At 42.5% G+C, this 62,633-nt stretch overlaps 1 protein-coding gene across 3 annotated transcripts; it reads right to left on the reverse strand.

The window, feature by feature from the left end:
* Positions 1-19,786: 19,786 nt before the first annotated feature.
* Positions 19,787-49,252, reverse strand: PANK1 (pantothenate kinase 1). 3 transcript variants are annotated; one of them, XM_084289859.1, is made up of 7 exons: positions 48,946-49,252; positions 40,780-41,132; positions 31,274-31,527; positions 26,843-27,019; positions 26,332-26,455; positions 21,893-22,018; positions 19,787-21,266 (listed from the first exon to the last, which is right to left on the reverse strand). In XM_084289859.1, exons 1-7 carry the CDS (start codon positions 49,178-49,180, stop codon positions 21,207-21,209), a joined length of 1,329 nt encoding a protein of 442 aa, XP_084145985.1. In that variant the 5' UTR covers positions 49,181-49,252; the 3' UTR covers positions 19,787-21,206. The 3 variants fall into 3 exon arrangements, with proteins under 3 accessions (XP_084145985.1, XP_084145986.1, XP_084145987.1); XM_084289860.1 differs by lacking the exon at positions 48,946-49,252 and adding an exon at positions 48,644-48,776; XM_084289861.1 differs by lacking the exon at positions 48,946-49,252 and adding an exon at positions 42,706-42,836.
* Positions 49,253-62,633: the final 13,381 nt, after the last annotated feature.

Genomic DNA, 62,633 nt, shown 5'->3' on the forward strand with positions numbered 1-62,633 from the left:
GACAGCAATGATAAAAGAGCCCATAAATGGCAAAGCTTTAAAGGACTTGAAAAGGGAAAATAGAAAGACTGATGCTATCTAACAAACCAAACTAGAAATATATCTAAGAACCAGTCACAAAAGAACTGATAAAAAAAAAAGCTCCATCTCTTCTTCCTGTTAAACCCAGTCCTCCCAGTCAGAGCAGAGCTGCAGAGCATTTACAACCACAGCTCAGCGTGCCAGAGATCCCGTAAAACACCCAATCGCTCCTATCAGCGACTCGCAAATGGAAACATTTCAGAAGGGAACTATGCAGGCGCTGCTGCTTAACGTGGCCCCATACACCAACTGCAGGCCATATATCACAGCACCCTGAACTGCTACTCAAAAACCACTGCAATAGAAAGTTTACGAAACCAAGCATCTGGTTAAAAAAAAAATAATCAAGAAAAGATTGTAAATATAAGTACGGGCTTCCAAGCTAGTACTGTTCTCCTACAAGAGTCAGGAGAAATATAATTACAATAATCCTGGATCCTCTCCCATCTTCTGATATTGCTGGTCAAGGAGCCGTGATGAAGACGTGCATTTACTACTTGTTCAGATGGGACAGTCACAAGTGTACTGTTTGGTCAAAGTCTCACCACATGTGACAACTCAGGAGCCAAAAGGCAAGAGATGTAAAAGAAGGACCCAACAGATATCCTCTTATCCTTTTATTCCAGCCAACTTTCTAATTGTTCCTTAAGTAGATCCCATTATCAATAATCCTTTCAGTAGGATCAGTTTCACTTTAAAAAGCTTATTATACGGGATGACATAAACAAAAATAGCTCAATTTTTATTGTCTGAGCATTCTTTTGTCCAAAAAAAAGTGTTTTATCTTGATACACAGAGAATGATATTAAAATCTTTAAAAGCTTAAAATCTATTCCAGGTGAAATGAAAAGTGATTTTTTTTTTTTTTTTCCAAGAACTTCTATTTATAATGGAAATTTACCCTAAAGGAATAAACTACTAGAGAGAAATAAATTATTAAAATTCTATCTTCTGAGTTACCTGAAAGAGCAACCTGGGGTATCTCAAAGAACAGTTGTTACAGGTAACTCTTGGTTGACAGCACAATTATGAAAGGAAAACCTTGAGCTCACATCAAAAATGGGAAACAAACATTAAAGGAAAAGTCAATTAATATCTTAGCTCAGTTGAGACAAGTTTTCTTTTCCAGTTAGGCAACACCTGTACATGGAAATACATTGCTAGCATCTTCTGCCTATGAACCTACTTTCTGAGCAAAGCTCTTTTCAGCTTGCATGCTCCACATCCTGCACTATTGGATCATTTTTCCTCTTGTACATGCATTTCAATTAGGTTGTATTAGATAAACTTGAAATGACTATAAATTTCCAAATTCACCTAAAGAAAACAACTAACTTTTTTTTTTTTTAATCAGTCCTCAAGTGCCACCTGATTTCAGTTTCCTCCTTTGCAAGCACCCTAAAGCACTCAACTTGTTTTTACACGTTTTTCTGACTGTCACCACCTGCACATCCTCTTTATTTCATTTTTCCCCCACCCAGTTTTTAGTTAGCGCCTCAGTATAATCTCCATAGTCCTTTACTGTCAGGAGGCATTTGTACATTGACAACTTCATTTACTTGTTACATTCTTTAGGAACAATAAAAATTAACATCACCTATCTTTCAAGGAGTTTTGCAAATGAGTAGCTCCAGGTACAACCTTTACACAAGTGTTTCCCAAAATTTACTTCCTCATCTAGCTACAGAACAGCCAAGTTGTCCAATAAGTCCTCTGCAGTTATGCCTGAGATACCCATGCAAGAGCTCTTATGTGAAAGATTTCATTATTCCACCTTTTCTGGCAAAAAAAAAAAGCAGAGTTTGGAAACTCTGACATGCCATTTTAATATTGGCCTTGCGTGGGCAGTTTTTATGTAGTGCGCACCACAAGCAACAGGCTTCATTATATCGTATGGGTTTCAGCTCCCAGAAGATTAATCTCAGCTCCATTAACTTCATTAAGAATAAACTAGCTGTGTGGGATACTTCTGTTTATTCTCTTCAACTTGCTACTCCATCAGGCTAAATGAAATTGACATCGATAGAATTAACCACAAACAAGAAAAAGGCAAAACACTGGCTTCATGACTAGTAGAGCACAGTGGATCATGTATGGGAGGATTTACAGCACATCCTCAATTAGAGGTTCTCTCTTGCATTGCCTTGCAGTGCTGTTCCACACACTCTTCATGCAGGTGCCCAAGCAAAGAGAAATGGTAGCTGTTCAACACTTGGGCCCCGTTCTGTGCAGCATCAAAGTAAAGAATGGGGCACAGCAATACAGTGCTTGCTTCTTGGCTGGGCTGCACACAGATGTCCCTGCTGCAAAAGCTTGCTGCTCTGCTGATTTACGTGGTAGCTATGTATCAATCTGCAAACATGAAAACCAAGCTTACCAAAACAATTGTTCTCCAATTACATCCCATTTTTACTGTTGAGATTTTTACATATTTAGGGTGGAAGCCAGGCCCTTTCAGCACGTAACGACACAAATTGCGTATTTCTGCAGTGAGCTCCAGGGCCCTTTGTGATGGCACATTCAGCATATTCTTCATCCAGTGCCAATTTCTCTGCTATGATCACATTCTATTGCATGGCAGCAGCATTTCCGAAATACTTCGTATTTAATGTGACCTAAATATCAGATGCACAGAGAAACAACCTGAATTGTTTTAGATGAGGAAACAAAATACTAATTCTGTATTCAACAATGAAAACTGCTTTTATACAAAAAGCCCTAGATGTTACTGGAACACAGCACCGATACGTCTCAAGGAGAGAAATTACCTGGTCACGGTGTTCTCAGTCCCTTCACAAGGGAAAGTGCTGCTGGTTTCAGCAGGCTAACCCAGCTCAGCTGATTTCCATGCTGATATTCTGTCTGCCCACAGGAACACTTTTTCCAGTCTCTTCCAAAAAACAGATGGACTTTTGGTCATCAGATTTGCTACTTCTGACACCATACTATAGCTGAGCCAAGGAGCATTCAGACTTATTAAAAAAAGGCTATTTCAGAACTTTAGTAAAGAGGGAAAAAGGGGATCAGCAGACATGGGATACTTCGTAAAGAAATTTCCCAAATGCCTATTGCCTTCATCCAGAAAAAGCATTGTTGGTTTGGTTTGTTAGATTAAGCAGATCAGATAGGGCAACTTCAAAGTCTTGGATATTTATTGAACACTGACATTGAGCCACACCTGCAGAGACAAGGCTGAGCGTGATGTCCCTAGCCCAGCAAATTTCAGCCTAAACCACTGAGGCTGGCTGCAGCATTTTAGGCTGAATATGGGAGCCTCCAAAGAAGAAGAACAAACACAAAGATGTCACTATTCCATGTAACAAGGTACCCTGGAGAAAGCCTATGAGTAATGCCCAGGATTTCATGCGGGATCAAATAGCCCATAGCAGTATCATCAAACTGGGACAGAACTGAGAGGAGCTGGGGTAGGGACCACAGACAAACAGTGTACAGCCCTGTCCCACCAGCTTCTGAACTGTGTACTAACCAGCAGGTTACCTGAACAAGTTCCTAACACCCCTCTGTCAAGGAAAATTGATGTCAGCCATGAATACTTGAGGATTTAAGCCCCAAAATTGACATGAGCAGGAGGTCTTTGCCTACATCAACATACTACATTAAGAAGTTTTGCATGGTCTTCAAGAATCTCTCAAAGCCAAACAAGTTTAAGATGTGAGTACAATGAACGCTCTAAGACAAGACTCACTGAATACCATAACAGCACCCAAAAATGCAGGAGGGACATATTATTTAGGAAACTCAACAGCATCACAGACTTCAAGAAACCCCCAGAGAGGCAAGAGAAAGATCCCACTTCCCTCATTTGCATTTCACATCTGGGAAATTTGAGTCATCACATCCACATTGGTATAAATCCAGAAACTGCAGGAAGGAAGGAAGGAAGCTTTGAACTGGGGGGAGGGAGAATGAAAGAGAGGGGACTGTTTCCATTCTGAACAAAGAGAGAGCAAAGTCAGCACTGTCCTGCTGAGGACTGTGGATGAGGACTTACATTCCCAACTCCAAAACTACTTTCAGGTCCGATGCAGAGGAGAGGATGCAAGAGTTAGGTAGTTAGCTGAAACATTTTCTCCATTTTTGTACCCCAAACTTGCCCCAAGGATTCTATGAACAGGTGAGAAACAACTTTAATTTTTGAAAGGCAATATTTTCTTCTTCTGTTTGTCTTCCATCTGGAACTTTGCTTCCAACTTTTTAATCAAGAATTGAAATTTCTTTTACTGTACTTCCACCTGCATTCTTATCTAAAGCTCAAAGTAAATTCAAACACATATACTGCTAATCCAGAAGTGGAGTATAAATGGTGTGTGCATGCAACCCCCCCAAGGACACTACCAAACAGACAGCTAAGGAAACCCAGAAGCTTGGTCATGTCTCTTGGCAAGCTGTGGACATCGTTTTGATGGTATCACTAAGCGTCAAGACCAAGAGAGAGACTTCTTCTGTGCTCTTGAAAAGCACAGGCCAGCTCGCCTCTAACAGAAGGATAATGTACAATCCCCAGTCCCTCCCAGAGCGCGCAAACAACTCTGCAAATGGGATGGGGCTTTGAGCAGCCTGGTCTAGTGGAAAACATCCCTGCCCACAGGCAGGGGGGTTGGAACTAGCTGAGCCTTAAGGTCCCTTCCAATACAAACTGTTCTGCGACTGGGAAGGGAAGGGTGTCAAATTAGTTTTCCATAGATAACCAGTGAGCTAAGACAACAATAATGTACATTATAATTACGTATCCACATCTGGCTAAGGGCTGCAACATTACCATTATTTCTGGATACTGTTGTGATGATCTTCTGGCAGCAACTAATATACTTACCATTCAGAAAGCACTCAAGGGTAATATTCCACAGAACCCTAATAGACTCTTGTGATAACCACAATGGTTAATGAAAATCAATGTTTAATAGGTAAAAGCCTTTTCTAGGAGTACAATTTAACTCAGATGCATTGTTTTTACATTAATTGTAGCTCAATTCACTTAGGTGGACTTACCCAACTTACACTTTGCACCATCTTGCAAATCCATTTCCTGGTGCATACGAATGTGGAGACACATCCAAAACATACACCAGGCATAAAATACACATGTAGCAATGGTCTCTTTTACATCCGTTCACACTTGTTATTTACATCACACCCTGAAACAACATTCATACCAAAGCCAATAAAATTATCTTACAATAAAACCATCAGAAGAAGAGAGAAAGGGTCCAATAATCCCTTCATAAAATGCAGTAACTGACTAAAAGCAAACGCTAAAGACATTTACTGCTTTCTTGGTTCATTGCCCCATCAAATGAAACAAGCAGAAACTAATAAATATGACATACAAAACAAACAGCAGCAGGAAAGTGATGCTTCATTTGTTAGAAATGCCAAGGAAAGGAAGTAAGCACATGCTGCTTTGTGGGTAGCCGACAACTCTCCAACGCTGAACCACAGCTGAGAAGCAACTTTTCAATGGCTTTTGTATTGTATGCAAAGTAAGTGATTAAATTTACTAATGAAGAGTAAACTCATCCCAGCTCACTAACAAAATACATTATCTTGTTCCCCTGAGGCAGAGCGACAATCCTCAGCTGTCACAGACTCGGGAAGAAGGCTGCCACGAATTGCTGGCTCATCTTACTACCGAGTGTTATTTTGCTGCCAAAGTAATGATCTACTGCTTCTGGGGCCAGCACAGCTTTAAATTCAGCAGGGATGAAGCAGGGATCTTGTCTTTATGGGGAAAGGAAAGATGCTGCATGTGCCACCAGGCTGTTTCTGGGTTCTGCAGGATCCTGATCAGTGCTGCCACAGTACCTGTGATAGTGCCAGATGGGCATCATCTAAAACAGCCAGGCAAAGAGCACCAATCCTCCCTCCAGGGCTGAAAATAATGCTTCTTCCAAAAGCAGGGGGGATGAGGAACCTTAGCTCCAGCAGATTTCTACTCAGTAAACAGCCCCTGAAAAACATCTGACTCCCGGGTGAGCTGAATGAGACCCCATACAAGAAAACATAGCTGCCATTTCATGAGCTGCCCACATTTGTGCCTGCTTCCCTGATGCACGAACTGCACGAGCCTGTTGCATTCAGCAGGAAATAGCTGATGTCCCTGCTTACACTGACCTGTGCATACAGTAAGACAGGAAGAACAGAGAGAATTTCACCCTGCAAACCCATTTCTGTCTGAAGCAATGCACGTGCTGCAGGATTGCAAGGCACACAACAAAGCAGGGCTAACTGCAAGCACCCAGCCCACAGAGACCCTCACCACAGCGAAGGCTGTGCACAGGCTGCAGAACTGCATTCAAAATCCAGCTAGAGCCCTGTCTTGCTAGAAAGATAAATACAGAAGATCATAACTTACCCTGCATGCAGTTACATCCAGTACCCTACGAGCTTAAGAGAGACAAGGAGACAATCCATGTGGGCATCTTCATCCAGAGCAGCTCGACTGCTCTGTGGTCCCACTGGCACCAGCTCTACCACCTACTACAGCAGAACAGGTGCAGACAGCTTCCAGAGAAGAAAGCAAAGCTGCCTCCACAGTCCAATAAGCTCAACAGCAAATGTCTTCAGCTTCAGTGAAGAAAAATTGAGTGATTAGCCTGGATGTCTTGGGCTTTGGTTTTAAAGGATTATACCTTTCCAAATTCCTCCCTATCACAGGCTGGGAGCCTACTGCATGCAGAAAGGCTGTAGCTTGCAATTTTACTGCTCACAGACACATCAATATCTGTCAATTAATACAGGCAATAATATAGCACATGAAAGATTTGTTTGTCTCTCCTATGGCTGCCGGCAAGAAACTCCTTTCCTTTTAGAAAGAGCAGATAAAATTAACATATTTTCAATCTATGTTTTTAAGTCTACCTTTTTTTTTTTTTTTTTTTAAACATATCTACATAAGACTATAAGATAACAATCCAAATTGCAATTGCAGGATAAACAGTAAAGATAACATTTTTCTTAACTCACGCAATGTTTTAGGTTTGAAGAAAAAAAAAAAAACACAACTGTTTTCTCTGTTGAAGATCGCAATAACAAGTAATCACTCCAAGTTCCACGAACATAAAGTGTACCATCATTCTCCAAATGCACACATGCTACACAGAAGAAGCTGATGTGCTCTGAGTGCTTTCTTAGTGGCTGCAATCGGATCATGACAGTTAAACGAGGTGTATAACTAAGAGTGGGAACAAGTCCCAAAACTACTTGCAAAAGCAGCAATGCTTTTCAGATTGAAATAAATTACAGCATATTATAGTAAGCTTATGCTCTACTGACTGTTCAGTCTCACCATACCAGTTAAAACAGTGCTGCTTGCATAATCACATCTGCCATTCACAATTTAACAGTGGGTCTACCCTACATTCAAAAGTATATTTAAAATTACACACATATGTAAGAAGAGAATAAATTGCATGCAGGTGACAGTTGTACTCTGTGATTACAGGCACCCTCTCAGCAGTGGCTTAATCTTCCCTTTCAGAATTTTAGGCATCTGTCTATCCAGCAGAAAATACAGCGATTCATAAAACCCTTATGATGCCTAGGTCTATGTGCCAGGAAAAAATGGCTTCTGAAACCCTCATACTTCACAAGAGAATAGTATAGGAAACATATTCTGAATTTATGCAAAGACACAGCTCTACAACACTAAAGTAAATACCTTTAGGTGAAGACTCAGCATTGCATCAGAAGTACAGGATCTGTCCTTTGTGCATACAGCTAGTTGCACATGCAGGCAACCGCATTAAGGTATCTGAGCGTTCGGCTACATTTGTCATGCTCCTGCCAGAAGCATGTCGTCCACTACCAGCCACAACTTGATAAGACAATCTTGCAGCAGCAACAGCACAGCCCTTACCTCCTGCCCCCGGCCCCAACGCAGCAGCCGTCTGCAGGGCCACGCCGCCAGCCAGGTCGGGGCTACAAGTCACCAACCAGCACAGAGCAGGGGCCCTCCTGAACCTGCAGCAGCTCCTCAAAGAGGTTCTCCACCAGTCCCACAAAGGGCTGTACTAGTACGGCTCCGAGGGTGGCAGGGGGCTGCTTACGCAAGCACGGTTGTCTACAGAAACGCAGGCCAAATTTCTCCCTGAGAAAGCAATTGTGTTTGCATCAAAACATCTCAAAAATCTTCCCCCCTGCCCGTGCCCAAGCTGTGGGATGCTGGCACAGGAATACAGATCTGGGATGGATCCCCGGGGTCTCCTCGTCCTGCTCCACACCGCCACAGGAGGGAACGGACTGAGGACACCCAGGCAGGGACCCGCAGCAGCCGGTCACTCCTCGGGCAGCAGGACGCATAGTGCAGGACAAGCTGGGGAAAGGGAGGCTTCTGAAGGCCCCCCCCCATCAGTTCTGGTGAAGCTGTGTAAGATGAAGTTACACGCTGCGCTGGTTCTCCTGTCGTCATCACTTTGCAAGCGGAGTGTAAGGCAGAAGTTAATGATTGAATTTTCAAATCATTAACATGGAAGCCCTGAAGGGAAGCCCTGAGAAACCCGCGATTAAAATGCAGCTGCCACTACATGGTTGCAAAAGATGGGAAAGTAAACTAAAGTACGATGCAAGTGAAAAATAAAAGCATGAGAGAATAAGCAATATATAACCACACGGACTCTGCATGAAGAGACCATAACGGCCGAGGATTTGAGGTGAGCAGTAAGAAAGCCGTAACGAGGCGCAGTACAAAACGCCAAGCAAAATGCCATCCTGCCCCACTTCGTTAAGTTCTGTGCTACCCCTGAATTTCCCAGCACTAACGGAAACGTTTCCTCATCGCCGCCGCGGGAGTAGGCTTACAACAACAACCAGCCCAGCCGGGCTGCTAACTTCATGAAATCAGCTCGCTCCAAAGGCTGCTGGCAAACCCCAGCCCGCCCCAGACACCCCACTCACAGCGCCCGTTTGGCGACAGCGAGCCCACAGCCGAGTGGCACAGCAGCGGAGCGCAGCTCGCCGTGGGGATAGCGCCTCCGGGGCGTTATTTCCCCGCAGAGCCAGGTGCCGATGCAGGCACGCACCTGAGCCCCGACATGACCCGGGGCGGTCCCATAGAGGGCTCGGGGACCCCCCAGCACCCCACAGCTACCCCCTAGGACCTGGTGAGCGGTGCAGGACCACCTCAGCGGGCACCCTTGGGCTGTTCCGTTCCCTCTCCGGCGCGACTCCTCCCGCCCCCCCGCACTCCAGGCTTGTATTTCAGCCTTTCGCACCTCGCCGGCTGCCCGCCCGCCCCGCGCCCCCCGCCCTACCTGCGGCCCTTGCAGCCCCGCCGAGCCCGGCGCAGGACGCGGCGGGGCGGAGCGGGGCCGCCGCGGACCCGGGGCGGAGCGGACAGCCCCGGTTCCGTCCCGGCTGCACGGAGGAACCGGGACACCCCCTCCCGGAGCCCCCCGGGGCCCCCCGAGGCAGCAAGCAGCTCCCTGCTCGCCCCGCCACCTGCCCCCGATGCGCGGCTCCCCGTGCCCCGGGCACCCACCTCTTATTTCCACCCCCTCCTTTCTTTTCTTTCTTCCCCACGGAGGCGAAGCTCGCACCGGGGTTTGTGGTTCAGCGCTCCCCGGCCACTTGAGGAGGTATTTTTAAACCAGGCAACACTCAGACTGGACTTAGCACCACGACTTGTGCACACAGGTGGCCTCCAGTCCCGCACACCCCGTTAGGAGCCGTGCTGCCGCTGCTCTGTGAAATGCTTAAAGCCAAGTCAAAGCCCCAGGCCAGGGGCAGGACTCACACGGATTTCAGCAGGCTTTGGACCCTAGACTCTTGGAACGAGTTTCAAATTCCAGCAGCTTTTTTTGTTTATCCAAGGGAGATAAACTAAGTGGCCTGCCGAATACCCCGTGGGCTTTCAGACGTGATCTGGGAAACAACAGGTCTTTGCTCAGAAGGGACGTGAAACGTCCAGTGACACTTTCCATGAGAACTAAGATAAAAGAGGACCTTTTCCTTCCCTCCCAAACACTGCTGCCTGACAAGGACTGCCTGGTTCCTGCCTTTCAGCACTGCCAGGAAGAGCAAGCGCAGAGCACCCAGAAGTGAACCAGGGATGGAGCACAGGGGGCTGGGAGCCATTTGCTATGCTGCTCTTCCAGGGAAAGCTCAAAATCCTTCAACAAAAGGAAGTACACACAATCTGGGTAAGCATGGCAGCTTTGGGATGGGTTATTAGCTAGCAGAGGCTCCTTTTCCAAGGTGACAGGGCTATTCTGGAGAATACAGAGGCAGGAAGGGTCCAGCAGAGGCTGGTCTGAAAGTGCCTCCCCCTCTGGCATGCTGCAGGATGTAGCAGGGTGCTGGGCAACCTGCAACACCTGTGCACACCTTCCCTAGGATCCTGGTGCATGGTAGCTCACAGCAGCCACAGAGAGGAGGGTTAGGTTTTTCACAACCAACTGTATGGGTAATGAAAACTTGTTCTTGAATGAGAACAAATGTAGATCTTGCTTCCTTGGTGAGGTTTGGGTTTTTATTTTTACAGTTCCATAATATTTTGGCAAAAAAAAAAAGAGTTAATATTAGTTAAATGCTTCAATGTGCTTCATATCCAAAGATTTTCCTTGCCAAAACATACTCTCATGTAATTGCAAGTGGCTTTATTTGTGCTGCATAACACTGCAAGATAACAGAGAGCTCCAAACAAGACAGCCTGGGCATTAAGCTACCATGCAAGATACTGGGGATCTCAGCATTGGAGCAAAACTCCTCAGAGAACATCTCATTGGAAGCATCTCTATGACAACTCCCCATCAGCGATGAGAACAGCAATGGTCATTTATGTTGTCTGCTAATATTTTGATGCTAGGTCAGCAACAAGTAACACTCCTTCTCTGCAGTGTGGGAAGGATATGGTCAGAGCACCAAAGAAGCACACACACCATGTGTTGCGCATCCCAGGAACACACAGAGGCTGTAACACCACTCACAGTCTGCTTAACTGGCCATTAGGACTACTGCCACTGTGAAAAGCTTTTGTGTTAATTTTTATACAAATTCATTTTCAGCACTGAAGCATCACAAGCTATGTATCACCAAAACAACACACAACTTCATTTGGCTCTCAGAACAACACTACCAGTGATAGAAATACAAGGTTTTGCTTTATACTTGCTTTACACATTCATGACAAGCTTCTTCTCGTCACCACCAGGACATTTTTCTCATGCAAGTTTCAACTGCTGACACCAGAAAAATGATCCATCCCACTGTCTGATAAGCAACAATATAACTCACTTGGAAAGACTGTAATCACTTCAGGGTGGCAGGACTACATACATCACTCCTCCAGGACAGCTGTCATCAAGGCATCAAAGGAGTACATTCCCTCACCTGGACTGCCTGGCCAGGTAAGGACACCATATCTGGGAAAGGGATTGTTTTGGTCCCTATGCAAACAAGAATACCACCTTTACGCATTCTCCCACTTTCCAAAGGAGGAAAAAAAATAAACTGCAACACTAGAACTTAACGGGTGAGATAAATGCTTTTACAGTTTGGAAGACAGTTATGTGCCATGGTACACTTGAGTGGTCTTCCTATGCCAGTATGCCCTTTTAGTACATTAGCCTTTGTATGCAATTAGTTGCATTAAATTAATGACAATAGGGTATGCACTGTAAGTGACACCAACCTCCTTCTTCTGCCCTCTGCTTCCACCTCCCTGACAGTCAGCCAGTTGTACAGAGTCACTTTTTCTAATCTGTTCACTCACACTTGGACCTACCACCTTTGGCACCCTATAGTCAAAGGGACACAGCTTCCTTGACATCTCCAAAAATGAAGCAAAAGACAGCACAGGCTGGACAAACTGTAGTCCCTATAGTTCACTCAGTTCCCCCTCTGCAATTACAGTCCAAATCTTTAATTAGACATTGGAACTTTTCACAGCATAGGAATGACCAATTTCAATTAGTTGTACTTGGAAGCAAGCCTTTGCACAGCCACTCGTCTCTCTTCCACGTCCACTCTACTGCAGACCAGAGGCTCAGGCTGTCTCAATCCATGTAGGAACGTGACACCAAATACAGCCTGTAGGTTGCTCCCGTTTGAGGACAGCTAACCATTTCTACGGCCGTACAAATTTTCATGGCATTATGTTTCTCTTCTCCCTGCTGGATGACAAGTTTGGCTTGCTGTGTTCTGCAGAAAAGGTGTCAGCAACTCACCCTGATCACCCACCACCTCACCCCCACCGACTTCTGGGGAAAAGCACAAAGAACTCTGCCCCTATGAAAAACTTGCATAAAGTTGAGCTGGGCTTCAAAGCCTGAAGACAGCGCAAGTTTTGTCTTATTCCCCAAACTGGTACACAATGCCAAGTAAGAGGAGATGGTGAGCCACCTCCGATTCTCCACAGCTCTGCAAAGCAGAGAATGGTTACCTGCCAAGCCCAGGCTGTACCTCGGACACCACTCCTGCTGAGGCTTTCAGGCATTGCACCTCATCCTCCCTGGGGTATACTGTGGCTCTGGGCATTTTTTGCTCCAGTTCACCTGTAAAACACACAACTTAATAGACTTAATAGCTATCACTAATTTCAATATATTTTTTACGACTTAATTTCTTTTTGTTGTTGTGTTTACAGGCCAGGGAAGAATTTCTTTGTTTTAAACATTATTATACTTCTTTACATAAAACATGGCCATTGATAATATCTACAGCAAATATTTACAGAGCTAACAAACTCCGGATAATATTGTCATTCTACCCAGAAAGTTGCAAGCATCAAAGTGCTGTTTTACTTGGAGATGTACCAGATGAGTTCCAGGGGCACTTATGCAACACAAAACCTTCCTGCTGATTTTTTCTTTTTTAAATTCTGTTCATGTGCAAGTGGGTTGTTCCCTACACCACCCCTGTTTTTTTCTCTTTGACTTGGGCATGTGCAGACAGATACCTAAACCACCGCCAGCTAAATGTACATCGAAAACCTGCTCCGTGTAGCAAGACGTTTTGGTAAACATTATGACACTGATGCTCCATGGCCTTGCACCTTAGCACCGGCCATGTGGCTGCAAAGCTAGAGGTTGCCACCATCTAACGCAGCAGCTGCATGGGCACCACCAGCCACAGAGCAGCAGCTGGGCAAGCTGTCTCGGGGATCTCAGCTGTGTCTTATCGTGGAGACTGAGCAGCCACTTGAAACGTGTGTGAATTATGTGACTGCCCCAGGCAGACCCCGCCGGGAGCAGACCCCACCAAGAACAGCCCCTACCGCAGCCCTGCTGTACTCCCAGCCGCCGACAGGAGCTGGAGTCCGGGCTGGCGATGCCATCTAGTGGGAAAAACTGCTCAAAGGCCTGGCTCTTCGTGACAGTGGTGTCGTTTGGGAGGAAAAAGTTTGATGCTACAAGGCCAAGAGCTCCAGGTCAGCACAAACCAGCCTTTTCACCAGGTTTTCCTGCTGTAGGAGTACACAGATGTTGGGCATCTTGCACAACTACACGGATATTACACAAGGCTGGGGGACACTGCTGTGGGCCTGAAAAAACATCTGTGAACAACTGAAGTCCCATGTGTGCACACTAGAGTGCTCTCCAGTGGGCCAGAGTAAACGCAGCCTCTGCTCTTTTGGGTCTGCAAACTACCTGGAAGCCTCAACTCAGCTGCTCACATATTTTTTAAAATATTACAGAGACAGGGAGCAGTAGTAACTACATCATTTAACTGCCGTAAAGCTAATGCTGCTAAGTTTACAACTGGTAACTGATGCTTTGGCATTTCTTTTCATGAGTAAGTGAATTCGTTTTCAGGCATTAGTGCCTCTTCAGATTAATTCTTCTTAGATGCAACATCTAGTGTGATGAGAGCAAAGGATGTGAAAGAAAAACATTACAAAGGATTATTTCCTGAATATTTTCTGTCTTACCTATAAAAGAGAAAGAGCAGCTGCAGCATGAGATGGGTTTGGGTCAGCTTGCAGCCTTCAGCAGAACACAGCATTGATTTCCCTTGCACTGCTCTTTCTTCTTCAAAAAGACAAGCCAGGTATGTGCAGGGAGTTGCCACACTGCCCAGGTGAATCTGCTGCAGAGACTTCAAGCCTCCTATATTTGGAAAGAAGGAGAGAGAGAAAGCTTACTTTCTAAGCTAAAAAGAAAAGACAAACATTGGGAAATGTAGGAAACTGTTTTTGGCTCGTCTCAAATACTTCTGGATTATTTTGTGCATGGCCTTTTGTAGCCAAGTGCAATACACTGAATGCTAGCTGGGTAACAGCATGCTTCATGCTATGTCTTAAGAACAGCACGTATTTATTTACTTAGTCAAATAACACCAGGGGTGAAGTTGCTCAAAAAAAAAAAAAAAATAAAAAATAAAACACACAAATCCACACAACAATTCTGCTAAAAGGAACCAAAATCTTAAATACATTCAGCATTTTGAGTTTCATTTAGCCAGCTACCTTCAAAAATGGAAAATTAATTTGCTCATTTAGTTCTTTGAATTGTGGATTTTATTTTTAAAAAGTACACAATTTTCAGATACAAAAGAGCATTCTCAGTGTTCTCAATTACAGTTTTTTTTTGTTGTTTGTTTGTTTTTTGTTTTTGTATTATTTCAGTCTCCAGGTGAAGCCCAAGCTACATTCTCCAAGGGTTCTTTCATAGCTTTGGTTGCCATGCCCCCAATTTTACTGCTATGTTTCATAAAAGAGTTATTCAGACTTTTTACGGCTCTCACACCCCAGACTAAGGGTACACTGTCAATCATCACACAGATGAGTAATGCCACTGGGAAGAGAGAGGGGACAGGTTCAGCAGAACAGATTAAATATTAGTTTTGCCAGTTGGTAATGATTTAGCAATTTATACAAGATACTTAGATTGCAATCTCCCAGCTGATACAAGTGTTACAGAAGCTTGTAGGAAAGAACATTGATCAGCACATTTTTCCTACTGGCTCAAGGTATTCCTCGTCTTTACACACACATCCCTAGCATTTGTCTTGTGAGCACCTGCAAGCTGAGACCAGCTATTTTATTTTGGGAGCAATTAACTAGCAGATATGAATACAAAAATGGCAAGTCTTGACATACCACCAGCCACACCACCTTGTTGCTTGAAGCACCGATGTCTCTGTTGCAATCACCAAAGCAGCAATCACTCCTGATGAAGCGCTGTCTAAGCATTGTTCCTTGATGCTTTCAATGCAGCAGAGGCTACGTATTCCCTCACCCGGCAAAGTTCCTCTCACAAAAGAGTAAGGGAAAAATAGGTGCTACTTGGGGGAAAAAAACAGTTTAACATGAGAAAGCGTTAATACAGAGGAGAGGTCACATCCTGCATCTGCAGGAATGGAGACTCAGTACTGGGGCTGAACTTAACTCATGATGCACACACATTTGTTAGAGAGTAACATCTGGGTTGTGTCAGACCTGATCACGCTTGGAAGTTTGCAGAGGGATGGATGAGTCAGAAGAGCTGAACAACTGTGAGCTGACCAACTTGAAGAGAGAAAGCACACTGATCCCTCACAGCAAAGTAAACAAAGTAAAGGAAGCCACTTGAGAACAGGGGGTGACATGCTGCTGTTTTCAGCATGACACTGCCATTTCAGGCTGTCACCCTCCTTTACAACCTTAAACCATCCCTTTAACGTGGTGCTCCAAAGCTATGTTCATGTGTTTAGAAATAAAACAGGCAGGCATGGAGCTGCCCTGGCATGGCTGTGGCTGCACTGACATGTCCCAGGGCTCGGGCAGCCCCAGGACCGCTCGCAGCAGCCAGCTGTGGTGCATATCTGCACACACCACAGCACAGCCCCACGCTCCGGGCCAGCAGAAGAGAGGTGCTTCTGCCAATACTATGTAACTGGTTTTGATGTAAAAACCATTCTGAGGCCAGCACACCCTCTACTGTGTCTCTCACGTACTTGATGAGCCATGTTCGAGACCAGGCGATTGCCTGCTCTGGAGAGCACATCTGCACCTAGATGAAGACATAATTCTGCAGCAGAGATCACTGGGTACTTTACTCAGAGGTGCTCAAGCCAAGTACTACTCAGTAAGTGCTTTATTTAGCTCACAGCAACCCAGCCACTCCTGCCCTCACCCCCAGATCAGGAGGCCAGGCCCACGCTCCCTGCCCTTCTGCCACACCATCGACAGCACCCTTCCCACCTTATCCTTGCCATCCCCCACTGTAAACTCCTGAATACCACTGCCATGCCCCTTTCCCAGGCTCACTAGCTTCCCCTTTCGTGAACCCCAGCTTTTCTTTGCTCCTTTCTTTTCCACCTTTTCAGGTGCCATCCCTCTTCTTGCTTCAAAGGAGGAAGATATCAAATCCCAAGGTAGTCAACAGGTTCTCCAAGCTCCTACAATTTAGGATAAATTTCTATTATGCTTCTTTTTGTTGGGATTTTTTGGTGGGATGTAGTATGGGAGACTTGAAGAATACTTAACTGCAGACAGGGTCACAGTCCCTACATCTCTTCCTCCGAACATGCTAACACTCGCGCTACAATTGAGTTCCAATCAGTACTAGTAATACTTAGAGAATTGAAAACTGGATTCATTTTTTTAGGTTTGAACAAGCACTCACTGTCCAGGACATTTTTGAAGTTCAGATGTTCTCTACCTCCCAGGTGCCCAGAGGTAGAAATACACAAGAGACTGTGGTCTTTGAATCTGGGATAAAACAAAATACAGGCTATGAAAAAGACACCTTGTACTCTGAAAACAAATCCCAGTAGAAGAACTGGATTGTTTCTGACTGGAAACAATCATGTATGTTTATTTTGTCACCAGTTCAACCCCATATGGTTTTCCCACCTCTAGAATTCTGCTGTGTTCTGCCAAAAATCACTTGCGAGTATCTTGTGACAGTCTAACAGGAACATAAGTGCTGATACCACTGAAACACCAGGACAGTTTTGCTGAGGTTGGAATGCACCACAAGACACACCGCTTGTCTTGGAAGTCAGATTCCTGCACTGTCCCCAGGCATCCCGTACTTGTCTTCTCTGTCGTGTCTGATCAGTTAAGTGCTATATCTTAGTCACCTGTCACTCTTCAGCCACTAAATTCAGCCCCAAATTACAACTTTTACCCAATAATTAGACCAAGAACTCCACTTTAAAGCACAGATCCCTCTTCCTATGGGACATAATTTGACTTTCCATCAAAACTGTTAAAAATCAGGGTGTGGGAAAGAACAATGGGAGCAGCATGCATTTCAACAAGTGTTCGCAACCAGAAGTGCTGGAAATTGGCAGAAGCCATCACAAGAGAATACAAGGAATCCTGTTCACTCTACTCCAACTCACATTAACACTTAACCTTAGCATGATTCAGAAACAAGCTAGATTAACACAGCCTGGTTTGTTAAGAGACCTCATCAATTTATACTGAAACAAGCATTTTGAATATGTACTAAACCTGCAGACTCACTGATCTTCCCCAGAAAAGTCTGCTCCTTCACCCTCACCCTTCTCAAAACACAAAGATTCAAGGACCTGCTATTTCAAAGTTCTTTAGACAGACCTTCCACAGTGGTGCGACAGAGCTTTGCTTGCTCAAAATGCCAGTTTGTGTCACTTATTGGAAAAGCACAAAGTTCTTTTGTTCACAACATCATCAAGTAAGACTCTATTCAGACCCTTTTCAATGTGTTTTATACTTCAGAGCATTTTTTCCCCCAGTCTCTCTGCTGTGGCACCTGGCATATTAAGTACCTTAAATCTCAGTTCAACATTTTGAAGTTAGTTTCATTCCATGATCTGCTTAAAACTGCTGTGATTAACTTACCTGACTGACAGTCCTTGGAAACTTACAGCTAATGTTAAGAATTGTGCTTTCCTTCTTCAACCACAAAGCCTGCATTTGTTCATATTGCAGTCTATGAATGTATTTTCCTGAATGACTTGCTAAGGTTGTGGGTTCCCCCCCCCCCCCCCCCCCAGAGTTTTTCATCTTTTTGTTGAAGATTTGCATTTAAAAGCACCGATACTTCCTATTTGTTTACTTAACCTTACATTCTTTCATCACATAACTATAAATGCTAATAGAGGAATATCAGAGACAAACATGCCCAAATCAGATCTCCTAAAAAGACTTTGGAGGGAAAGATCAAATCTTTTCTGGAGGAAGAGGGAGGGAAACAAACAAAGAAAATACCCTTCCCGCCCCCCTCCCCAAGTTGCCCTGTGCTCTCCCTTCAGCAAAGCACATTTATATTGCTGATGTAATGCTTCCCTCTACTGTTTGTCCTACGAAGCGCAGGCAACTCTTAACACTGAAGTCTGGTTAGAGAGCCATGAAAAGATAGTTGGCAAAAATTCTGCTCGTTCATTTACTCCTTTGTGTATAAAACGCAAACTGAACTAAAAAGCTATAAAGTTATACATGTGTTTTATAAATACCGATTAAAGAGAAATAGTAGTTTTGATAAAATGTAAACTACCCATAAAAAAAAATCTTTAGAGCTCTTTTCTACATGTAACCTACATGATTTTTGTTACTGAATGTAATAACAATGATGTTCATCTGATTTCTGCTAGGCAAGACCAGGCACACTGACACAATCCAGATTAAATAAGTGGGTGGAAGAAAGGGAGTTGGTTAAGCAGTCCCAACAGCAGCCTGATATTTCGGAGTTATTGCAACTGTTACAGAAAGACAATCCTTCTTTTCTTCAGGGGAATATTCCTTCCCACAGACTTCCAGAAGCAAGCATCAGATTGAAAAAACAAGTGAAGACAGCATTAGCAGTATGTAGGCACATGAACAACATTCACATCTTATCCACCCACACATCTTTTCTGCTCTGCTGCCTGGACCTTCTCCCCTCACTAGGGGCAGGTGACAACTGTGTAAGAGCAGCCACTAGCAAATCTGCTTGTCTTACACTTCCTGACAGCAACACTCAAGGGAAAGGAGAGAGCAATAGCAAGCAGTTCATCATATTTTGAACTAAAACACTAACTGTTGTTCAAACAGCTTTACAGTTCTCAAATTGTCTCGCTAGGAGATTGTCAATAATACTTGACATTGTAACTTCACACAGGAATGAAGAACTGCATACCAAATGAACTTGAAGGTCTACAACACTAGTCTGGTAAATAAAAACAAGAAAAAAAAAAAAAAGAGAACCAAAATGTGGTGTTGCTTTTTTCCCCCCTCTGAAGGAAAAGGCTTACAAACATTTATCACCACCTGGTAGAAGTCCAGAATTATCTTGTCCTGGATCAACACCAGTGGAAGATTCTATGACCAAAGATCACACTTCAAAAATCTAATTTCTAAACAATTTCCAGTATTTCTAGAAACTGAAATAGCTCTACATATGACATTGTATGTACAGTTTTGTATCCTCTGAATATTCCTTTGAGGGAAAAAAAAAAAGAATTCTTAAGTTGCAGGTAAAATTTAACAAATAAACTAGTAAGTTTCATTTCGTTCAAGAAAAATGAGAGGCACTGAGCAGAACTAACCCCACTTATCTCCCATCAAGTGTTACATGAAGGATCAACTACAACATGCTAACATTCTCATGTAGTTATTTACAAACTATGAAAAAACAGCTTTAAACAGCTACAGCTTCAAAGACCAAAGGAATGTAACAGAAGATTTTAAAAAAAAAAAAAAGTACCAAAGAGTTATCATGAAAGTAACTTGCCATGAAACAGTTATGCATTTCGTATAACCAATTTCAAGAAATGAATTCCACAGATGCATTAAAACAGTCAAAACAGTGGTGGTCTTTATTTCCAGACAAGGTAACACTTCAACTAATATGAATTCATTTCACCATTTGTGAGATATGGAAATTAATGACTTAAAAAAGTGAGTTAACCCCCTTCCAAAAATATATTGGATAATATGTAAGTCTGAATTTTACACTGTCCCTCCGATGAGCCCTTTACATTATGTGACATCACATACAGTTTTACAAGACAAAATAATTTATGGACTGGTTTTCAGCCTCTGATTTATGAGCCTTCAAAGTGTTTAGGAAAAGCTAGTTCATACATGCCATGCGGAATCAAGTACACAGATTTCAAAGTGGTCTCAATTCAACTGAAAAAAATTAGAGAGAGGTCCACCAATGAAACCAATGTAGAAAATACTGCACTGGAATAAACACTCAAACCTTAGTGTTTGAGAGGGAAAGTTGGCATTAGCTTAAAAACTGAAAAAACATTAGTGAGTGATTTTCTAGTTTTAGAAACTGGGCTTTGAATAATGCAGTTATCAGTTGTTTTCAATTATGATCAACTTAGAAACCACAGAAAAGTCTTCAAATAAATTGAAACAATCTCCTCCCTTTGTCATCTAACATCAAGTATGTACGATACATAAACAACATCTGTACTATGGAACTTTCCATATAGATCAGAGTTTTTTCAAAAGAAACAATTTCATTTCAGTGTCAAGCCAATAATTAAAATTCTCCTTTGCATTGTTTACAATTTCCAATAAAAAGGACAGTACTGCAAAACCAGTTACCAGTCTGTTCCTGATCTTTAAAGTCAGGAGCACTGAAAATTTAGTGTTTAAACACACACACGCCCCCCAGGTTTTCTTGCAGTCTTGCCAAGCAGCTCATTTATTTATTTATTTTCGGCAGGGTGAGGGAAAGCTGTTAAATAAAAGTGTGTCTCATCTAATGAGGAAAGGAAAGGCAACAAATCAATGACTAGTTTTCACAGTAAAATGCATCAGCTTTGTAGTTTCATTTGAAACCAAGAACAAATCATGAAACGTCATGAAAATAAGATAAAAATCTCCTAGAGTGATTACTAAATGAAGTTAAAATTACCGCACTAATCAGTAAACCCCAGAAGAAAAGCAGATGCCTAGTATCACAGGTCCTACATTGAACAGTATCCACTTCTTAAAATAATTCCATAAAATCTGTATGTTTGGCCACGTTGCACATTTTTCCCCTAAAAAATACAGTGTACAGAAAAAAAAATCTCAGTATTCCCCGTATGAATTTTGAAGTTAAGCTCAAAACCCAGAAGTTAGAGATCAGCTAAAAGGATTTTAAATTATTTACAAATCCAGCAGGTAGAACTATCATAATGGCTTCATTTCCATCCTTGTAGTGGCTTCCGCTCTTATCCAGCAGCATCTGCAGTAAAAATCTCTTCAGACAGCTTCATCACTGATCATCTGTCATTTTAAGCAATTCTAGAAGAGCCCCAACAGCTCCAAAATAACCCTTCAAACAAGCAAAAACAAAACAAAAGGCAATCAAATTCCAAAATAAGACAGAAGCATGATCATGCAAAGCTTTCAGTTTTAGTAAGACAATTAAGAGACCTTTCTTACAAGATCAGCCCCACTGTGCCAAGCATTTGCTCTATCTGAATTATGATTTAATACAATATTGTTTAGGTCCAGCAGAGCATTCTATTGTGAGAAATCTTACACAGTTCTCTAAAACTGTTGAAAAACAACAGAACCACTACAGTGATGCTGTGCTGAGGCAGTGCAGTTTCCATTCTGAACATAGCCATCCGACAGTCCCCTCAGAACCACTTGCTGAAATTCATTCTAGTTGAGGCTCATATATAATGCCACACAGAACACAGTTGTTAGTAGGGTCAAGAAGCATGTGTGATGTTTAGCAATAAACACCACAAGATTAGTGGTAAAGCCATGGAGCTAATGAGGGATATTTTCAAAAGAACTCATAATTAAATGGTATTTATACAGAACTTAGTTTTTGCTTTCACTTCAAAGCAATACCATTGAGTTTCTCCCTTTTAACTTCATCAAAAACGTAAGGAACCACAAGAATTTTTCCCTTACAAATAGAAGAAATTTCAACACTTATTTCCTTACCTCATGTTCCAAAAACAGAGCTTTCAGCTGTCCCTTGGACCAATAATCCATAGCATATGCTAGCACCTTCATAGAAATCATATTAATTCTGAGAAAGTTTCCAACAAACACCACCTTGTCAATGTTCTGTAAAATTGAAAAGCAGACCAGCAAAAATTACATTCAGCCGTGTTATTTGTCCCACTCAACATATACTTCTGTCTCCACTATAAAATTATACGGGTATTTTGGGTTACATTTAAATTCTCCAGACCAAAAAGCCCCCAAATAGTTTTAGTCACTGACCACTAAGTAGATGTGTTGCAATAAAATAAGTTGTTGTTTTTTTTTGTTCTAGAGAGAGGCTGGTACCACAGATGGTGAATGCATGTTTAAAAGCCCACGACCTTCCCAGCAAACAGGATTCATTGTTTGTATATGACGTAGATGCACTGGAGAATACAAGTGGAGAACCTCTGAAAGGTATCTGACGAGAATTACCTTAGAGAGTAGATGAATCATCTTTCAGTACCTATTATCTCAACTGTGGTTCTGTTTTCAAAAAGCAAGTGAACCATAGCCAACACGACACTTCATGCGTATCGCACTCCTTCGTTTCAGAGCTCACTTGCACTCAGCATTTATAAAGAAGCTTAGGTTTTCCAGACAACCAGTGCCACACTGTCAGTGCAAAAGCCATACCACATCCTTACTTGTGTACACACCAGGGCTGATTACCAACAGCTCTGGTACTTAATGCCGGTAATTATTTTACTGGACCCTGTTGCACCAGTTATGCACAAAAACGTCTGTATGTGCATTCTGAGCTGGCATGCTGCACATGATGCTCACCATACACTAGAACTGCTGTAGAAGATTTGGTAGGAGACCAAATCCTAGAGACATAAGCTCTTCAAGGAGTCTTGAGGGAACGTTAGAACACATCCTCACAACCCTCTAGTGAAAATTAACAGCAAATACCTGCTGAGACCAGCATTACCAAGCACTGAGTAGGCCTGGCACTCTGTTCTGCAGCAGTTATTTCCCTACAAACAGCAGGTTTGTAGTGTCCAGTACTGTGTGTGTGACACACCACACACAACACTTTCACCTGAAGGCTCAGTACCGGACAGTGCTGGTATCCAGATGCAGTAAGGCATTTATTCAGTCTCCAGTGACTTAAGAGTTTCATTTCTGATCATCCGTCTCAAATCAAACACAGCAACACACAAACTTTAATTAAATAATTCAGGATTGTAGTCATCTATCCACTTAGATTCTGCAGACACATCAGCATGCATTCAATACGCTTTCCTAGTAAATTATATCGCTGAAAATAAGAGCTCTTAAGTTTCAGAAGGCTGCTATTAAACATGGCCAAGGGGACTCTGCATCCTCTGACAAAGCAGTTCTAGCTCTGGAATCATCTCTAACAGAGGAGGGATAAACATGTAACTAATTATTTTCCTGTAAGTCAGTACCATAAAATTGATTAGAACCCTACATTTGAACTTCATTCCCCAAATTTCATTTTCCTGAACATAAACATGAAGCTACTCATATCTTAAATTCAAGCAAGCAATACTTAACATTGACTGTAAAAATTACTAAAACATTAAATCCAAAAATAGTAGTCATATCTACTAGAATAGCAGTGTCTGTCAGCACACAAGTTTTCTATCAACTGTTTTCCAACATTCCTTTGCTTGTCAAGGTTAAAAATTGTTAGTTTCCCAGATTTTGGAATTGAACAGAAAACAGCTTTAGCATTTCTCAGGGCTTTGAAAATGAAGGCATGCTATTTCATCTCTTAAGAGAGTCTTGCCTATTAACCCAGAATTGTTAACAGATGAAATATTCAAAGCTGAAAGACAGAGCCCTTAAACCGATGAGGGTTGGTGATGAAATTCTTGCTTAAGCTAACCAAATTACAACATCATGGAAAAGACATACACTCTTCCATCCTGGGGCTTTGCTAAATTGTTCAGCTACCCTGCAGTAGAAAATTAATACTATGCCTTTAAACATAGCATATACACATTTGCCAATTCAATTGAACAGTGGAATCTATACCAATGCAACACAGAAACAACTTGCACATACTTTTGCAAGAAGGCTTGTTCAGATGCAGCTTACATGTTCTGCTAGTATGGAAAGTATAAATGAAGGAGATTGGTTTCCTTTATGTAGTTCTGTTGTGCCTACAACAGACTGTTTTAAATGATGTGTAGCCAAATGGTTCCAGACTCTGGAATTTTTTTACCCTACTGCCAACTTTGTGCAAGCAAACTTTGCTTTGAAGTTTTGCAGAACGAATATTTCATTTATTCCCCAGCCTCATTTTTTCTGCACATATGCAAGTCATTTTCAAACCAATATTAAAGCTGCAATTGCAAAAAAAAGAACAACAAAAAAAAACTCACGCTTCAGGGCATAAATTGATTTTGTCAAAGTGAGCTTTACCATAACCCTAAATCTAATGCATACATTCCACAAAATAACGTATCAAATTCAACTCGTTTTTAAGCATAGAGCTCTCACTCAGACATTTCATTCACCAGCCTTGTTGGAAGATACAGCTGTAACTCACAATGACAATTTATGTGTCTGGAGTATTTAACAGAATAGTAGCTTGCTCCGAAGAGAGTAGTAATGCTATCTGGATTGTAGCTGACTTGCAGTGATACCATGTTTGAATGTTTTTTATTTTATTTATTTATTTATTTATTTTTTACTAACATAAAGCTACTAAATAAAGTTCTTCTCTAAAACCACGGAATAATTTGTTTCTCAAATGTTGGAGAAATTCTGCTTTGACGTTGTCTGGGACGTGAAGAATACTTCACACATCAAGCCACATTACTCCATAAAATTCTGTGGATCATGTCCAGTTTAAATAAGCCCATCCGCGACAAAAAAAAGTTAACAACTTTTCCACAATGACTCAGAAGCATTAGTTGCATTAGTAGCCTATTTCCTCCTCTGAATGCATCTCATGTGGTTCCCTGCTGCAACTCTCCATGCTTTGATAGCCCTGTACAATGCTGCTTGAACTCCATGCCACAAGGCAACACTGTAAAGAAGCTGAAAGCAAAGAGAACACCGAAAGAGAATCATCATGACTGAGAAAGTCAAATTGCCAAAAAAAGGTATACAGTCACTTTTCACAGTAAAAGGATGTTATCTGTAGCATTTGATAGGAGCATAGACAGAGACTTGTGCCGTTCAAAATATTTCAGAAGTGCTCTAGAAAGGGATATTAGCAACAAACATAACTTGACATACAAAGTTACTTGGGAGAATCAAATAAAAAATGAACAGCATAGCAATGCTGAAGAGACTTAATGACTGAGCCATAACATAGCAGATGAAACTGAAATTTAAAAAGTGAAAAGACATGGAAGGGGGAAAGAATTTAGTATTTAGACACAAGAATAGGCTCTGTATCAGCCACCACCACTCAAGAAAGACTGAAGAGACTGTAGATGGTTTCTCAGAGGTAGGAGCTCACGCTCACAAAAATCAGGTGTTAAAAACTGTTAGTAAAGGAACTGACTGCAAGATTTATCAGTATGCAATCACAATTCCATTGTCCAACCACTTTCCACATACTCCATAAAGACCTATCATTTCATCTAAAAATTAGAACCATTAATATTAAAGAGGTAAAATGAAACACTGGAAAAGAGTAACTGTCTCTCGCATAGAGGAGAGATTAAGCATTAGGAAGTTTTGTCTTAAAAAAAAAAATCAAGAGGGAGATATGACAAAGGCTTATAAAAAACTACTGGTGATTAGTTGTCTGCTATTTCTCATAAAGTAAAAAAATAAGTTGCACACAAAGTCATACGGTGGCAGTTTAGGGGGTTTCTTTGGTGTTTTGTTTGACTTAAAAAAAAAAAAAAAAGCAACTTTTATTCTAACCAGAGAATGTTGCAGAGCTAAAATTATTAATGTACCCCCCAAAATTTTAGATAAATTCACAGAGATTAGACAAAAGCAGTCAGTTACCAAGTAATACTAAGGTATGCAACTTGCAGCTCACAAAAAATCCCTACTTCATTTTGTTTTGTTTAAAAATAAAGTGTCACAATATATCATCTGTTAATAACAAAGAAGTAGCTAAGAGTATTAAATTGGATTAAAGGCACTGATATCTATTGAGTACAGTTCAAGAACAATTGTACTGCTCTACGCATCAATCATTCAAGGAGAGCTTTACAGTTAACTTTTCTCCCCTCTTCCCTACTTTCAAAGCTCAAAGTATCTTACTCTTTGCACCACAGCATACATGACAAATCACAAGAATTAAGACAGCATTTAAGACACAGCATTAAATACACGCATATTTACCAAGCAATTACATACCTACTATACCAGCAATTTACATTTTTGTGTTCTGATAATCTTAGTAAGCTCTTTTTAAAGGGCTTAAGCTTATAGTTAATATATTGTCTTACCTCATTCAGTGCACACATGCGAGCAATAGAACCTATGTTGTTGGTGATGGTAACCAAAGTAGCTCTGGCCAAGTCCTCTTTACTGATGGAATCCCTCTTTTCTTTACTCATCATATGGCCAAAGCTGTGTGAGGAAAATCATTCCTTTTAATGAGGCATTTAAGAGTGTTGAAAGCCCTTAGAAAGGTATTAAATTAAATAATTAGTTTTGTTCAGATTTAACATCCATCAGCTTTAGACATAATGCAATACGTGAGAAGTGATCACATTGGAAAGACAAAGCAATGAGCAAAGATACTTTTAAAATAATTTAATGGAAGCAAGCTAGCTAAAGCATTGCTTATACCTGCTTAGAAAAAACACACAGTAAGAAGTAGGTGAGAGATCTAAGTGCAAAGCACATGATCCATTCAGAGTGACAGTCCCACATGGACACAGCACATCATTACGCACGCAGTTCAGCATGCACACCAAGTTTCCCAGAACTCCTTAGAAACAGCCCAAAGCATACCTTGAGGCTACAGCAGACCCTTGAAGGCCAAACCGCTCGTAGTCTCCTCCGTAAATATCTTTCACCAGTTTATCCACATTGGTGCTGTCTCCTTTTGCGGCCATTTCTAGTGCTTCTTCGAAGGTCTCACAGCCAGTCAGCAAGCAGCAGAGGCCCAGGAAGGTTCCTCCTCCGAGACTAGAAAAGCACACTGCCTTCAGAACAGCAGCTGGGACCAGCTTTTACCACAGATCTTCAGACTCCTGTTTTCAAAGTGCTCTGCACAGCTACCAACTCTAATTTTGCAACTCCTCTTGGAGAAGTGAGGAAAGATACCCCCCAGGCTGAGTTCCTGTTTAATACACCTGCATGGTTTTCAACTCAACTACTTGTCAGTTCTTTATATTTGAACAGGAAAAAAATCATGCTAAAGAAAGTGTTAGCTGAGAACATGGCCCAATCCAACTCTGCGGATGCCAGTTTGCTATTGGTAGCGCTCAACCAAGTTTCTTTTGGGGTAAGAAAACAGGCAGCCTGCCAAATCACTAGAGTCAGCAATAAAAGAATAAATGGCAATCAACACAAAGTATCTATGCAGGGGCAAGCAGCTAAGATGTATCTTGTCCCCCAAGGCAATGGCAGGAAATAGTCCGGTTGGTTCCTGTTCAAAGCAAGGCTGGCAGCACCCCTCCATGCCTGTCTCAGCCCTCCATAGATCTCTGAGCAAGGAACAGTCACTCTTCTTGACAACTTTGCACATATTTACTCAGTATCCAACTATGTGTAACGAGTTACTAATGCATTCATTAGAATTCTGTTAAGACTGCAGAGTCCAAAGTAGACATGAACTTCAACTTACTAACCTCTACATCCTTCCTTAACTTCCTTGAAGATTAAGAAAGAGTAACTTATTTGCACAGATTGCAGTCACACTGATTGGAGCCACAGTAAACAAGACCAATGAGATGCTGCATTTGCACTTCACAGAAAACAGAATCACAGAATCACAGAATCACAGAATTTCTAGGTTGGAAGAGACCTCAAGGTCATCGAGTCCAACCTCCAACCTAACGCTAACAGCCCTCCACTAAACCATATCCCTAAGCTCTACATCTAAACGTCTTTTGAAGACTTCCAGGGATGGTGACTCCACCACTTCCCTGGGCAGCCTGTTCCAGTGCCTCACAACCCTTTCAGTGAAGAAATTCTTCCTAACATCTAACCTAAAACTCCCCTGGCTCAACTTAAGCCCATTCCCCCTCGTCCTGTCACCAGGCACGTGGGAGAACAGGCCAACCCCCACCTCGCTACAGCCTCCCTTGAGGTACCTATAGAGAGCGATAAGGTCACCCCTGAGCCTCCTCTTCTCCAGGCTGAACAAGCCCAGCTCCCTCAGCCGCTCCTCGTAGGACTTGTTCTCCAGGCCCCTCACCAGCTTCGTTGCCCTTCTCTGGACCCGCTCAAGCACCTCGATGTCCTTCTTGTAGCGAGGGGCCCAAAACTGAACACAGTACTCGAGGTGCGGCCTCACCAGAGCTGAGTACAGGGGGACGATCACCTCCCTAGCCCTGCTGGTCACACTGTTCCTGATACAAGCCAGGATGCCGTTGGCCTTCTTGGCCACCTGAGCACACTGCTAGCTCATATTCAGCTGACTATCCACCATCACTCCCAGGTCCTTCTCTGCCTGGCAGCTCTCCAACCATTCCTCTCCCAGTCTGTAGCTCTGCTTGGGGTTATTGCGCCCCAGGTGCAGGACCCAGCACTTGGCTTTGTTGAACTTCATGCAGTTGACCTCAGCCCATCGGTGCAGCCTATCCAGATCCTCCTGCAGAGCTTTCCTACCCTCGAGCAGATCGACACACGCACCTAACTTGGTGTCATCTGCGAACTTACTGAGGGTGCACTCAATGCCCTCGTCCAGATCATCAATGAAGATATTAAAGAGGACCGGCCCCAGCACCGAGCCCTGGGGGACGCCACTAGTGACTGGCCTCCAACTGGACTTGGCTCCATTCACCACGACTCTTTGGGCCCGGCTATCCAGCCAGTTTCTAACCCAGCGAAGCGTGCGCCAGTCCAAGCCAAGAGCAGCCAGTTTCTTGAGGAGAATGCTGTGGGAGACGGTGTCAAAAGCCTTGCTGAAGTCAAGGTAGACCACATCCACAGCCTTTCCCTCATCTACCCAGCGCGTCACTCTGTCATAGAAGGAGATCAGGTTCGTCAGGCATGACCTGCCTTTCATAAAGCCATGCTGACTGGGCCTGATCGCCTGCTTCCCCTGCAAGTGCTGCATGATGACTCTCAGGAGGATCTGCTCCATGAGCTTTCCTGGCACTGAGGTCAAACTGACAGGCCTGTAGTTTCCCGGGTCTGCCCTCCGGCCCTTCTTGTAGATGGGCGTCACGTTTGCTAGCCGCCAGTCGATTGGAACCTCCCCTGATAGCCAGGACTGTTGATAAATGATGGAAAGTGGCTTGGCCAGCTCCTCTGCCAGTTCCCTCAGTACCCTTGGGTGGATCCCATCCGGCCCCATCGACTTGTGCACATCTAAGTGCCGTAGCAGGTCACCAACCAGTTCTTCATGGATAATGAGGGCCACATCCTGCTCCCCATCGCCTTCCACCAGCTCAGGGTACTGAGTATCCAGAGAACATCCGGTATTGCCGCTAAAGACTGAGGCAAAGAAGGCATTGAGCACCTCCGCCTTTTCCTCATCTCTTGTAACTAAGTTTCCCCCCGCATCCAGTAAAGGATGGAGATTCTCCTTAGTCCTCCTTTTTGTGTTGATGTATTTATAGAAACGTTTTTTGTTATCTTTAACGGCAGTAGCCAGATTGAGCTCCAGATGAGCTTTGGCCTTCCTAATTTTGTCCCTGCACAGCCTCGCTACTTCTTTAAAGTCCTCCTTAGTGACTGCAGGTTAGACAAGAACACTGCTTAGGCAGTGGTGTTCAATTATTAGGGAAGTTTTTCAGAAAACATCTAGTAGTGCTGTAATATATTTAATATCTGAACAGCAGGAAGCTCTGCACAGCAGCCATGAGACAATATTGATTTCATCATTGCTAACAAGTCAACAACCCGCTGCAGTCATGTTTTTCCCTTTGTAACGTAAATGCTCAGAAGTAGATCTACAGATATTGAAAGGGCTGTGATTGAACAAAACACACTGGAATAGCAAGAACACCAAAGCCTCCCCTAAAATCAACTTTGTTCATTTGTACTGTATACAGAAAAATGGCTCATGTCTACAATTATGATATTAAGATATACTTCAGATAATGGAAAACAGACATGCAGTCATCTAGAGGGTGTATGAAAAACTTCATTAAGTTTTTTTTTTTTCCATTAAGTACCATGCACTGAAGAACAGAATGCAGCTTTGGAACAGACCATAGCAAATCCAAAGAGTTTCTCTGGTTGTTGCTTTGGACGTGGACTTGGGGGTGGGGAGGAATGGGTGTATATACACATATATACACACACACACTTTTGTTTTTAAGGTCACAAGATTACTAATATGAAATATATCAATTTAGCTTGTATGTATGACTGAAGAGTGCATAGATACGTATGTATCTTCAATACTACCTGGAAGCTTCAATACTACCTGGAAGCATGCCCATCTGGACTAAAGTAGCTCCCTACAAGTAAATACTTTCTGTGGCCACATCACAGTTTATAATGAGTAAACTTCAGCACGCCTCAGGCTGCTGTGGCCTTAACAGCAAGATTTTGCATCCACAACACTGAACTCCAAAGCTCTTAAACAGAGCAGTCACATTTAAAGTTTTTTTCCCCTTTTACTGAACAGAGGCCCAAGTCCATTTCAACTCAGCTGTACCTAGAAATTGCTTCAGAGAACACTAACTGACACAGGCAGAAATCATGCTGAGAATCAAGTAAGAATACAAACAAATTCTAGTCTTTACATGCTGCCATTTGTTGATTTACCAGCACAGTCCAAAGACTACTGCAGTCAGTAAGGAAACAAGACATCTAATAAGACTCCCCTGCCAAAATCCAGCGGTAACAGGTAATACCATAAAGTTTTCCTGTATCCTGGATACACATCCTAATTATTAAGCAAGACATTTTTGTTTGGCCCAAATGTTTTTACTTTACTGCTCTGGCTATTCTAGTGGATCAAAGCATAGGGAAGAGAACATCTATTTATTGGAACAGGTCTATTTTGATAACTCACAGCAAGAGATCAGAAGTAGGTGAGAACACCAAAGAGAGACTAAAGCAGCTCTGAAACTGAATGAACAAATGATTTCACTGACCTACACCCTCCTCTGAAGAAATCCTGGGATATTTCCAGCCTTGCTACTAGCAAGTTTTTTTTTTTTTTTTAATAAATGGGAAGATGAGAATAATTTGAAGCTGGACACTGTCTGCTTTTATCTGTTCAAATATTAAGAACAAAATAGAGAGAATTAAATTTACCTGGATCCTGTGACTCTCTTATAGTTGTCCTTTGAATATACAGCTAGGATGCTGACCCCTGAGCCTATGTTAACCAGCAGCATAGGATATGGATTATCAAGGCAGTAAGGTTTTTTCTGGCATTGTTCAGGATTTGTAGGATTTTCAAAATAATAGCACTCTGGTTGACCATTGAAACCAACAGAATCAACATAAAGCAGGCCCTGGATCAAACAGTCCAATTCATCCAGCTTGTGCAGTTGTAGATCAGCAATCTGGAATAGAACAAGAAATTAATAAATATTTCTTAGTATAGTACAACACTGAGAAGGACAAAAGATGCTGCTGAAGCACTTTCATCAATTTAACAGTAATGTATTGTGCTCTTCAAACAGTACAAAGATCTGTCCAAGCATGAGGTCCAAAATACAAGGAGTTAGCTTTCTGCCTGGCAACGGGTACCTCCCAAAACAAGGTTTTAGGCAGCACTGTCCTTCAGTTCGTTTGCTTTTCACAGATAACCCATGCTCTGCAAGCAGTCCAGGAAAAATTTTCCTCCCCAACAACAGTCTGCAGCAACCAATTTTTCCCCTCATTCCCACCCCATGAGGACTGTGATCTGCAGCTTTGGGACAGTATCTGTCATATGTAGGCAAAGCAGCATTCATCAGGATGCACAGTGCTTTAACTCATCATCCATCTACATCTCCCAGACATTTAATGAAATATTTGGCAGCAGTAAGGTCAAGAAACTGCATTTAAAGTACAAGATAACTGAAGCTTTGCAAAGTGCACATTTGTATGTCAATACCCATTAAGAATGCAGTGGATTATACTTAGACTTTCTTTTTTTTTTTTTTTCCAAGTGCATTTCTCCAGTAATGAGAATTGCTTCTTTAAATTACAATGAGTATTTTAAAATGCCTCATGAAAAAAAATACAGCATTCCCAGTGTTTGATGAAAAACTATCCAAAAAAAAAAAATATATCCTCAGGCCCATGCCCCCATAATAATAATTGTAAAAAAAAAAAAAACTGTAGCAAAAGGCAGAAAAACAAGTGTAAGAGCTTAAAAAGCATATTCTTTTGGATCTTACAGGTCACCCATTACTGTGATGAGCAGACATCTACTTATCATAGCACTATGTTTACTAGAGTTAGAAATCCCACTCCTTTCTAGGAAACAGGATAGTGATAATCTGTAGAAAATCTGCTCTCCAAATGACATTGAAATTAAACGCGTAAGGGAGAAGGAGGGAGAAAATACAGAAAAGTCTCACATGCAAATCCTGCGGCCACTTGCATCCTCACACCAGCACAGTAGGGCTTATCTACTCCACTTCTACCAGAAAAAGCAGCAGGGTATTAAGAACAAATGGGAGCTATTCAGCTCAGAGCAGGTTCTCAAATATTTGCATATTGCAGGATGTTTTTATAACAGCTAATAGATAAGATTCAAAGGGCTACCTACCTCCTATTTTTAATTTTGGAAGATATATTCAGCCACTACAAAGAGAAGCTATTTCTGTGGAACAGGCACAGCCAATAGGTTACATTCTTCTGAGCTATTTAAATCTCTCCCCTTAAGTTTTCTCTGCTCTTACATTGCTCTAACTAGCCTGAACCGAAAGCTGCCCTACTGTTTGGATCTGTCCTAGCTTTATGCTTGCTAGTTCTCAAATCCTGCAACTATAGAAAAATATTTCTACACAAGACAAAACCAAGCGAACTCAAAGACCTCAGTATAAATACAGTTATTCATAGGACAACAGACACAGGTGGGGATTACTTATTTTTCTTTCAGCATTTCCTCCTGCAATTTTACAATCCCTTCATATGCTTCCCTTGGTTACCACATGGCTATACAAGTTACAACAAAAAAATATGCATTATAAGTCTTGAACCATCTGCCCAGCAAATAAAAGAAGCAAGCACAAACTGGGGAGAAAATTAAAGAAGCATCACAAAAAAATCTTAAGTCTGTCTTTCCAAATATCTTGGATTTCAGCTATTTCTAGGTATTAGACTGAGAGAAACATCTCCAAGAGACATACAGTGCAATGGATTACAATGGATTACCAGCAAACAACTCATGCACTCTTTCTTGCAATGTTGTATGGAGTTCACTGAGGCATTAATAGTTAGAGGATTTATTTGTTCCATTACAACTAGTAAGTGTTGCACTAGCTTGTCAAAATAGGCGATTGTATACCAGCCATATTTCTCTAGGTAAAGTAGTCTGGAGTCTCATAGTCCTGATTTTACTGTACGAACTAGACGCAGCATGACAAGACATGATCCAACAGCTGTATCATACACAAACATGCTATGAAACAGAAGCCTGCAACACAAAGAAGAGTCATTAGTAGATGTATTGCCCTTACTGTCAAAATCTCTGGTCATCCTGTAGGCCAAATAACCAGCCACAAGCTGCTTTTGTCTCACCAGCATTACACTTCAATAAATACATAATCTCAAGTACTTGCAAAACACGAGCAATACAAATCTAAGGGTAAAAACACTTCTGTCATTAGTGCAGAACGACAAAGTGCTCTTTTCTACCAGCTCTCCAGCCAGCCCAGCACTTTTATAAGGACAGAACAAAAGCAAGTAATCGGAGGCTTCTTTCAGGCACTGAGCACAGAAGTCTTATTAGGTCCAACCATCCACATATAAAAGCCACATTAAGATTTACTCTTTTTTTTTTTTTTTTATGGTTCTGTGCTACATTTAACAGCTAATATACTGCAAGCAGGAAAGACTTATACTACTTTCTTTCATGTATGATATTCACAGCAGACTGAAAAACTATTTTCCTGAACTGTTACAGCAGTCTGTTTCTCATTTTTGGAAGGACTGGCATCAGTATTCCACACAGCCTGCCTGCATTGAGCAACCTGCAAGCTCTTCACCCTCAGTCTCAAGAGGCTTCGGGCAGCCCAGCAAGCTATTTTTTTTTTTCCCCTAAGCACAAATTAGGACACAGTTGCAAGAAATACTGTAACCCAGCCTCACACAAGAAGCCAGGATGGGCCTGGGCCACAAACCCTTCACAGTCCCTTTCACTGTATATAAAACTCTATTCATTCTCTGCTCACAATGACTAAAGCAGCTCTACTGCATCACAAAACAGATATGCTTGAAAACATTGTAACTAACGTATGTGTTTTTCTGCTGCCACCACCTCACCCCACCCTCTAGTCACCCTCATCTTTGAGCTGTTCAAGACAGTTCTTGCAGGAGAAGAGCATTATATATTCTTCCCACAACTTTTTACAAAAAGCATTTGTAAATGTTCACTGGCCCTTTACAGCCACTAACATGATGGCAGACAGCACACTGCTCTACTTCATGCTCCTGCAACTACGTTCAGTATGGTGCCTCTCTCAAAAAATGAGATGTCAGAAAGTTGTGCTATGGAGGAAGAACAGCACAACAGAGCACTAAACAGGACCCTGTAGGAAAAAATTTATGACTGTTACAGCAAAACCATACATTTTTTTAAAAGAACAGTTTTTCTACATTATGGCCAGACCATAGAAATTCATCATTTTAGACTGCTTTCAAATACCAGGTGAAGGGAGGGAACAGAACACATTAGATCTCAAGGAATTCTTCAGGACCATCAAGAGCAGGGACTCTGGATTTTAGCCATGTTTACAAGCGAGTGCAACACAGCACGGGAGCAGTGAATGCTTCCACGTGACAGTCCATGCCTTTGCTACCAGCTCCTAAAACAGCTGATTGCAAGGATATGCAAAAAGCCCCTCGTTGCCATACACAGATGCTATCCTAAGGAGAATGAAAGCCCACCTCTTGTTATAAACCCATAAGGAGTGCCGTTCAACAACAGTCTGTTCGAGGCTTTTTTGTAACATGCATAGCGTCAAATGAGCTTTAGCTGTACTGGGCAGCATAACAATAACTCAACCCAGCAAGATCATGTGGTGGTTTTACCGTGCTGGGCAGCTAAACCCCACAACCGCTCTCTCACTCCCCCTCCTTTAGATGAGGAGGGGGAGAAGTAAAGCAAAGAACAACTCACGGGTGGAGATAAGGATAATTTAATTAAAGGGAAATAATTATAATAATTAAATAAAGACTACCATGAACTAAACAATTTAACTAAGGGGAAGTAAAAGGGAAAAGGGGAAAAAGGGAGGAAAACAAACAAACAAAATAAATGAAGGCTATATGGAAGTGCAGAGGAAAGAAATTACTCTCTACTTCCCACAAATGAGCGATGATTGACCACGTCCTTGAAGCAAGGCCTCAACGCACGCAGCCGGTGTTCGAGAGGAGGACCGACGTTTTCCCAACGAGAGCCCACCCCTCCCCTCTTCTTCCTGTTTCCACCTTTTATTGCTGAGTGTGACACCACATGGTATGGAATATCCCTTTGATTGGTTTAGGTCAGCTGCCCTAGTGATGTTTCTCTCCTCACTTTTTGCCCACCCCCTAGGAGGGTTAGAGAAAGGCCCAATGCTGTGCCACTGCTGCTCAGCAGTAGACACAACACTGGTGTGATAACACTGCTGTTCCAGCTACAAGTACAGAGTACGGCACTGAATGGGCTGCTGCCGGGAAAGTTAACATTCCAGCCAGACCCAGTACAGATCAGCACCGTGGTGACCACAGCAGGGCAGCTGACAGAGCCTTGCTGCCAGGAAAAAAAGAGATACCAACTTTCAGCTTCTTTGTAGTGTGGAAGCACAGTTGAAGACTTAGGTCATGTTTGCTTTCATGAGTACTTCCACCTCAGCAAAGGAGGACATGGAACAGCCCAGGCCCCGAGATGGGCTGAGGGCATCTGTGAGGTATCTCCAGAGGGCAGAAGCCTGATGGATCAGCATCAGTACACATACATCTCCTCCGAGGAGCTTCGGCTCATGGAAGATTTCACCTGGTTTGAATTTTTAAACTGTTACTGAGCTCTGGAGAGCACAGGAACTGCAGAACGTGGGTGCAGTTACAAGTTCATTTGTGTCTTGGACTTTCAATGAGAACTAAGAAAATATTTCTGTAACAGACTGTTAGAAATGTAACTTCTTGCAAGTTTTTAATTATCAGCTACAACAGCCTCACTTACTGCATCATGCTGGCTTTTATATTCCTTCTGGGCTTTGCTCCAGTTTTTATTTCCTATAATAGCTCAGTCTATTTTTGCCTTCCATCTCCAGTACCTCTCCTCCACTTTCACAAATAGGTACTTCACTTTCTTCATATTTCAATTGTCTTCACCTCAACTGCCCCTCCAGCCCCCAAACTTGCTCCATTTCGAGCTCTGGTGAGGGTACTCCCTGCAGCTCCTTCCCCACCCTGAAGCTGGGCAATAACCCTTCAGATTCAAGTAAGACAAAGTCTATCACAACTAAACGGTCAGCCTAACGTTTACTTAGGCAGAAGCGAACACAGACACTGCATCAGCTTTGGGCAAAAAAAGCACCAGCCCAGGATGCTCTTCAGCACCTGCCCTCTTGCCCAGGCAGCCAGAAGGATGTCCTCCCTCCCTGGGCAGGGAGGAGATGCACACTGCCTCTCCCCATGCCCCCCGAAGTGAAATGTGGCCCACAAGTCGCCCCCAGGCACTCAGGCCCTGACACAAAGGCAAGCTCCAGAACCAGCTAGTAACTGGCACGAGGAAAACGCTCTCCAACTGCCAAGCTTAGTCTAAAAACATTTTTCTTATGGTCAAGGGGAAGGTCAAGGTCTAAGTCTGTGCTGGTAACAGTCCTCCCCCCTTGCATGCCCCCCAAATGTGCTTTATTAAGTCACTGCCTTTTGGCTCAGGCCCTGCTTCCTGTGGAGCCAGCAGCGAAGTTGCAGTGCAGCCAAGTCATGTCCTCCAGTTATCCATCTGCAGGAACCCTGCAGCAGAGCAGGTTTCAGACAGAAGTCTGAAGAGGCCTTTCTTCCCTCATCCCCCACACATCCCTCCTAGTGACCTGTTTTACAAAACAAAGTGACAGCCTGTTTATTCCTCGTGATATTAACAACATACTTCTGTGAAAGCAGCATGCCTGCTAGCATGGGGGAGGCAAAGAGCATAAGCACTTTATGTTACAGGTACACAGGCAAAGAAGACCACGTCCTTTCCTCATTTAAAGAGGTGGTGTGGCTTTAACATTCATAGAAGATGTGAGGTGACAGTACATATTTGGAGAAAGGAAGGAAGATAAGCAGAATTAGGTGACTGATTCATCTATGCCTCAACAGCACTGCTACCCGAAAATAACAGAAGTCAGCCATAAAGACCAGACATTAAGAAAGGGAGGGAGAAAAAAAAAAAAGAACATATACACACACAAGAAAAAACTAAGCTGGAAACAGTCCTTTTAGTGAATTACTTACTGATGCTCTTTAATGAGCATCAAATATAACCGTATGCTTGGTAAAATTATTTCTGTGGTCTGGTTTAATGAATACAGTCAGTTTTCCTACTTCTAACAGGAGCACTCCGATCTTAAGAGTGAATTAAATAATTTGCAGGCTGTTGAACATTATTGCTGGCAGTCATCAAGCAGCCCACAGAGACTCTTCCAGGTCTTCTTCTATCAATTAGTGTGGATCACAAGAGAGGGAGAGGTCAGACAGTCAAACCTAGTTGGCTCTGTAAGTTTAGCTGCCTTCCTATGGCACAAAAAACAGCTGTCAGAAAAACGCAAGATGCCTCCCAGTTTTGTTTTTATATACCAAAGCAACACAGATGTCTAGAAAAAGCCTATTTAACTTATTTAGGGATTCAGAATTGGACACTAGAATAGGCAAGTAAGAGTATTTGCTAGTGTATTGTAAGGAGAAATAGTAGCTGCAACCTTAGAGGGAAACTTACTTTGGGATTTAAATATGTTATTTTGCAATATGTTGGATCTTTTGCCCAAAATCTATGCAATTCTGGAAGTCACACAAACATTTAGAAATACCACGAAAGACAAATAATTTATAAGTACATGCATAGGGAAATAGAGGGCTAGAAGGAAAGCATGTTACTTGTATCAGTTTCATAAGTTTACTAGCACTTAACTAGACTTCTTCATGAAATTAAGAGCACCCAGAACCATACCTCAGTTTTTCCACACTGCTTCTAGCAGGGACATCAACATTTAAAGCCTCCTCCCTAAAAGGCATTATGTAATGTTGAATCCCATAGCAGCAGGGTATCACACTTGGCACTTGTTCTCTACTTCTGCCAGTACATTACTGATCAAATATTTGAACCAGGCATTTTAATGCTTTGAGAACAATTCTGAAGCTGTGGTCCAACGGCAATTTACAGTCAGCAGAACACATTAAGATCACCAGCTGTTGTTAAAATGACTAATGAGGTGTGACAATTTAAGTGCTAGTGCCCAGGACACTTAGTCCTTCTAGTGATATTAAACAAGCAAACCCTCCTGTAACAGACAATATTTTGCTTCTGTAATACTCTATGGATATTGCAGTTTGAACCAAGAAATGTTTGCTTTAAAATACGGTGTGGAATTCGATAGCTAGTTGCAAGGTGTCCAAAGCACTAATCTCAGGTGTGAGTTCACTTCACTGGTTGCATCATACTACACAATACCCCAAGACAGCCTTTAAAGTGTTTTTCTTAAACTACTTGCAAGTGTCATAACACACAGTGTAGGACTTCATGCCCAGGTGCTTCAGAAATTAGCAGTGTGACCTCATTTTTGTACAATAGCTAGTAAAATAGCCTCAGCTTCGACTAAAGACTTCTAGCCCTACATTCAGCTGAACTGGAATTAATTGGTCCCCTCCCTGTAAACTGCCAATTTTCACCAGATAAGGTGAAAGCTCTGGAGAGAGATGCCTAGCTGTGACAGCCACCAAGCAGCTTCTAGTTCAATTCCACAGCTATGGGAACACGGCACATGAACTTCCTTACTCAAGAGGCAATTCTAGCTGCTGCTCCATGATGCAAGAGAAATCTGGGAACACTGACCTTTCCGAAGGAATAGCCAGCCTCTTCAGAAAGCCTCAAAATGACCTCCCATTCTTACTAGATAACGTGACCTGAATCATCCCTGGGCATGCACAAGGATGCCCCAAAACCTGACCTAAGGCCACACTGACTACTGCTAGAGCTCACCTCAGACTGTGGTACCTGATATCCCCTACACAATGCAAGAGAAATGAAAACCACTCCTTTTGAGAACTCAAACATCACCAGAACCTAACGCTTAGGCTGGCTGAAAGTCCCTCAAATGGCAAGAAATCTGGTACTAGTAGTAGACTGCTACAGCTATTCAGAAGTCTGACAGTCCTTCATTAGACTAGCTTCTTCCACATTCAACACTTAGTGAAAATCATTGCACAACAGTGTAACAGTTGGAGTTCACGTTCATCTCTTGCAGCACTCTCTTCACCAAGGAATCAGAGAATTTTAACCATCTGGTAGGTGAGGGATATTAACAAAAGGGAAAAAAAAAAGCCCTCTTGAGGATGCAGGAACGGGTGCTTGGAATTAAAACTGAACCACACGCAGTCAAGGACTGCATTCAACAGCAGTTGATAAATCAGTGTGATAGCTCTGTAGACTGAAGCAGCCACAGAAGAGCAACTGCTGTAACCTGTCACCCCGAGCCATCCCTCACCATCAAGATCAGGTCAGAAGCTAGGGACAAGTGTTAGACCTTCCTGAGTAAATACTCCATGTTACTCTTTGACTAGTTTGACTGTAGCAGGGCATTTTCACATTTTTCTACAGAAATATATGAAAATACGCCCCAACAGAGATATATACATGACAGGCAACTGCTTCACAATGACTTGCTTTAAAATGTAAATTGTACAACAGCTCTGTGCCATTTTTGCACAAGTTCATTTCTAAAGTGCACTCATTCTGGAGCTGAGACTATTGCTGAAGTTTGCACAAAAAGTATGCATCTCAATACTTCAGATTTACCTCAGCTTCCAGAGCTCCCTGGAAAGGTTATTTGTAAGTTCTAGGAAAGCTGGGACATTGTCACACGAAGAAAGGCAGTTCTTGAGGTGACTTACTCCCAGAATTGGAAATCAGAAGCAAGCTGCTATTGCCGTGCACCCATACGCTACTTCTTTCCCTATTCCAGGCTTAATCTTCCACAATCTTGACTTAAGCCTCCAAAAGGACTAATACCAGGGGAAGGGAACCAGGGTGTAGCCTCCAGCCCGTACGGTTTCATTTCTGGATTTCCAATACACATACAGATGAACAGCTGTAGTCTCAGACTTAAAAGCTGTCATAACACACCCTCAGCTGACTAGGAGGTATCTGATCTCCACAGCTGCACTCTAAGGAACCATTTACTGAAGACATCCAACAGTCATACTTCAGTGGAATACACAAGCCTCCCCACCTGCCCTTGCCTCCTCTATGTTCTGAGCAATTCTACCAATTAACAAATATGCATTGATACTGTTCGTCTTAACCATTTAGGATGAGCAAAATGCGTTATTTTCTCTGCAAGTTTTAAGCAATAGGACTCCCATGACTTTTTTCTTCCAAGTACTTCCCACTGAACCCACACAAACTGTTCACATACCGTTCTAAAGTCCTCCTCAAATTTGTAAGCTCCACCTCCTGTGGCACAGAGCGTAGTATGCAAACTGGAGAAGTTCTTTTCACTACCCATCTGTATGAACCTGTGCATGGCACAGCTAGGAAAGCGGATGAAGTGCAGGTTTCCTTTGCGTCCACACATAGTCAAATTTTTCAGTTCGAGATGGACATCACGAATGCCAGTTTTGCCGTAGGCAGTATTGGAGGTCAGGTATTTCCTAATGCTTTTCAGGTTCTCCACCTCCTCCTGTTCCTCTTCTGCAGTAATGTCCTTAGGTTCGAAGTAGACCAGTTTAACCAACGTTCCACCGATATCCATTCCAAACCATGGAAACGCTAAGGATGGGGGTTTGGGAGGAAAAAAAAGAGAAAGCCACTGTAAATACACAGGTTAGCCACGGCACTTCAAATACCTGCTGAATGACAGTTCGGCGCAGTGCAAGTTACAGTATCAGCACCTGCTCCTAAAAGCTAGTGGTCACTCATGTTTCCAAACCACATGCACTCTCTAAGACTTCATAAAGCCTGTTAATAAAAAGAATGAAGAAAAATCACCAAAAATCCTTCTCTGGAGAAGCAGGTTGTAGAATGCAACCATAATTTTTCCAGGAAAACATTTTACTCCCCAGTCAGCACCTCTTGATGGAGCACATTTACAGCATGACACCTGGTCTGACTCCCAGAACTGATTCTTCAAGTAAACTGGAGGGGACACAGCCAAACAGGAGAGCAAAATCTCTCGAGTCACGCTCCCACAGCACATCTACAAACCCCCATCTGATACAAACTGGAATTTCTGCAATGGCAATGCTCTGCCTGAACAGCAGCAACCTGTGCCTCTCCCCTCGTAGTGGGAGTCTCCACAACGCACCACAACCAGTGTCTCTGTCAGAACTACAATTATTGCATATATTAGAATAGAATGAGCTGTTTTAAATTCAGTGTTTAAACCCCACTGACAGTCATCTTTACAGAGCATAGATTCCCTTTCCTGCTGTGTACATTAGCTATTATACAATTATGTAAGAAATGCCACTCTCTGCTTCTCAGCATATAGATTTGCCCCAGCTGTCCCAGGTCTACAAAAGCCTTTGTACTGGTAGCAGCAAGAGAAAAATCAGCACCCTCTTCTTTCTATAATAACTGAACAAGGTTGCTCTTCCTGTTCTACTCCCATATACATGCCCACATGCATTTTCAACAGTAAGCCAGGTAACTTTATGAAGCACTGAGAAGTAAGAACACAGAAGGTATACACACGTACTGCAGAAAGCAGCTTCTAGTAGCATTTCTTAGACAAACTGAAATTAAAAAGCACTCAAGTATGTTGCTGACATGCAAGATGGATTTCAAAAAGAGCAGTCACACAATCACCTCTCTGATTTTAGGGAGAAGCAAGCAGCCTTGACAGAAACACAATGCTACCGACTAGGGCATCCCAACTTAGTGCTGACACGAGCTCCAAACCACCGATACTATGTGCATCACTTTTTTTCTGCCAGTGAACCTAGCTATGAACAACTTAGGAAAAGAGATTTTAATAAGCACATGGGATAGCAATCACACTGTTCTTCCTTGGGTGATCACAGAGCAGTATGAAGTTACTAAGTTTCAGGCTGAAAGGAGCTTAGAGTCTTACTTCTCACCACAAGGGTCTCAGCCTATGCCTCATTCTTGCCTGACTGAATAATTCAAAAGGCTAAGTTTCATAATTATTAATACCAAGAGGAAAACAAAAAACACAAACCTTTAAATGCCAGATGCTTAAAATGGCTTCTTTGCTCCATTACTGCATGCCAAATAATCAATTTCACCCTGCTTTCCATAAACACAGGGAGGGTATAATGCAATTAACTACAATAAAGCTGCTTCCTTACCACTCACTTTCCATAAGAGCACCTACTGTTACCTATGGTAAAGTCTGGTTGATTTCATCTTCCATTCCCTACAAGCTGCAAGACACCAAGACATTGAAATGAAATCCAATTTGATGTTTAGGAAGATGTGTCCTATACCGAATTGATGCATGTCGGCTCCCTGAAATGAGAAAAATTTGAAACAAGTGTTTTAAAAACAGACTTTATTTTGAAAGGGCGAAATATTTTACCATGTAGTAACATGTAATTCAATCACTTCTGGAAGTAGAAGAGAAATACTTAAGCAAAAATAGCCAGGTCCACACTGTACAACACTGCAACGCAGTGGAACTTTGGATGTCAGTCCCAGTAGTGATTTGCACAAATCTTTGCTTAAGCTACCGAGATCTTTAATTACTTGTTGCACTGGAACATTAAGTCTCCTCCACCTAGGACATATCTTAACTATGCAAGCAGGAAGTTTAATATTAAAAGCAGCGTGGTTGGACTGTGTCATGCAGACCCAGCCTATTCCTAAGAATACACTGAACACCAATATTCTAACATTACGGACATGAACTCTGCTATAATCTACCTGCACTGGCAGTTGCTGTAAAGCTGTTGTGCAGATTCAGTTTCTGAGGGGGGAGAAGCATTCCTTCCCCTTATTAAATATAAAGCCAGTAATGAAAGTGTAAGTGCTAATAGCTCCGAGTTATTCATAAGATGTAAACGTCCTGGCAGTCATTTAACTTCGAGAAGTCATAATTAAATCATTAACAAACAAGAAATACTGTAAAACAAAACAGAAACAAAAAACAACCACCACCACCACATTATGTCAAGTCTGTTTATTTCTTGGGATAGGTATGCAATGCTCATTTAAAAAGCAAGTGGAAACACCAACTCTTTTTTCCAGTTTATTCTCTCCATGAATCTAAGGCTCTTTCCTTTTGCTGTGAGCCAAACAGTGAGCTACAGAACAAAAAGAACTTTGCTCCTACAACAACAGCAGTTTTCTTTAGCACAAGTAAATAAAGAGCACAAGATCAGACCACAACTACTGATATTTCAGCTATGCAAGAAAACAGCTTAGTTTTCTTCACAGCTGCTAACACTGGTGATCTGTTGCTAACCCCTTGCAGTAAAGGAGACATATTTTGGTCAACTGGGACATAAACCAAGTGTCAAAGTTTCTGACGAGTCCTGCTAAAATTTGAATAACCTCCATGTAACTGGAGTCACAGTGCAAACTTCTGCATTCCAGTAGCTATTTCAACAATTTACTTGTTGTACCTCCTGTAACCATCAATATACCCTGGAACAAAACACAACACTCAAGCACCACCAGGTCTTTCCAGCATCTTTAGACAGCCCACCCTAGTGAGTTCTTCTACACTTCAGCTTTCCTGACTCGGCTAATGCAGTATCAACAGGAGCACACAGGCAGGCCTGGCTGCAGGTGGTCCTGGCTTCTCCTGCCTCCCTGAATGCAGACAGTAACACCATTCAGAGGCCACCAAAATTACAAGGTCCATCACTGCTGCAACCAGAGGGTATGAAGAAAGGTATCTGTCTCCACGGACCTGAGAGGAGATAGGGGGAGAAGTGTTATTTTATTTAACACTAGAATTTGATAACTTAAAATGATGCAAAGTTCAGTTTCTTGGGTAGTTAAAAACCAAAAATGCAAGAAGTGAAATAAGTGAGATCTACATCCTAGCTGATAGTTTGAGATAACTCAAAATCATGTGATTTACTACAAAAAATGAATTATCTGGACATGTTGCAGAATGCTTCTACAGCGTAAGAAGTGCACTTCTCCTTAATTAAAATTATCTGATAAGACTTGTGAGCTGATTTCTCTCTTCTCAAAGACAGTATGCAGTATACCTATTGGCTCAATGAAATCCGTTATTGTAGAGAAAATATAACTACCCTACTGTACCAGTGCACTGCAGTAAGTCATAAAAAGTGGTAACACTGTGAAAGCTAGGCCTAGGTCCGACAGAAATGATACAGAAAGCATCAAGATGAATCATGCTGTCTTAAAAGCCTTGCATAAATCAAAAGCTCCACTTAATCTTCTTGTGAAAATTTATTCTCTGTATGTTAATAAACTGCACCACCTTACCGGTTTGTTAACTAGAGAGAAAAATTTCCATTACTCCAAAACTTAGCTGCAGAAGCATGTGACAATGCAAACAGAAGGTATCCACAGCATTGCATAATGAGGTAATCTGATGCACACCAACAGCTGTGCTATCTGGGGGAAAGGTTCACTCATGAGAAATTCCATGATACACTTCACCTAGTTTCTCCACAAGCTATGAACAATATGAACCCACAAAGCTTTTCCTATAAGGCACATTACAGTTAAAATTGAACACGTTTGATTTTTAATAATCCTACCACTAACAGAATTTAAGGCAGGGCTAGGGAGAAGAGTATCAGCCTAATCTGCTCCTCCTCCACTACTCAGGAGATGTAAAGGAGAGCTCCTAAGCCACTCAGCAATATTGCCCCCAATTAAAAGGGATAACATAGGGCAATCCCTTTCATCCATTTCAGCAATCATCACACAAAGGTAGTTGTGATGATCATCTCCCTACAACAGGCAGTAACACCTCTGCAGCCTTAATTACACAAACCTGGCTGGTCTCATTCAGCCTCCTTTCATCAGTAAGGAATTCCCTTTCCCTGCACTTGTCTGAATTGATTCTTTCCCTCAAGCGCAGGTACAGTATCTCAATATTTTTATCAATAACTTGAACGATGATATCAATACTCTTTGATACCTTCACCATAAATCGCAGATAAAAGACCTTAGCATCTGCTGCTTGTTGTCTTGTTTGTTTTTTTTTTTTTTCCTGGATGCATGTGACGAAATCCTATGATTTCATTTACATCTTATTTCCATGGCCTGATGCACTGATGAGCTAAGAACTTCCTGCTTTAATTGGGACTGGAAGAGGGGAAAGAAAGCCAAGACTAAAAATAGAGGGGGGGAAACCGAAACGAAAGTCACGCATAAGATAGGATATTCTCCTCACAGCTTCTGAAAGCTGCTTTCCATTTATAAAGCAGTAATAGTTTACATATATATTTCAATCACTCCTTCCTATTTTGCACAGTTATTCTGAGCAATCCAAACATATGTTTTAAAATGGAAGCATTTGTTTTCCTTTGAACAAAAATAGAATATGTAGCTTAACAGATGAATTATAAGTGCTTCGTAATGGAAGTTTCTTCAAACCTTACACCCGCATTAAGTGTGGCTTTGCAGCTCATTTTCAGCAGCAAGCTCTTACTGAATGCCTGCCTCCTCATCACAAAGATGAAGAAAAAAAATCTTAAATCCCAAAGCAGAGCTGTCTGTCAGACAGGTGTGACCATCCATCCACATGTAGGTACCTCTGTTACCACAAACCTATTTCTGAAGACAGCAGCATGAGACTAGGTCACTACCTCATGGATAGCTTCAGAAGAAGACAACCAGCCAAAAGCCAAATTCACAAAGCTGCAAGCGATGATCACCTGACAAGATCTTCCTTCTTGCATCTGACAGCGCCCAGCCCAATGGCAGCGAGAGGATCTAAGCTTCCCTCTCCTGTTGACAAAGCATTCCTCACGGTAGGGCTGGCATGCGGCTGGAACCCGCAAGATGCTCACTCACCACAACACGCCCACTGGTTCAGCTGGGTACGACGAGCCCCATTCCTCAAGCAGCTCTTACATCTGCCTACATGCAAATCGGCTGGAGACCTGAAAAGCAGTGTGCCTCCAGAAATAATTTACAAGATTAGAAAATGGTGGGATATTCCAACTCCTTGGACAAAACATCAGCATCCAGTAGCACTTGCTCACCGTGTCAAAGAGTGGTAAGATCCAAACCATTTCACTCCCTGTGCTCTCCATTAAAAGCCATTCTGTAAGTCATGGCGTTCCACATTTAACATCACCACAACCGAAAAAAAAGAAAAAAGCTTTTCACATTGAAATACCTAGAATAAGTAGTGCTGCATAACTATGCTGCATCCATGCCCCACAGATGTTACGATGTAAATACTGGCCAAAAGCATTATTTACTGTGGAGCTGCAACTTGTATTTGATCGGGGCAGCTGTAAGGCACATTGGGTGTAAGTAGTCCTGCTGCCTCCAAGCATGCATTATTTGACCTCCACCTATTACCAAGTGAAGTGTGGAGAGATCTGAGATACTGCTTGAATAGAGACCCCAAAACTTTATCTTAATTTCAGAAAAGCAGTCCAATTAAGAAGTCCAGCTGGCTTCTTCCCTATGCGAGATGTAGAACAGTGCCATCAAGTATCTGTCCAGGTAACTGCCATGCAGAAATCTTGGGTCTTACTTGGCTACGGTGCTCTTCTGTGGAGATTGGATCAATGAAGGCACTTAACTGTTCTTCTTTCTTCTGTTCAAAGATCACATTTATACTGAACATGGTGACTTCAGCAGGTTTTTGGAATTTGAGGAATTCACAACATTTGACTAGTTTATCATCACCCGAAGCACTACAGAGCACAAGGCATCATAACAGGTATTTGGCTGTATTTGTTACACCAGGCTGCAGTACAGACAGGTAACAAACCTCAGCTCCACAAAGGGCCTGCCCCAGTGGGGCCAGAAAACTGGTGGAAGCCTGACACCCCCAATAACTCACCTGGTTCAACCAAGAAAGAAACAAAGCCAAGACCAGCTCTTCGGCAGGAGGCAAGTTAGTTCCCAGATCCTCTCTCACCACTGAGAACAGCAAAGAATGTGGGTTTCAAGGGGAACCCCCCCTCCTCAGAGGGGAGAAGGGCTTGGGAACACAGAAGTCTGCTGCACCTTGGCAGGAAGTAAAATCATTCAAGAAAACATGCCATTTGTGAGGATTTGAAGGAAGAATTGCAACAGAGTTTCATTTTTGGAATATTGAGAAACGACAATTAGCTTCATCACCATGCAAAGCAAATCCCACAATCAATATTCAAGTCTTACACACCATGTGGCAACTGCACCACATTTTGCAATGTGTCCCTAAGCACAGAACAAACATCTGTAAAGAGCAGGATTAAACATAAAAACAAGAAAAACAGGACTGTGTAGTATTCTCTGGAGATGGATGCAGTGGGAAGCAATGCAGCACCAGAACACGAGTCAGATTTAATCAACTTTTTAAGCTCAGGATAATGTGTTATCATGCTTTCCTGGAAGACTAATACTAAACTGCAAGTTAATTTATATGCTTTCTGGACAAGAATAAAAGGATGAGATCAGCAACAATTTATGCATTTCAAATGAAAGACAAAAATTGCCCACAAGAGAGTTATAAAAAGCACTTCTTCCCTTGGCTGCTGTTTTCATTACAGCCCTCTTCAGAAACCCCAGAGCCGAAGGCTCAGCTGCTGCACATCCTGGGCAACACAGCCACTGTCACCTGGGCTCTGTATGCTGATGAGCTATTTTTCCCCCCAAATTGGGAGGGAATCAAAATTCCTTGTTTCTGTTTCACTCATGATTGCACGACCCCTTGGAAGCCTTATTCTTTGCTTCGGAATAGTTTTAAGCATCATGAAGAGTTTGATATACAAGTGCTGGCTCTTCTGAGTTCCACCAGATGAAGGTGGAAGTTAGTTCAAGTTCTTTTGGTTTTGCTCTCGAAGGAAATTTTGGAAAAATTGAAGGAACTTTTGGAAACAGAGCCGGTTTGCAGCGGAGATCGATGTGGTCAGCAGCACGTTAGGTCCGGTGGCAGTCTGCTTTAGACAGCCACAGGTACCGCAAGCACCACAGCACGAATCGACACGGAGACCACTGGGAGGGAAAGGGGGAGGCAGAGCTCAGCAGAAGCGTTCAAGCAGCAGGAGGAAAGCTGCAGCTCTTCGAGGCTGCTCCTGACTATTTCGCTGTGCTGAGAAAAGCCTGTGAGCATTCAGTCCAAAACGAGAAACCCCCCGAAGGGCCCTGCCTCCCCCCCCGCTACTCACAGCGCTGCTTGTGCACGATCAGCTTCATGGAGGCGGCGCGGCCGGCAGGACCCCCGGGAGCCGCCCGAGACGCGGAGCCGGGCTGAGGGCAGAGCCGGGGCCGCCGCCCGCGTTTGTGCGGGGCCGCCGCTCCCCGCCCGCCGCCGCCCCATTGGCGCAGGGCGGGGCCGTGCCGGGCGGGCGCCGCCGCATTGGGCGAGCGGCGGGGGCCTCGCTCCGCCCGCGGTGGGAAGGGGGGGGGGGAGAGGATGGCGGTGGCGGCCGGGCGCTGCCGAGCCGGGCCCCCCGCGCTGGGCACTTACGTGGCCGGTGCCGCCTGCCCGAGTCCCTCCGGCGGCGCAGCCTGCACTTCTTGGCCGGCGAGCCGTGGCCGGGCGGCGGCTCCGTGCGGAGCAGCAGCGGGTGCGGCGCCTCTCCACAGCCGCCGTTGGCGAGCGGCTGGCCGGGCGGCGGGCGGCCGGCGTGCAGCAGCCCGCCGAGCCGCGAGCAGGACGAGGCGGCGGCGGCGGCGGGCTGGGCGCGGAGCTGCTCCCCCATGGCGGCCGCCTCGGCCCCTTTGTCTGCCGGCTCGGCCCCGGCTGGGCGCGCCGGAGCCTCCGCTCACGCCGCCCGGGGATGCGGCGCCCGCTCCCCCCTCAGCCCGGGGACGGCGCAGGCGTGGTGGCCGCAGCGCGCTGCGGAGGGGCCGGGCCCGCCGCGCCCCCCCCGGCACCTGCGGGGCCCTCGGGAACGCGCCCTGGGGGGGGGGGAGGAGGCGCGCTCCCGACACGGAGCCGGCGGCAGCGACCTTGGAGGCGCCCGGCCCGGGGCTCCGCCTGGCCCCCGCCCCGCCGGGCCGCGGCCGTGCCCTGAGGAGAAAAGAAGGTCGTTTGTGGGGTGGCCGCCGGCGAGCCCCGCGGCTCCTCCTCGCACCCGAAATTAGCGCTGTGCGCGGTGCCCCCGGGGCACGGAGCCACGCCGACCGCCTCCTGACAGGGATGCCGCGCTGGAAAACGGCCTCCAGAGAGGGAACGAGGAGCCCTCCTGCTGCCTGAGCCCGCCGGACCATACGCACGGCACCGAGAATGAGCCATGCGTGAAGCCGGGGAAGTGAAAAGTGTGTCTGAGAACAAACAGCACGAACGATTTTCCTCATAAAACCAGTTTCTGGGGAATCAGGATTGTCCTCATGATACACCAGCAACTGCTGCCATCGCCAGCCCCGAGGCAGCTGCCCTGAATGGAGGCAGCACACATTTACTGCTAGGAGCTGTAGGACTTCCAACGGTGGAAGTCACCAAGAACTCACCACCTTACTGAATGACATATAACTCAACCCAAGACCGCTGTTCCCTGGGCTGGCATTCAGGGACCTGCACAGCTGTGTTTGCAGTAGGCAGCTGGCTGGCAAGGGTTTGTACATGGTATTTGGGACCGCTCAGGTCATGAGGAGTCCTTGCTGCTTCCGTCCCCTGGCCAGCAAAGGCTGTTGCCGTCTCCATCCATGACCCAGGAGCTGACCGCACACACAGCCAGCCCGATGCAGAGCAGATCTTCCTCCAAACCTGTTTTTCTCTGCAACTGCAGCCAAACTGGGAGTAGACGCGTGGGCACTTACCACAACTCGGCTGAAGGGCGGCAACTTTTTACCTTACCCCACCAAAGCAAAACCACTTTTAATTGCATGCTTATGTTTCCTTGTGGTAGGAGAAGCAGCCCTTCTGCTGACTCTGCAATGGAATGTAGTACCTGGTTCAAGTACTGCATCCAACCTTAGGCACTAAACTTCCAGAATAACTAACAAAGGATAAAACAACAACACTGGAAAGGGAAGATTTGAAGGGATATTCAAACCTGGAATGGGTAACAGCAAAGGAAATATATTGTGGCTGCTGAGAAACAAGAAAGAATTCATGAATGTTAGCTACAGTATGGGAATTTTGATTTAGACTTGAGGCAGGTATTTCCTAGAATGAAGTTAGAGAAGCATTAGATGCTTTGAAGGCCTGGCCTAGATAACTTTTTGAGATTCTTTCCAATCTTATATTTCTAATATTTCCCTAATGTTTTGCTGTAGACACTGCACAATTATGTCCAGGGTAAAAGTGGAATGGATTGTGCTGAATGGAAGGAGGAGGTTAGGACAACATTCTGTTAGGACATGATCCACATCAGTCACAAGTTCAGAGGCAATACAACAAGAGGAGTGTCACCCACAAATAATATTGGAGAAAATATAAACATGGAGAAATGTTAGAGTGGTCCAAATCAATCAACAGGTTTTGCATACAAGGACAGATTCCATTCTAAGTGCACAAGTTGCCCTAATCTTGTAAGCTTTCTGTCATGTATCAACAAAAACACTTTCCAAATTTTTTGCATTACTGTGGAAAGATTACATTTCAAACTAATGTGCTGCTTTACCAAAACAATTTCAGACTCTTGTACGGACGAATATCACATGAACTGATTTATGTACTTCAAAATACCACTTTTTTTTTTTGTTTGTTTGTTTGTTTTAGTTTACATTGCTTCATTTTGAAAAGCTTTTAAAAAGATTTTACATAGCCTCTCAATTTTAGTTTCAGAATTCTTCCCCTCTTCTGTAATGCAAATTAAGACAAAATGGATAAAATCAGAGGATGTTTAATGCATCGTGATGACCTGTGAGGGTTTAAAATGAAGGAATCTCATGCCCTGAGGTGTACATAGTATTGCTATAGTGTAACTAGTCTAACACTGACTCACTGCATATTATTTGGATGTCAAACATTTCATCCATTATTCCATTCCTGCCTGCACTTCAGATGCCCAGCTTTGTATCGCCTCTACTTATTTGTTCATAAACACACGGAACCAGGCTGTAATATTCTAACTCTATAAGTCAGTTCCATCAAACTAGCAACCACATCATGGTTAAGATACTTTACCACAGGAGCAAAAGCCCTGTACCCCAAGCCCTACAGTTTCAAGCCCAGTGGCAATGAGGGAAACAAAAAAAGAACAAACACACAAGCAAAAAACAACAAATGCCCACATTCAAGTGTCTTCTAATCAGGCAGGCAACTCTGCCTGAAATTTTCAGGAATTTCTTGCTCATTCTGTGTGGCTCACATATCCCCAGATTGAGGCAAAGCTGAAGCAAGCACCAAACAGGTGCAGGCCACATGTAAACCCAGTACCCAAGAACCCCCTAAAACTGCAACAGAGCACCGGTGTTATTCTAATTCAAAGCCAGTCAACTACAAAGCTTTGGTCATATTCTGGAGAGAAGTGGTAATAAGGAGCGACATCTTTTATAAGAAGCAACATCCTTCCCGAATTATACAAACCATACTATGCAATGTGAAGAGTGTAAGGAAACAGACTTCTGGTTTAGCTGCCTGCAGATTTATGTCCGAGGGATTGCTGGCACTCTGCCATTCCTGCTTACGTTTCCATTCAGGTTACTTCTATTTTTATCCTGTTTCTATACTACAGGAATGTCATACCAGTTTATACCAGTTCTTATTCAATTTTTCCTCTTAGAAAATAAATACAGCACAGCTTAATTAACATTAAAAATATTAGGAACATTGCTTTCAAAAATCAGATACTGTTGATTTGTTTCAGCTACATTCACATATTCACACATATCTGAAGGAAAGTGCCATGTCCACGAGTCCAGTCCTTTTTTTCAGATTTCTTTTCCGATTTCTTCAGAACCCGGGGAGGGATTACTTTTTTTTTTTTTTTTTTTTTTTTTACTGAAACCATCCATTCTTTCCCTCCCCACCCACCTCTTGGCTCTTTTCAGTTATGCCTTCTGTGACACTTAACAACTGTTTTATTTTGCGAAGAGCTGCTCTGTTCCTCTACACAGCCAAAGCTCATCTCCCCACCACTTGGCTCAAGGGAGAGAAAGACAGAGAGCAGCACTCTAAGCAGAAACCTAGCATGGTGGTCTGAAAAGCCATCAGGAAAAATGTTCTTTCACTTCACTGATGACAAATTGTGCACTGATAGACCTCTAAGCCCAAGCCCACAAGCTGAGTGTCCTGGCAAGGCAGGATGAAGGCTGCCTGGGAAGTTTTTCTGGGACACCACCCGTATATCTGACAACACTAACTAAGACATGGGAGTAACAGTTAAGAGAGTACACAGGCATAGTCGGGCCTCACCAGTCTGTCCATTCAGACTTTTTGCTGGCTGAGTGGTTTCCACAGATATTCTCAGGAAGATCTGAGATGACGTTAAGTTTGTGGTTGCCCTCTTTCAAACAAACTGAAAAAAGCATGCAGCAGTCACAGAACAACCCTTCCTTGCTAAAGCTTTGCCTGCCAATACCTCTGTTTCTCTGTGCCCAACCAGACAATTACATCTTAATTTACAGGTGTTTACTCTCCAGCAGAGCTGTTGGTGTCCATCTTTTATACAAAGCAAAAACCTTCTGTGGCTTAGTTCAGACATTTCAAATAAAACTCCCCTAATCGGTAAACATTTAAAATCAAGTCCTTGATTATTGCTTAGGAGTACGATAACGAAATAGGTGTTGGAGATGAATCATAGTTTTCCATGCCATAGTTCCTATTTTGCAGTTTGCTAAAAAAAAAAAAAAGCTGAAACCAGGTAATGGATTCAAACTATTACATATGTAAAAAGCTGAAAATCAGGTAATGGATTCAAACTATTACATATGTAAAAAGCTGAAAATCTTGTTGCAAATACACTCCCCTTTGGCCCCATTCATTAACCCACTCTCTCTTTGCTTCCTGAGTACTTAGCTCAGCACACTTATCTTTACACTTATCTTTAAATACACAAAATTTAATTGGAAAACATGCAACTTCACAACCCACTGATTGATAAATAGTGTTCATCATTGTAAAAAATGATTGCGACAAGTGGTGGAGCATTCAGCAGAGAAAACAATGGCCTTTGCTCTATGACTGCTACCCTGTAGACAACTATCCTCCTGTAAATACATGTACTGGTTTTGCTTGGCTGAATATATTTATGGTGTTTCTTTCAACCCAGTGTTTTTATATCACCCATTCATCAAAATGCCATTGGTAAAGAAGTGACAGTTTCAAAACAAGCACTCTGCAATACAACAACAGAATAGTTGACAATTACAACTGACAACTACAAAAAACTCTTGCTCATCCAGCACTACCAGATACAAAAATTACCTGGTTCACCTGTCAAAATTCAGCTGCACTGAGATTTTCCACTTGCATTGTTCTGTATTCCCAGTGCTTAAATGCTGACGTGAAATTCCCACGGATATTAAAGATCATGGATTAAGTTAAAACAGGGGACCGGACCTATGCGGGTATGCGGGAGAAGAAAAAAAGGCTTCTCTCTGAACTGTTCTGGCCAGACACACCTTCAATTCAGAGAGAACTGGATTAGCTCTCCAAGGACATAAAGGACACAGGTTCCCTCTTCCAAACATTAGTTTCCTTCTTCCAAACTAGTCCATAGACTGGACTAGTTTGGAAGAAGGAACTGCATAAGGGAAATATCACACCTTTGGCATTGCTCCTCAATCACCTTCAGGAGCAGGGAGATGTCCGCCTGAACGAGCATTTAAGCACAGGGCAACATCCAAACGCCACAACTAAGACTAGAGTTAAACCTTCAGTACCTCAACCATATGACTTTGCTTTCAGATAATTAAACCAAAGGTTTACCTATGGTTTTGATGCAGAAAAAACACTTTATATAAGTCCTTGTGAGATTAAACTAAAACGACAGACACTAAACACTCAAAAGCTAATCTTTTTTTAAGTATCTTTTTAAAGTCCATGTTTGCAAAGAACTAGAATCTTGTGTAGGAAGGGGCTGTGCTATAAATGACAAATTTGTTCCTAAAAGCTCCAGCTACCTAGTAACAAAGAAGAGAAACAACCAAACATTATGCTAACATTGGGTAAGTTTGCCATAGTTACATCCTCTGATATTTCTGGGATTGGTGATCTTTTAGAGTAAATATTACAGTGAATAGTCTGTTGTGTGCAATGAATTTGGTTTTACTCAAGAAGCCTATTTAGAGATTTCAGGTTTTCACGTGGTCAGTACAAACTATGTACACAAACAAAAAAATCTATAATTACAGACTTCTGTCTTCTCATTAGATACACTGTGAAAAGAAAAATAAAGTAACTTGCAGGGTTTCTCCTGTATAGGGGATTTGCACTTCACTGCAGGAACCTTCATGTTACCAAAATATTTATTTCCTTGTAATAAAACATAACTTATCATCCATATGCACACTTAGTCTAATGGGAACTTAAGACCCACAGAAATCATCTTGGTCATCAAAATAAGTTTTTTGAATCAATGACTAATCTGAACAGGTCAGAAAGATGTACACCAAGTATCCAATATCTTGTAAGATGTGACTGGACATCTTGGGACCAAAGCATTCTTTTGACACTCACACATAATGTCCTGATGATGCACATTTAGACTCCTGAATCTCATGAACACCGCTAACCAAATATGTTGTATTTATCCTCAACTTTGACAAGGAAGTCAAAGGAAGCTACAGAGCTGTTTTTTGTGCCAGCCATTTCACAGATGGGAAAAGAAAACAAAAGCATTTTATATCTCACATACAACAGGAGAGAATGATTTTTTTGCTTGTTTGTTTCTAAGACCTCTGTATATCCACTCAAAGCAGAAATGATGGGGCTAGGATGTTGGTCTCCAATACTTCTTGCCTAACTGCTCTAAAATCATCAAAAGATCAAAAGAGCCTTGGACCTCATCTTCATTCCATCACCTCTTAGAAGAGGGGAGAGTGGAGAAAGAGAGCTAGCACACAAGCCAGGAAGGGAGGTACAGCTACCCCGCCACGTGAAGGCATGACGTAAGTACTGCTACAGTAATCATGAGGCAACAGTGGTTGACAACTGCAAATAACAGAATCCCCAGAAGTAACACAGTATGATCTTGTTTTCATTCACAGGCACAAAACAAGTCTAATATAAAGCGAAACTGATATATCTGACCTAAAACCCTAATCTAGTCTGATTTATGACTTCCTTATTATACCAGTTTTCATACCTTAGATTCTCTCAGAGCACATAAACTAAACAATGTATAGATAAAACCAATTCATTTTAATTCCCACATTTTGATGCAAATGCAAACAGCACTGAGCTGACACACCATGACTGTTTTTCATAGGATTAGGAAAGACTACTTAATCAGTGAAAATGCTTAATAAAAAGTTTACTGGGATCTCTTTCCCGCAGAGAGAAATCAGGCCGGAGTTCTAGTTTCAGGAAATTAGAAAGTCTGTGTTTAAAAACAGGGAATTAGAAAGTCTGTGTTTAAAAACAAACAAAACAAACAATCTTCCACGCCTTCCACCAAGCAAGTTTAAATTTGATTACAAGCAGATTGATTTGAGTCACAGCACAGACTGGTGTAAGGGAAAAGGGAAATGGCATAACAGTTTAAATGCTCGGTACTTATGTAGCGCTCTGTACCCAGAGATCTTCAAGCACTTCACAAACTGTGAAAAACTGTTCTTCTCACCTCTCATTCAAAGAGAGAAAAGCGACAATTAGAAAGTAGTGAGAGAGCAGAGAAAGGACAGTTCTCACCTCTAAACTAAAACCAGTATTGGGATCAGATTGACCCCAAAATGGAAATGAAAATACCCAGGCCCCCTCAAGTGGAAAACATAGCTGGAGGATTCCACAATCATTCTCAGATTTGTACTGCATTTGCCCAGACAAGGTCAGCAAGATTCCAACTCTGTTGGAAAAACATCAGAAATAAATATCTTAATTTTCTGAAAAGGAATTCCTGTTTATCTCAAGCCAAACACAGATTCAACAAACAGCTTCAGTTCCCCAGAAATTGTATTCCCAGCAAACTGTCTATCAATCTAGCAGAAATTGTATCCACGGCAGTTTGTCTATTAATCTAGCAATGTTTTGGATTGGCTGATTAGCAGTCAAACTTACATTTCATCAGACAGAACATGCTGTCTTCCATTTGATATGGCAGGGCCCTGGAAAGACTCCTCCTTCAAGCTACTTATTGAAACCAGGATCCATTTCAGTTTTTTGTTGTTGTTTGTTTGTTTTGTTTGTTTCTTAAAAACAACAATAAACCAAAAAAACCAACCTTGCTTGCAGTTTCAACAAATTAACTCATCAGTATTAGCTTCCTTTGCTGAAGCTCCTTGAGCCTACTAGAAACACACATTTTCAGCCCACCAACATCTTGTTGTTCTGCTTGTAACATTCAGTGAAAAGCTACTTATTTATCTTTGCCTGTACATCCACCTAAGTTATGGCTGTTACCACTGTGATCAAAGTTCTAGGCACACAGGTTACTGACCTCCAAACACACTGTTTGAAGTCCTTGTTTGACATAATCTGTGCTATTCTCTAAGTCAATAGTTATTCGATCCGTTGTCTACTCCATTTACAACTGAACAAAAGCAAAGGAATAGAAACTACTAGTCAAGGCACTGTTCTTAAGCCATTTTCCTGTCGCAGTGCTGCCTAATAAGAGGCTAGTGTTCCCAAGTCTGTGGTCTGTGTTCTCTTCCCATCATAAGCATGCATCAGTGTTAGCTGTGGTTTTGTCAGATCAGACTGGCATTATGATATATACCTTATAAGCTGTAGCAAAAGGGGAAAAACAAACACAAAAGAAGGGGCAGGGGGAGGAGGAATGGAGAGGGAGAGAGAGTTGTGACCAGCAGCCTTTCACAGCTGCTTTTTAAGGAAGCATTTGTTGGGGAACTACTGTGAAGTTGCATACTCCTTGTCTTTCATTTATGCTTTATTAATTCCTTCTCGCGCTCTCTTCCTCTTCTCTAATGCAGAGAAGACAAGTAAGCAGCACTCTCTGGAAACATCCAGAACAGTATCTACAGCATGGGGGCTCAAGCAAAGTGGATCTGGGCTGGATAACTAAGGCCATACTTGGGAAGAGGTGTAGCAGTGCCAAGCTGTGCTGTCATCTCCATCCATTTTGTGACAGAGCACAGTTGGCAGTGACCCCACCATTTTGGCTGGTATCATTGTGTGTTCAGAATCGTGAAATTACCAGAATACCACTATAAATTCTATTACTATCTGCAGGCTAAACTAACTGATAAAAAGCAAGCTTACTAAAATTAAAAAAAAATGGCTTTCTAGGAGTAGATCCTAGCTAATATTCGAAATGGTGATGGCCTAACAGGAACGCATGCAGTCAGTAATGCCCAGTATGTTTAGCCTTACAGAAGTCCACAATATGGAAAGCACTGTTCTTCCAAATTACCAAACAGTGTGTTCAGGCAAAAAGAACGTGGAGTTACTTGCTCAGACATAAAGCTTATCATTATTGAGGTTAGGACTCCATTCCATTCTCTCCTAAATAGTCTTAGGATAAGCTATACCAAAAACAACCATATCAAGTACAACTCCCACACGGCATTTAGGTTCTTATTGATACAACACTGCACGTCTCCATAAAGGGAATTTTACTAAGGTACTGTGTAGGAAAGGAATTTGCAGGTGGCTCCGCACTGTTTCACACGTCCCTGGATTAGAGATAATGAGGAAACAAACAGTAGAAGCAAAAACTTGAGCAAGGTCGAGATAAAATTGGCTACAGTGTTAAAGATGAGCTTTGGGGCAGTGGCTAATTGCTGGCAAGGCTCCAGGTACGTGTCTGAGGGTCTCTAATCTCCAATTGTATGGCAGATTCGGGCATGTGGACAGCGCATGGGGCTACAGGGAAAGTATATGTAGTAGTGAAAATGGGCAATAAATGCCTTCTGTTCAAGAGCCATCAGGAGTTCATGTCTTGCATCCCTTCAGTACTGTATTGACCCCAAGCAAAGATGGGATGGATCCTCCCATCTTCCCCATATCAACGTTCTCCATTATATTCATCAAACAATTTGTTAAGAACTTTGGTGTGAGAAGTTTATTCATAGGAACGTTCCTGTGATAAGGCTTTAATGAACCACTGTTTACAGTTTCCAGATGCAAATAAATACCTACCACGCTAGATTTTTCTTGTCCAAGTCCAGTGCTGAGATTCTCAGTGGCCATGTTAAAGGCTGCTTTAGACACCCAGTTGCTAGCTATACCATCCACCTAAAACTGAAAACAAAACATCAGATAAGCAATTTCGGCATGTGCAGCACATTCTCAAGCAGCACTATGACATAATGTGTAGGGTACAGCTATATTTGTTATATCTGAAATCAAGCCTCATGTTTATTTGCAACATCTGATTAAAACAATAATAATACTACAGCATCTATTTCTGAGTCATTTGTCTTAGGTAATTTATTTACTTAGAGCATGAGTCACACAGTTAGAAATGAGTCATTCTCTAACTTTATATTAATATTACCCTTAGAATCACAGGATTCCTCCTTACCCATAAATTGTTGCATGCTTTGGTTCTTTTCACAATGCCAGAATGCTGGTTTATATAGAATATTTAGGTTAGCTGTTGGAACAAGCATCTTCACTTTATGTAATGCCATTCACCCAGAAAGATCTTATGATGCTTTATAAATGTGTGTATTTTCAAATGTGTATGAAGACTGAGTTTTTTGTATTCTTTGTTGCACCCATATATATGGTATGGTATTCTCATGGTAGCATGAGAACACATGGCAACTTTATACAGAAGCACCTGATTGGAACTGCAAGCAAATCCTTCAGTCTTTCGAAACAGCACAGGGGAAACTGAGAAACATCAAGGTTTCACTGGCAATGGAATCTGGCTATTTACGTCTCTGTTTTTGCAAAATTGGGTTTACCTTCTGAGAGTCAGATCAGCCAGAGCTTGGTAAAACTCACCATTTTGGTGGAAACCTTTCAGTTTCCTCAGATTAGCTGCGTGCAAACTCTGAGTAAGGAAGCCTGGCCCGTTTGAAAACTTCACTCATCCTTGGCTGGAGCATGTTGTGACAGCATGAGGCAGAACAACATCAAATGAAGAACTCTACGTTGAACTACACTTGGAAATTCTCTACCTGCACAAGTCCGGATATGCCCAAAGGTAAGTATATCAGGCTGCATATTTGTATATCCAGCCAGCATATTTGACTTCTGGTTGAAGAACTCCCAAAGATGCAACTTGACAAGCAGCGTAGCCAATCTCTGAGGGCCTAACAGAAGAGAAGCAGCCTGGCCCTCCTGTCCCACCAGTATTTCTGCCTGCTCTTCTGCTGCCCCAGAATTTGTTTGTCCATGCAGATCTGCTTGTCATTCTGGCTGAAAATAATGGTTTAAGAATGTGTTTAAACAATTATCTGTTCATTAACCTTCCTTTTGAGAAGCAACTGAGACTCCATGCCTATTTATCACATTTAACCTGCCCGCCCACTTTCAGGGAAGATGGCTGTGTTTCTCTTCAGCACTGCATGGCACAAACCCAGGTCCTTTCTCTCAGGAGTACAACTCCATGCAGGACAGATGTTTGACATGTATTAAACCCCCTGCCTTTTCTCCTTCCTACAGGATAGGCACTGTGCATCCTGATATACTACTAAAATACAGGCTTTAGAAGAGTAAAAGGAAAAAAAAAGAGATGACTTCACACAGAAACAGGAAATGTCCTGGGTCATTTTCTATTGTCGAAGAGCCATTACTTTCAAGTGCTTTAGAGATAAGTCACTGGTTGAGAAATTTGTTTTCTAGATGTGCCTTCCTTGCTTTCTATCATGTTGTAGGATAACAGTGTCACTTAATACTACACGTTTTACTTTTATATCTAAACTAAGAGGCTAGTAAAGAAAGCAAGGTTCCTCCTGGGCAATGCAGGTTGTGGTCACGTTGTTTGGCTGTACCAAGCAGAATAACAGCACTTCCAGAACAAGAATTTAACCTATGCCTGAAACAATTCTGAGCACTTTTCTCCTCTCTTTCCAGGAAGCCCAAATCCAACATCTGAAGGTCAGTGGCGTGACTGTCCCACTCCATCCACATCTTCACATGGGGTCAGGGAGAAGCCCAGAGTGCCCAACGCCATGATGACATTCAGAGGAACAGTACGTAACGCCAGAGAACAGCACTAGCTTCTGAGGTCAAGACAGACAGTGGTGCTGCCAAGAATAAATGCAGCTATGTCCTGGGTATAAGAGCCAGACCAATGAGTAATACTACACTGAAATACTGTAGTGGCTGCACTGTAATATATCCTGCTCCTTGGATTTAGCCCATCTTACATAAGCAGTAATCTTCTGGCCCCGGAACCTCATCTTTTTGAGACACCTTATATTTTTGAGATACTGCAGCATCCAGTCTTGCAGCTTCTGCATGAAACTAATAAATATTTATATATCTTAAGAAATATCTTGGCATTCAGCCAGTTTTACTACTTCTGCATTGCATTGTTCTGGGTTTGTATCGACCTCGTGCTCTAATGTACTTCTTACTAAGTTTCAAGTAAAATGACAGAACAACGGGTGAAAATGTGATCATCAACAGAATGACTTCTATTGGTAAAATTTTCTGGGGCTGTTCTGAGGGCTCTGGAATCATTAGACCACTACGTATAGCCTAAAATGTATGTAACACTGCAAAAGAAGAAGCAGTATTTTCAAAAAAGTCATCCTAAGGATTAAAGCTTGAGTTCCTTGCAATATGAATAATTGCCATAAGAAGCTTAGAACTGAAATAGAACTTCTGAAACCTCTATTAGAAAAACAAAACAAAACAAAACAAACAAACAAACAAAAAAACACACAAAAAAAACAGAGATATATTTCATTTTAGGAAACTCAGTCCTCAGATTTTAACATTAAATTATGGTTACCTATATTTATATTTGAACAGCTCTATGGCTGATTGAAAAAGAATCAGCAACACATCAAGATAAATAAAACTTTACTAACTACATCTGGAATTCATCCCCAGTCCTTCACCTGGAGACTATAAGCCAACACACAATCTGCAAAGAAAATAATTAATATATTGTAGAGCAAAATGCAGCAACAGGCCTAGTCCCAGACCTGAAGAAAGATACTACGCAAATATTTGCAGAACTTAGGCCCAGGTTTAGAAAAACAATACAAAGGCATTTCAGGGAACCAAACAAGATTTGGATTCACACTTAAAACACATGTTCATGAAATCTAAGCAGCATGTACAGACAACATTTTATGAAGCAGTGAGCATGCCTAGACTGTGTCTGTCCTTCTGTATCAACAATGCTATCCAACAGTTTTTAAAGAAGAAGGAAGGCAAAAACCTTGTCCAGTGGCAGTTAAAGGTGTAAGATCGTGGTGTAAGGATCCCACATCCTGGGATAAAGGTGTGAAGACAGAGAAGTTGGTGTGAGTTTTGCCACTCAGCAGATGATTCAATTTACCATTCCCACTGCAAAACCACTTCTTATGGTATCTCCTGAGACATCAGCATCATGTTGATTAGGAGGGAAGAATATTATATGTCTAGTCAATACTATCAATATTTCTGTTTGTGGATTCTCTGCCTACATCCCCAATTACGTAATTTCCAGTAACTCAAAAGTACCCAGCTTACATGATGCAGTGCAATCTTAACACAAAATGAGACAGCGTCCTGGAACTGGCTGAGTTAGAGTTAATGCTCCAGGATATGCCACAAATGTCCCAGAAGTTTTACTTATCAACCAATTCTATGGAAAAGCCATCTATGCAGATTTGTTCTTAATAACAATAAGCACTTCATTTAAGAGCAGTCCTTTTTTCTTGTGTAACTACATTTTTACAAAATACTTTGACTGTGTATTTTAAACAATTGTTTTAATATTCACAACAGACATGGTAAACACCTGATAACCAACTACACCATTTGCTACATGACTATGAATAAATCAGACAAAACAACTGATACATTAACGGGACAAATACTTGTGTCAATGCAAAAACATATTTCCCCATTTTCTCCAGCTAAGGCCACTTTTGCTATTATACTGACTAATATGGTATTGTGTTGCTTGGCCTGATCAACTGACTGATGTCCAAATGCTTCAGCTCCTTTCAGCACTAAAGCAACAAATCCTTAGC

This window comes from Netta rufina, assembly GCF_964035555.1.
Source record: "Netta rufina genome assembly, chromosome: 7".
In the NCBI taxonomy this organism is placed as follows: domain Eukaryota; kingdom Metazoa; phylum Chordata; class Aves; order Anseriformes; family Anatidae; genus Netta; species Netta rufina.

Bases quoted from the DNA above. Each gene is read 5' to 3' on its own strand.
- PANK1 (XM_084289859.1), bottom strand. From the start codon at position 49,180: ATGGGGGAGCAGCTCCGCGCCCAGCCCGCCGCCGCCGCCGCCTCGTCC. The intron at 27,020-31,273 runs GTAAATTTAATT...GTGCTTTTCTAG, and splicing joins AAGAGAGTCACAGGATCCAG to TCTCGGAGGAGGAACCTTCC. The intron at 26,456-26,842 runs GTATGCTTTGGG...TTCCTCACACAG, and splicing joins GGGTCTGCTGTAGCCTCAAG to CTTTGGCCATATGATGAGTA.